The sequence below is a fragment of the Macrotis lagotis genome, chromosome 1, assembly GCF_037893015.1.
Source record: "Macrotis lagotis isolate mMagLag1 chromosome 1, bilby.v1.9.chrom.fasta, whole genome shotgun sequence".
Lineage (NCBI taxonomy): Eukaryota > Metazoa > Chordata > Mammalia > Peramelemorphia > Peramelidae > Macrotis > Macrotis lagotis.
The window spans coordinates 910,307,716-910,379,804 of record NC_133658.1 but is presented as its reverse complement, the minus strand read 5'-3'; the positions used below and the strand labels follow the sequence as shown (position 1 = coordinate 910,379,804).

The 72,089-nt window shown below is 39.2% G+C and overlaps 3 protein-coding genes and 1 pseudogene across 3 annotated transcripts; all 4 read left to right on the top strand.

Moving 5' to 3' along the window:
- The first annotated feature begins 13,547 nt into the window (after positions 1-13,547).
- LOC141492272 (olfactory receptor 13H1-like) lies at positions 13,548-14,488 on the top strand (annotated as a pseudogene).
- Positions 14,489-28,736: 14,248 nt separating this feature from the next.
- On the top strand, positions 28,737-29,669 carry LOC141492261 (olfactory receptor 13H1-like). Its single transcript, XM_074192769.1, has one exon. It carries the CDS (start codon positions 28,737-28,739, stop codon positions 29,667-29,669), a length of 933 nt encoding a protein of 310 aa, XP_074048870.1.
- A 15,290-nt stretch (positions 29,670-44,959) lies between these two features.
- On the top strand, positions 44,960-45,895 carry LOC141492250 (olfactory receptor 13H1-like). The gene has a single exon (XM_074192768.1). It carries the CDS (start codon positions 44,963-44,965, stop codon positions 45,893-45,895), a length of 933 nt encoding a protein of 310 aa, XP_074048869.1. The 5' UTR covers positions 44,960-44,962.
- Positions 45,896-63,538: 17,643 nt separating this feature from the next.
- LOC141510263 (olfactory receptor 2A7-like) lies at positions 63,539-64,498 on the top strand. The gene has a single exon (XM_074220243.1). The coding sequence runs from the start codon at positions 63,539-63,541 to the stop codon at positions 64,496-64,498; it is 960 nt and encodes a 319-aa protein (XP_074076344.1).
- Positions 64,499-72,089: the final 7,591 nt, after the last annotated feature.

Genomic DNA, 72,089 nt, shown 5'->3' with positions numbered 1-72,089 from the left:
AAAGACTATTTCCAATTAGAGATTCAATAACGGAATGGCTATCCATCATTAGAGGATTAGCGTCATAAAGTACAAAATGGATTGTCACCAGATGATTCCCTCCAGGTGATTAATTCTTCTGTCCTCAGCAATTCAAAAAAAATCCAAAGAAATGTAAAAAAAAAATTTCATGGAAGCCCAGAGACAGCACTATATGTAAAATGGTATGAAAAATATGAAAAGTAAGGGAAGAATACTTTGTGATCCAATAAAACATTTTGTTTTGTTTTTCCACTTAGTGATAAAAAAATAAAGAAGGAAGGTGATGGATGGAAGAAATGACACGGCTGTGACCTAATTTATTCTGATTGGACTTTCAGAATACCCCAGAGTTCAAGTCATCTTCTTCTGTCTGCTCCTGGTGTCTTATCTTGTCACTTGCTGGGGAACACTCTTATTCTCTTCTTGATCCACTATGGTTCCCATCTCCACACCCCCATGTATTTCTTCCTCAGAAACCTATCCTTCCTGGACATCTGCTACACTTCAACCAGTGTCCCACAGATGATCATTAACTGTTTAATCAGAATGCCTATCATCTCCCTGGGCCAGTATTTGGCCCAGATGAGTGCCGGCCTCTATTTGGGGTTTGTGGAATGCCTTCTTCTGGTTGTGTTGGCCTATGACCACTGCATGGCTATGGGGACCCTTTATGCTACTCAGTGAGGATGGGTCCCCAGCTCTGTGCTCAGCTGGCAGGAGTCTTCAGAGTCATAGCTTTTCTTCTCACTGTGGTTCTAGCCCTGCCCATGCCACTAGAGCTCTGTGGTCAGCACAACAATCTTCCTTTATCATCAAAGTTGGATATGCAGAAGCCAATTCCCTTATAGACTATTATGGGAGCTTTCACATATACTGTTTGCAACTTGGGCTTGTTCTCTCCCCCTTAGGCAGCCTAGTCAACCCTTTCTCTGAGTGATCACCACATTAGTACTGGACTTACCATGGACACCCAAGATGCTTAGTTCACTGCAGCTCAGAACTTCCCAAATCCTAAGATTAAAGGCATGCTTCAATACACTCTAGCCATGGAACTTTCAAACACACCCTAATGTAAATGGGTCAGAGCCTTGGATAGAGACAGTCTTAGAAATGAAGCATTATCTGTATCTGAAAGATCTTATCTCTAAGACTGACACCTTCCATGTCACTACAGAGGTTACAAGCATTATCATAGCACCAAGGTGATTGGGAGAAAGAAAAGTCTAGATATGACCTCCTTCTTATAGATTGATATAAAAAAGAGAAATTGAAGCAACATTCAAGTTGGAGATGCTTCCCAAAGAATGAATGATATCCTTCCAACATGGCAAAGTAGAATTATGATTTCATAGGTCTTATACAACAGATGGACTGGATGTTTCCCACCCCTGATCTATATGAATCATTCCCCATAAATAAACAAATACACTAAAATTATGGACAGACTAGTCACCTTGCCTCTGCTTTCAAATTTCCAGAAATGGGGAAACATTTATTCTCAAGATAACCTATTCCTATTTGGGAGAATATTGGTGTTTTGGAAGATCTTGTGAAATAGTATTAATCTGATTTCTTCAACTTCCACCCAAAGTTCTGGTTTTAAACCTTTGGTCACAAAATCTAATTTTTTTCCTTCTTAAGATAGAGCATCAATGACTTCAACAGATGGTGAGATCACCCTTATGTTATCCCTCTTATGGAGTGAATATTAAGGGCCTTCAACTAATCTTCACATAGCATAGTATCTATTTCCTTCACTATTCTGGCTAACCTTTTAGGGATATGCTGCTATTTGTCCATGTTGCTTCTAAAATTTTGAGAATTCAGAAGTGAAAAAAGTTCAGTTCCTTAATTGATGGGGTTTCTCTTCAATTTTCAATTCTTTACCACCATAAAAAGAAATGCTATAAATAATTTTTGAACATGTAGCTATTTTTCTTTTTTTCTTTCTTTGGGACACAGATGTAATAGTGGTGTGACTGGGTCAAAGGGTATACACAGTTTAATACTCCTTTGGACATGGTTCCAAATTGCTCTCCAGAATGATTGATCAATTCTCAACTTCAACAAGAATGTGTTAGTGTCCCATTTTTTCCATATCCTCTCCAACATTTCTCATGTTCCTTTTCTGTCATGTTAACCAGTCTGATAGGCATGAGGGGGTACCTCAAAGTTGTTTTTACTTGGATTTCTCTAATAGTGTACTCCATTAAATAAAATACTTTAGATGTGATTTGACCAGAGAACAAGATTCTCTCCTAAAAGGAAGAAGTATTATTTCTTCAAGATCCCTTTTGAAGTAAATGATTGAGACATGTACCATTTATTCTGATTGTTCATAATCAGAGCAATAACCATTTCAAATAAAAGTTCTTACTAAAAGAAAAAAGTAATCATCTCTCCCAAAAAAATAGATTATCTTTAAAGATAAACTTGGTATTCGATAGTTACAATGACTCTCATACATGTTAACCAAGAAATGAGAATACACACACACACACACACACACACACACAGACCTATCCATTTTTAGTAGTTCATATTATCACAGCATAAGAACAACTAGGTGGACCAGTGAATAAAGCACCAACCCTAGAATTGGGAGGATCAGAGTTCAAATCTAGCCTCAGATACTTGATACTTACTAGCTGTGTGACCTTAATCCCTTTGCCTTACAAAATCAAACAAAAAATAAAATGGTAATGTCACCAGAACCATGAAACCATCCCCAAATATTTCAGACCACACTAATATTTCCATTCTCTCAACCCAAATATTGATTTTTTAAATTCTTAAATTTAAAAATTTTTTTTCCACTTACATGTAAAAACAAATTTTAACTTTTGTGTTTTTTGCAATTTTGAGTTCACCTATCTTTTCATTGAGAATATCCATAATAATAAGTCCACAAAATATTGTTTTGGGAATTATATAATTATCACATATGATAAAAGGGACATGAAAAAATGTTTGCCCAAAAGAGTAGAGCAAGCATTATGAAGGGGTCCTCAACCAAGTATCATATGATTTGAATTGCTTGAAAGACTTGTAGATTGTGAAGGTAGAGAAAAAAAACTAGCTATATGACCCTGAGAAATTCACTTCACTTGCCTCAATCTCAATTTCCTAAACTATAAAATTAAAATAATGTTAGTGACAACTAGTATTATCTTAAGGATCAAATGAGATAATATTGGTAAATTGCTTTGCAAACCTTAGAGATCTATAGAGATATGAGTACATTTCAAAGACCCTGAATGACAAGAAAAAGATTGTAAATTCCCTGTATAGACCATATCTTCCTACAAGGTCTGATGGGTAGAAGGAAGATTAGATTGGAGGATCATATTAGATGAATTGAGCTGGGGAGGGATTTGTGGCAGCATGACTAATATCGAAGTTAATGCACTAGAGAATAGAATGGAAGTGGATTAAATTGTTGGCTATGAAACTAGAAAGGAAAAAAAAAAACAATGAGAGAGATGTTTCAGGTGTTTGGTCCAGGTCCTATTACCTAGGGGTTGTTCTCTGGCAAAGTGACAAGGAGACCATGTGATGAATTAACCATTGTGAAGGTAAGGAGTTTTTAATAGAGGAAAACTTAAGTCCAATAACTGAAAATTCCAAAGAATAAATATTGTTTAATTTGGGTCAAACCAAAATTTACTTAGTTTTGGTATGCATGCCACCATATTAATTGAGTTCTTTCCAATGGTTTTTAACTTTAGATCAGTTTCTTATTTTCTGAATCTGCTACCTTATCTGAAAAATAAGGGTCAATGGACCAAGGTAAGACCCTTCCCACAGCTATGTGATAAAAATCTATTCCAAATTCTAATATTCAATTGTGGAAGGTCCCTCACAGCCCTGATATTCTATGTTCTAAGGCCCTTCCACTTCTGGAACTTGATATTTTATAATTCAGTTCTCAAGTAGTTAACTGCTGTTGTGTCCTTTCTCTATTTCTCTTCCTTTCATTTGTTCCAGAGTGTTTTCTCAGAATCTGAATCACTTCTTCTCTGAGTGGATTCACTAAACTAGGTCTTCCTAAACTTCTGCATTAATAAGTGAAGAAGTTTATTTTCAATTCCCAAGGGATTCTGAGAACTTTGGATTTTAATGAGTACTTGATCCCTCAGAGGTCCCTTCTTCAGCCCCTAGAGACAATAAGAAGGAGAAAGGAAAGACAATTTTAACTCCTTCCCCAATTATTCTTTCCCTTTCACTTTGGTTCAGATAAGATTCTATTACAAAGAATCTCCCATATGATTGTATCAGGCATTGAAGAATATGAAAAAAAAGAGAGAAAAAGATCTGTCCAGCCATGGGAATTAGTCCAGTTTTCCAACTTCACAAGATTTATTTTTACTTTAGTAGTCTGAGTTCCATTGATTTCTGTAATCATCCTGTGGTTATCTCTGATACAACTGAGAAGAATGAGATGGACATCCTCTGAGGAGACATCCTATCAAGGTGGCTTGGTTGGGGCCTAGAGCTATGAATTGAGGAAAAGGAAAAACTGATAACCTCTAATATTTCCTCCTCTCTCTCTTTCTCTATCTCCCTACACAATGGGATCTAATTTGTAGTAAGGAGTGGGAACCTCGAAAAAGGTAGCATGGAGAGCTGTGATTGTATATATAAGATACAGTATGTTATAAAACACAAAGAGAGCTATGTATGTCTATTCATAAAAGAATAAGATATTCAAATCAGATATTGGAACCTTGGTATTTGAAATATGAGACCATAGACCTTGGAATAATAATGTTGTAATTTGAGAAAAACAGGTCAGCATTCTAATGGAACCCACTTAAAGCATCAACCAGTACAATGAAAGACTGAGAGCTTAAAAGAAGTTCAATGAGGAATTTTCATTTTTCAGGTGAGGAACTAAGAGACAGTAAGGTTAAATTGCTTTTCAAGATCAAACAGATAGTAAACACCAGAAGCAGCAGAATTAATACTTAAAATATCTAAAAATGATTGGCCCTTAAAATGTAGGGAATAGAATGTCACCAATGGGGTAGATCTTAGGGGATGCCAAATTCAATCCTCTCCTTTCAAAGAAACTATAAAAGAAATGAAGTGGATGAACTCTGGCCATCTAGACTGGAAAGGGCCTTCATGGGATTCATGCATTGGCTATTGAAATTATTTGATTAATTCCTCTAGCAACCCTAAAGCATAGGTATTACAGTTATTAAGATCCTCATTATAAACCAACTGAGGCACAAAGAAGCTGAGTAATTTTCCGAAGGCCATATAAATTAGCAAGAATCAAAGGCCAGATTAGATCCTTTATCTTCCTGATTCTAAGTTTATCCCTTTAACCACTAAATCATATTTACCCTCACATAGTCAGGATAGGGTTCAATGTCTATCCCTAATTACAGTCACTTTTCAGCTGGAAACTCTTAAGTACCAGATTTGCCAAACTATTTGAAGAAGTGGTGGCAAATTCAGAGTTGATGAACTCTATGACCAGTGAACTGGCTGGTCAGTTTATTCCCATAACAGAATTAGCTGCTGAATTGAATAGATTTATTTCTTCCATGACAACCATATAATTTCTGACAATATAATGCATTTTATCTAGTGATAAAAAGAACACAGAAATTCAGAAGCAAATAGAGAGGAGTGTGATCAGTAAGATGATAAAACTCTATAACAAAATATATTTGCATTGGTTGAAATTTGTTGAAAGGACTGGAGATTGTAAGCAGGAAGAAGACTGAGAGGGATATGATCATAGGCTTCTAATAATTGAGGTTCTACCACATGGAAGGTGAGTTACTCTAGGTGGGTGCAAAAGGAAGGATCAGATATTTATGTGAAAGGAGCATTTATTTTAGGGAAATTCAGAATTGGACTCATGTCCTGGAGCTGATCCCTACAATTACTGTGTAAGACACTTGATAGCTTATCATCTTAGTATCTTCAATTCTAAAATAAGAGTACTACAATATAGTTTCTCTAAGAAACTATGCAGGAGCAGCTAGGTGGCACAGTGGATAGAGCATGAACCCTGGAGTCAGGAGGACCTGAGTTCAAATTTGTCCTCAGACACTTAATAATTACCCAGCTGTGTGACCTTGACTGAGTCACTTAATCCCATTGCCTTAAATTTAAAAAAAAATTAAAGAAAAAAAAAGAAATCATGCAGCTCTGTTAGACTGTGATAATGTCATTCTACAAGTTACAAGGAAATATATATTGAATTGACCTACAAACATTCTCCAAAGCAATCAAATCTGAAGAGAAGGTTACTTTAAGAGGCAATAGCTTCATCACTGAAGGATTTCACAGAAGAACAAGAAAAAGAAAGGCACATGGGCAGGAAGGAAGGAAGGAAGGAAGGAAGGAAGGAAGGAAGGAAGGAAGGAAGGAAGGAAGGAAGGAAGGAAGGAAGGAAGGGAGGGAGGGAGGGAGGGAGGGAAGAGAAAACTGAGTTTCCCAGAAGCTAATGATTTTCCTAATTATTTGACTAGGATGAATCAGAAGCAAGATTAGAATAGGTCTTGCTGACTCTGAGTTCAATATTCCAAATAAAATTGTCAAAGAGAGTCATATTGTAGTTATCAACCTATGACCAAAACGGTCTCCTTTTTTTTTAGAGACTTACAATTACCAGATCTAATTAACAATCTGAAGAGATTATGTCAAATCCAGATTTGATAGAAAGCCTGCATTGAGTGAACCAGTTGGAAAGTTTTATCTAAATTGATTTGAATACTCTTTTGTCCCAAGGAATTAGTTGCCTAATTGAATTGGATTACCATCTTAGTAGTTAGCCCATAAAATATTCTTATCACACATGATAAGAGAGACATGAAAAAACTATAGTCTAACCAAAGAAGGATAGCAAACATGATGTGAGAGTCCTCCACCAGGGATAATTTGGATTGAAGGAAAGAGATTATAATTTGGATAAGAGAAGATTGAGAGAGATGTGAACAATGTCTTCAAATACCTGAAGAACTGTCAGACAAAAGAGGAATGAGGCATTTTCTGGGTGGCTACAAAGGGGAGAGTGAGGAGTCATTGTAATGGCAGGAACAAAGTGCTTGGAGACATCAGACCTGAACTCCTGTTTTTGCCAAGGAAACTTTTAGTTGTGGGGTAAGCAACCTGATGGTTTCACCTTGGCTCCCTTATTTGCAAAATTAGTAGGTTATATTAATTATAAGTTCCCGTCTCACTCTCTTGGGTTGAAATTGTTGGGAGCCAGGGTCTCTAAAGCTGTTTGACACAGTCGCAGCAAGAAGACTCAAGGCAATCACACTGCCTGATGGAACATTTACTTCTTCAGTATATATAGGGATTTCATGCATACTAATATTTATAGGTTTATTATTGATTGCAATATTTACTCACCTTAATAATGTAATGACTATAAAGGAAGGATTTCAGAGAAATTCCTTGAATAAAACAGATTGTAAACTCTGTCCAAGTTTAACAGGACTGCCTCTCCCTGAGGCATACAAAAGCCTTCAACATTATGAAATCTCTGGAAAACTCAACACTGGGAGTCCCAGGGAGATGTCAGAATATATACAGGGAAAACAGATACAAGATGGGTCAGATAGAATTCCAGGGAAATTAATAGTTTTGCCCCCCCTTACCATACACAGGAAAATATCAAAAAGATGGTGAGAAAATAGTACAGGTGACTGATATGTGAACTCTAGCAGCCTTAGTTTCATGGGAAAGAATAAAAAAGTCACAGAAACTGTGTTTCTACCAACAAGACCTGAAAGAAAAATTGGTTATTGTAATAGTTAACAGATGGGTGGACAAGCATAAAGACCCTCACTATAGATTGTTAAGGAAGTGTATCAAAAAACATTACTTATGCAAAAAAAAATATAAAAAAAATTTCCATTAAAAGAATTGCTTAATTAATAACTTTAAATGAATTAACAATTATACAATGTAGTAATAAACATGGTAACAGGTTGATATTATCATAGTCTGAGTAGGGATAAGAAATCAATTAAATATATTATTATTAATTAAACTTGTAATCACATGATTAAAACTTGTAACCATATGAACTATATGATTGATGATGACAATTGTACACTTTGGTAACGAAGGAAATGATCTTAGCTTGCTTGAAACATACATGATTCTGAGACTATAAAAATAAATCCAAGCAGCTGACAGTCAGTCAACCTGCTCCTGTCTTTACCCCCTTATTGACTCAACTCATTTCACCGACTCTATCCCTCCTGTCAGGTTCCAAGGACCCCGCGGAGGCTGGACCCCCGCATGAAATCATTTGAGTCCCTCAGTTATAAGGAAGTAAATCCTGGCTCAATATAGAAACAAACTCCCAAAGTTTGTTTCTCAAAGTTTAAAGGCATTCCCTTACAAGGAAATGATCTCAAGAATATCAAAGATTTTCTAAAAGAAGCAGTATGATTAAATGACCAAAATGTAAGAATTACCATTCTAGAGTCAATGGAAGGTTGGAATTTGGTCTCTAACTCTTTTTCCACTAGTTTTTCATAAAAGAGTTAAATAAATCCAGTGGACCTGGATTTGAATCTTAGGTGTTTCACTCACTTGGTCCTCAGTTTCCTCTTCTTTAAAATGAAGATGATGGACAAGATGATTGTAAAAGTTTTTTTTCTAGACCTAGCCATATCTTCCTTCACTGTGTGATCAGGTGATATCATCTGTTGGGAAAGAGACTAAGAGCCTTGAGCAGTGATCTGCCTAGGATGCCTTCACCTATGAAATCCCTATCCATCCTAAAATCTCTCCTCTCCTCTCCTCTGCAAATACTTCCTAACAAGGGAGTTTGGCAGATGAGAGATTCAGTTTATAATGAATTCGATTCAAAAAATATTGGATAGGCTAATTATACTTGACCATCTCTCTCCTTATACTTTGGACACAAGCCAAAGTGCTTGATATTTATATTTTAAAATGAATTAATTAGCTTTTAAGAGTCTCCCTGGACCACTTATCTTCCTCTGCCACAGTAGTCATGCTCACTTGTAGCCATGTTCACTTCCTGATTCTCTCACCTACTTTTCTGCTTTATCCACATAGGAGCAACATTTTTTCCCTTCTCCAATTTTCAGTTTCTTTTTATTTGTTATCCTCATCATTTACCGTGGAAGATTTTTGAGAAACTGTTGTCTTTATTTTTGCTTGTATTTTTGGTCCAGTGCTTGGCGCAGCTCTTTTGGCATCTGGAAAGATCTTAAAAAGATTCTTATTATTCATCTATCTATTCAGCTAGCTAATCATCTATCTATCATCTATAATTACCCTTTCACATCTCTATCTTTCATCTGCGTATCCAAAAATCATCTCCATATCCCAAAGTATCTACAGTCTGAATGATGGAGCCTCACTTTAGTGGCTTCTAGACAGGGAAATTCATCTAAGATGAATGAAGATCAGGTCCAAACTGTAAGCCAGTAAGTAACAATGTCCATTGCACAGCTGTTTCATGTCTGTGGCTTTTTGCAAGTAATTTCCTAGACCCCAAAGCCCGCATTTCCTTGAAGTCACCTACAGAAGATGAGGTCTTCTGGTCCCTGGATTCATGGCTCTTTCTATTTAATAGAAAGCTAGCACTGAACAGGATCTTTGAGGCTGACCAAGGAAAGTCCTTTACAAGTTGACTAAGAAATAAAGTTAGCACCTGATACCAGGTATCCATTAAAAAGCATCACTTGGACATCAGACTAATGCCAAATTCAATGATCTTTCTACAACGATGTCATTCCCCTCCTGGCTTTGGAGTTTAAAAACCTAAGTTCCAGTCTCATTTGATATCATAGGGTTTACGATTTTAAGACCCTTGACCCTATTAGAAGGAATGGAGTGGATATCCAGTCCAATCTACTCATATTCCACATAAGGAAGTCAAGGTCAAGAATGTCTGAATACCTTAGTTGACATAATAGAATGTAGGAGATCTGAGAAAAGTATCATGACTTACAGACCATAATTGTTCCATTCTTCCTTACTGAAACCTTGAGGAAATATTCTGAATCTCAAACACCGTTAACAATATTATTAGCAATATTATCTCAGTGGTGCTGGCTATATGACATCAAGATTTTTCAAACCATACAGAAAGCCCACTTAGATGAATCTATGTAATCTACAGCAAATATCAGTGCCCATGAGGTACAGGAGCAGGTCTTGGAGTTCCTAGAGAACAATTTCTCTGCTATCCAAATAACTCTCATGACCCCTTCACTTAAACTCTGAATATTAAGGGCCATGCACAACTCTGCTCCCCCACCCCACCCACCTTTCAAATTAACATTCATGTTTCTATAGTATTTCATTCTCTAGATCTTAATTGAGTTTCACCACAGATCAATGTGACAGCAATGAAAGTAGTATTGTTATCATTTCACAGATAAGAAAACTAAGGATCAGAGGGCACAAGAAAAGCAATGGAACTGGGTCTCTGACCCAAGCTTCTTAGAATTTCATTTGTTATACATTTCATTTCACTAGGTATGAGCTTAACTGTAGCTCAGAGTTCTATTGCCAAGTGAAAGTTGAGTTTCTTAATCCCTAATGTCTGTTCTTCATTTTGAAGAAGACCACAACAAGCACATGAATTGGATTTGAGTGAAGGAGGCACTGTGCTAAGTCGCCAGCCTCACTTTCTCCTCCAGACCCATCTGGGTCCAGTGGCCAGATATGAATCAGGATGACTGGAAATGGCCCTGGATGCAAGGCAATCAGTATTCAGTGACTTGTCCAAGGTCACATAGCTTGGCAAGTGTCTAAGGTCGGATTCGAGCTTCCATCTTTTTGACATAAAGGCCAGAGCTCTATCCACTGTGCTACCTAGTTGCCCTAGATAGTCAAGTCAAAGAGAAACATTTTGACTTACATTCGTGAGCAAGAAGGGGAAAGTGTGAAACTGGATTAATAGCTACATCAGCAGCTCTTCACCTAGAGTCTGCAAAGTTATTTTAAAATATATTATAGTGGTGTTTGCCTTCTTCTATAATCTTATGTATCTTATTTTATACAATTAAAATCGTGATTCTGAGAAGGCAAAAGGAAGGGAATAAATATTTTTGCAGTGTCTGCTATTTCCTAGGCAATATTACTGCATTTGATCATCATGTGAATCCTAAGAGGTATATGTGTAAGTATAAATAATAAGTATAAACATTCTGTAGTTTAGGAAACCGAGGTGAAAAAAAGGTTCGGTGACATACCCAGGGTCACGCAACTCATCTGACCTGAGACCAGATTTGAAGAGGTCTTCCTGACTACAGGTCCAGTTCACTGTTTACACACTGTCAGCCAATCAACTAACTGAACAATGAACATTTATTAATCTGTAAGTGCTAGGGATAAAAATAAATGGGCAAACAACTGTCCCTGGCCTCAAAGCGCTTACAATCTAATAATAAAGAAAATAACATTCAAATAAAGTTTAACAAGTTACATATAGGATAAGTTGAAAATAATTAACAGAGGTTATGTCTACCAAAGGGATCCAGAATACCCCAAAAAGGACTGAACTACTGCCTTCCCCGTTTCATGTGACAAGATTAGCAAGATGTCTACTTCTGTTTCATCATGATAATGATTTCACTGTTTCCCTGAAAGTTTATTGTGGACATTAAATAGATGATAGGTGCAAATCAGTTTGTTGGACAGCCTGCACTGGTTCAGTATCTCCTCTGAATTAAGCAATGGGAAAAAAAAGAAAACAGAAAGGGAAAAAAAATTAGCTTCCATGATGCTTATATCCTAATGGTAGAGCCAGCAGGGAAACAATAATGTCAAAGACAATATAACAGGATAGACTGAGAATAGTCTCAGAGGGAAGGTTCTGAGATTAAGGAACACCCAGGAAACATTTTACAGAAGTTGAGATGTTAGCTGAGACTTGAAGGAAGTCCCAGAAAATGGGGATAAGAAGGGAGACCCTTTCAGGAATGGGGCACAACCAATTGAAAGGCAGAATTACAAGATGGAGCATCATGTGGAAATAACAGTAAAGTAGTCAAAGTCAATGACTTGTAGAGTACATGGAAGGGATTACATTTAAGACTAGAAAGAGGGACAGCTAGGTGGCGCAGTGGATGAAACACCAGCCCTGGAGTCAGAAGCACCTGGGTTCAAATCCGATCTCAGACACTTAATAACTACCTAGCTGTGTGGCCTTGGGCAAGCCACTTAACCTCATTTGCCTTGCAAAAACCTTAAAAAAAAGACTAGAAAGAAAGAATGGGCCTCCCATTATAAAGGGCTCTGAAAGGCAAAGAGAGGATTTTGAATTAAACTCCAAAGATAACTTCTAGGAATATCAAAATGTTAGCTAAGTAAAAAATGAGCTAGAATGGGCAGAAACTGAAGGCTAGAAGACTAAACAAAAGGCTATTGCAACAGTTTAAGTGTGAGACGTTGAGGGTCTGGGCCAAGGTAGGGGCTATGTCAGAGAAGAAAGGGGGGAATACATGAAAGAGGCTAGATTGCTGTTATTTAGTTATTTCAATGGTGTCTGATTCTTCATGAACCCTTATCAGAGAGTAGCAGAGCTAAAAAAAACATCTAGTTCAATTTGAATCCTGAAACAGGAGACACATTGTTTAAAACCACATAGTAAACTGTGGAAAGAATGGAAATTGGAACAAATCGAGTCCTCCCAATCTCCCATCCAGACCTCAAGTTATCACTATATCCAGGCTATCACTATAGCCATTGTTTTTGTTAGGAGTCATGTAAAAATGTGACTATTCTAGTTGTTATAATTTCTTATTACCGTCGTACTGTAAGATTGCAGATTAAGAATCAAAAGGGATTTCTGGGACCATCTAGGATAACTCTCTCATTTTTTCATATAAAGAAACTGAGACATAAGTAACTTGCCCAAAGACTCACAGATATAATTAGATTTTCTGTCTCCCTAGAGAGTATAACACCTTGAGGGCAGGCATGAAATCATTTTTATTTATTAATCTCTAACACCTAGCATACATTGCATAAATTTACTTAGTCACTTATTTAATCCTGATTGATTGATTGATTGATTGATTGAAGCATCAGAGATAGGTTTTGAAGCTGAATAATCTTACACTATAACCAGTGGCCCCTGTTTTACAGTGCTGATTCCCTTATTCCTACATAAAGAACTCATGAAGTATGAGTTACAATGAAATCTTTCTGAATATGTTGTCCTTACAATACAAGGTTTTGTAGGTTCTCCCAATAGAGAACAGTTCCAAATACAAGCCCAACCATGTTATAGGAATCTATTAGCTGAAGACTAGCTTATTAAGGCCAGAGACTGTCATCAACATAAAGTGGGCCAACAGAAGTTTAACTATACCAGTTGTAGCAGTTTTAGGTCATCCCTGTCCAAAGGGAAGAAACAACCCATTAATTCAGAAATTTTGCATTAAATAGCTATAATAGCTTTTGCAAACTTACATTTAACAAAATACAAAATCTCTAACAAGACCAGTTTTGTAACTCAATGTGTTTTCTCTCCACTGCACTATAGGCGATAAATACAAAGAAGGAAGGAGATGGATGAAAGAAATAACACAGATGTGACCTATTTCATTCTTGTTGAGTTTTCAGGGTACCCCAGAGTCCAAGTCATCTTCTTCTGTCTGCTCCTGGTGTCCTATCTTATCATTTTTCTTGGGAACAGCCTCATTTTCTTCTTGGTCCAGTATGATTCCAGACTCCACACTCCCATGTATTTCTTCCTAAGCAACCTATCATTTCTAGATATCTGTTTCACCTAATCTAGCATCCCTCAGATGATCATCAATTGTCTAGTCAGAATGCCTGCCATCTCAGTTGGCCAGTGCATGGCCCAGATGTGTATCCTTCTCTACTTGGGTGTTGTAGAATGCCTCTTGTTAGCGGTCATGGCCTATGACCGTTGCATAGCAATTAGTGACCCTTTGCGCTATACACTAAGGATGAACAACCAGTTCTGTATCCAGCTGGCAGGAGTATCCTGGGTCTTAGCCTTTCTCCTCTCAGTCATCCCAACCCTGCTCACACCACTGGAAATATGTAGCAACATCATCAACCACTTCTTCTGTGAGGTCTTAGCCCTCATGAAGCTTGCTTGCAGTGATATACAGTTGAGTGAATTACTAATGATGGCCACCAGTACCCTGACTCTGCTGGCACCCTTTGCCTTCATCCTTGCCTCCTATGGGCATATCCTTGGGGCTGTGCTGAAGATTCGTTCAACCGAAGGCAGAAAGAAGGCCTTCTCCACCTGTAGTTTCCACCTCACTGTGGTCATCATCTTCTATGGAACAGCCATTGCCATGTACATGATGCCCCAGGACAAGACTAGCAAAGAGCAGGATAAGATTGTCTCTCTCTCTTATATACTGTTATGACACCTATGCTCAATCCTCTTATCTACAGCCTTCGCAACAAAGATGTGAAGGAGGCCTTGAGGAAATTATTGGGAGAGAAGAATGTCCCCTAAAAAGAGATCCTTAGATCTCCTTTCTGAAAGGTGAAGGACAAGGGTTGATTACTGTTAAAAACAAACAAAAAATAAACTTTTCATAAGAAGAACCTTACATTAGTTGAGAGAAGTCTGACCTTGAAATCACCAAGACCTGGGCTCCAGTTGCCCCTATCATATACACTAACTGTTTCTCTGGGTAAATCTCTTATCTTACCATTGTTCTAGAAAATACTTCAATATGCTAAATTTCTGATAAGTTACCAAAGGGCACTGATAAAAGGAAAGACTTCTATGAATTGATATTGAGTTAAATGAGGAGAACTAGGAGAACACTGTCCATTTTAAGAACAACACTTTGTGATGCTCAACTATCATAGACTTAGCTCTTCTCAGCAAAACAGCAATAAAAGACAGTAATAAAAGACCTGCAATGGAAAATGCCATACACATGCATGGAGTCTAAATGCAGATTAAAGTATGCTATTTTCACTCTTTTTAATTTTTTTTTCCTTCTTATGGCTTTTCCCTTTTTGCTCTGATTCTTCTTTCACAATGTGGCTAATATAAAATTATGTGTAAGACAATTATACATGGATAACCTATATCAGATTACTTGCTATCCTAGGGTAAGGGAGGGAAAGATAGGAGGGAGAAAACTTTATATAAATGAATGCTGAAAATTAACTTTGTATATAATTGGAAAAACAAATAAATAATTTTCTTTTAAAAAAAAGAAAGGAGGTGTTTCATTTGGGAGATCCTCATACCAATACAACCAAAAATCTGATGCTCTGTTTATATTGTAATGGTTGAAGGAGAAATAAATACTGAACCTCAACACAGACAATGGTTTTCATAAATGACTAGGACTATCAGGATTATCCTTCTGAATTCTCAAACTGATGACAAAGCAAATGAGTCAGAGTCTAAGAGAGTCATAGTCTCAGAGATGTCCCATTGGCTGTCAGACTCCTGGATCTGAAAGCTTGATCCCAGATTATTCCAGAGAATCCAAACACAGTCAAAACATTCAGGTGTCCAGGAAGAAGAAAGAACCAGATGTGATGTGCATCATCTCGGACCTCCTTGCCTTGGATTAGGACACCAGAAGAGACACAGAAGCATGTCAATGATGGAGGATCCTACACCAGACCATTTTGGCTGTCCTCCCCATATAATAATCTGTCTCTATGCTTCTTAGAATTTGACATTCAGAACTGAGCATAATTCTCCAAATGTGGTCTGAATGGTGATGAGAACAGTAGAACTTTCTTTGCTTCTGAAGATATTGATCTCTTCCAGGTCCATTTTGAAACACAAGGAAAAGATAGTGAAAGCAGATTCTGTTGAATACTATTAGTTTGCTTTTAAGAGAGCTTTATACTACTCCATGTATGTCAGCTCATTTGTTCCTCAAAACAACATGGTGAGGTACATGATATTATCATCCCCATTTTACAGATGAAGAAACTGAGGCTTAGAAGTGTTCCTAAACATTTAATAAGTATCCATTATATGTCAGACACTATGTTTAGCACCAAGTTATCAAAAAAAATAATCAAAAGATGATTCTTGCCCTCAGGGAGCTCACAGTTCAATAGGGGAGAAAATATGAAATAATTCTGAACAAACTAGATATAAGATAAATTGGAGAAAATAACAAAGGAAAACATTAGGTTAAGAGTCATCAAGAAAGGCTTCTTGCAGAAGATGAGATTTTAGCCAGGCAGTAGAAAAGAACACTCTAGGAATGAGGGGCAGAGAACAGAAAATATCCCAGTCAAAAAATGGACCTAGTCGTTCAAGGAAAAGGAAAGGAAAAAGACTGAATCCAGGCTGTGTTTGGGACAGAAGGGAGGTAATGAGTAAAGAAACAAGAGACTTAGTGGGGAGTATAAGTTGTAAAAGGTTTCAAATGCAAAATACTTTCATATTTGATCCTGAAGGTGATAGGTGATACTAGATGGGGAGAGTGGGGAAATTATATACATTAGACAATGCTTTAGGAAGACCATGTTAGTTGGAGGATGGACTGGAGTGGGAGAGATGTGATGGGGAACTCCACCTGTAGGCTACTGAAGTGCTCTAGATGAGAGGGAAAGGAGAGCCTGCACTAGAGTGGGGCCAGCATCAGAGGAAGGCAGTGGTTGTAGGTTGTCCAGGTAAATGTCTGACACAGGATTCAAACACAGGTCTTCTTTCCCAAAGTCCCACACTCTATTGACAGAGTCATACACCTGTTCTCAATGGCAAGATTCATTTCAAGAAGGCTTCACTTCAAAGTGAGAATAAAATAGAGTTTCTCTAGATAATTTTCAATTCCATAATTGAAATCAGATCACTGTATATGCTTCCAGATCTTGTCCAAGAGAAATGGGCACTGGTGCTGTCCTAGCCATACTTCAAGGTCAACATTTAATCTCATCTTGCTCATGAAGCCAACCCCAACCATTCAAGCCTAAAGCAATCTCTTCGTCTGTTCAACAGATACATTTGTTCATGTGCCGTTATCTCCTTCAGAAAGTAGGGACTGTGTCTTCTCCTCTTACCTCCCTGACACCAAATAACAAAATCCCGAGGAAAGAAAAACTATTACACCAATACTTAGTCAATCAAAACCTGAATATCTTTTGTGATGGAGCTTTAATTAATCTCTTCCAATTATGGAAAAAAGATAAAAGGAATCATATTTGTCACCTTGGCCAAACCTATGGGCAGATGAAGCATGGAAGGAAGTGAAGAAGTGAGTGGAAGTCAATTTATTCTGAGAAATGCATGGGACATGAGAAAAGGAAAATTAGGTTTTAATTTCAGGTCTGAAAGAGATTGTCCATATGATCACAGGCAACTTATTTCACATGCTAGCTTCTTCACTTGTAAAATGGGGCATGAACTGGAAGGTATCTAATATGATTTTCAACGCTGACCTTCTGGGATATGTGATTTCTGTTCAAAATTATAAAAGGCAGCTGAGACCCTGTCCCTGAAAGACAGCACAGAAACATTTAGCACTGCATCCACAGAGAGAAACACAACTCTAGATTGGCTGACAGACCCCTGATTCTCAGATGCTGGAAAGACATAAAGAGACTGAGAAAGAAAAAAGAAAAAAAAGAAGAGTTAGAGAGAGGCAAGTGTGATGAAATGCAGGAATTTCTACAAAGAGGATGAAAGTCCCCAGAAATAAATACATTTGGGAAGACACACACACACACACACACACACACACACACAACAATGTTCCTTAGATTTCAGTGCCGGTATTCCTCCAAAATTCTAAGACTTGAATTTCCCAGAGAAATCTCTTATTGGGTGACCTGAAATTTTATCTTGCTTCCAAGATGAAGCATTAATTTTCTCTCATGTATTCTATTATCTAATGTATATAACTCCCTCAATTTCTCTGTACATTTTGCTTACATAAATTTGATTTATCTTTTTTTGTATAACTAGCTTTTGGTAGGAGGGAGCTTTAGTGAGAAGCCATTAGGCTTCTTTGAAGTGTCAGAGTACCCGGTGCTGATTATATTCCAGTTGAGATCTCCAAGAAGGTGATCCATTGCTCATCCAAAAGTGGATTGAGGGGGTGGCTAGGTGGCTTAGTGGACAAAGCACCGTCCTTGTAGTCAGGAGTACCTGGGTTCAAATCTGGTCTCAGACACTTAATAATTACCTAGCTGTGTGGCCTTGGGTAAGCCACTTAACCCCATTTGCCTTGCAAAAAAAACCTAAAAAAAGTGGATTGAAATCTTCCAGGTTATGTGGCATGAATCCCCTAGGAATTCAAGGATGCCTCGATCATCCATCTCTATAAAGGGAATAGGTTGTCCTGTGAAAATCACAGGGCATTTCTCTTTTAGTCATTGCTGGTAAGATACTTGCCCGAGTCCTTCTCAATAGGCTGATCCTTCAACCAGAAATTGATCACATTCTTGAGAGCCAGTGTGGCTTCAGAAAGGGTCAAGAAACAGTCAATGTGGTGTTTACTGCCTGAAAACTCAAGGGAAAATGTCAGGAACAGAACCGAGGCCTGTATACAATATTTGTAGATATAACTAAGGTTTTTTGCCATCAGTCATTAGGGTTGGTGGGAAATTATGACAAAATTTGACTGTCCATAAAAGTTCATCAGCATTTCATGATGGCATGTATGTCCTGGATAGTGGATGATGCTCTTGAGATTTTCCCAGTCACCAACAGAGTGAAACAAGGCTGTGTGCTTGCTCCCATACATTTAGCATGATGTGTTCAGACATGTTATCAAACACTTTCACTGAGAATTAACATTACCTCAAGGTCAGCTAATGGCAAATTCTTCAACTTGAAAAGGCCAAGACCAAAGGAGGGAATGTTGATGCATGGTCTTGTGTTTGTGAATGATTGTACCCTCAATGCAATCTCTAAAATTTAAATGCATCAACATACGGATCGATTCTCTGCTGCTTGTACTAATTTGGGCCTAATAATTAACACCAAGAAAGCACAGGTGCTCCATCAGTCAACACCAAACCATCCATATGGGAAACCATCAATTACAGAAAATGGAGAAGTTCTGAATACTTTGAAGATCACTTACCTTGGCAGACCCATATATTGGTACAAATAGTTCAGTAGTTGAGAAGTTCTGAAGTAAAGTGGGGGAGAGAAGAGGTATTAGACTGACTTCCAAACTGAAGGTCTACAGAGTTATTGTGCTAACCTCATTGTTGCATGCCTGTGAAACCTGGACAGTCTACAAGCACCATGTCAGGAAATTGAATCATTTCCATTTTAAATTAAATCTGTGGAAGATTCTAAAGATCACCTGGCAGGAGAAGATACCAGACACTGAGGTTCTTTTTTGATCTAAACTGCCTAGCACGACAATATTACTACAGAGAGTGCAACTACAATGGGCTGGGCATGTTGTTCAAATGTCAAATATAAGCTTGCCAAAAAGACAATTTTATGGAGAACTCACACCAAACAAACACCACAGGGAGAGGAGAAGGGAGAGTGGTCAGAGGATTCGAAGAAACAATATGGGTCTGAAGGTCTCTTGTGAGAACTTTGGAATTGATTGTTCCTCACGGAAGATATTGGCACAGGACTACCAGGCATGGTGTGCCCTCAAAGAGGGTGCTATGCTCTATGAGCAAGGAAGAATTGAAGCAGCTCAAAGGAAATGTATAGGATTAGGTGACCACCCCAGGTATTCACATGCACTATGAATTATATTGATCTGATCAGTCATGGTCAGAGACACTAATTTTTCTCGAACATAGTGATATTGTTTTGGTCTTCTTCAACAACAAAGGACAAGAACCAATATAAACATTTAGACCAGTTTCACGGACCATCATCCCATAGCTCTGAATTGGAAAGCACCTCAGAAGATCCTGGTTCAATGCAACTGAACAAGGATGACTTCTCAAGGTCTTGGAAACAGAATGAAATCAATGTAGTTCACTTTTAAAACACCATAAAAATGGTTGGCCTTTCTTTGAAAAGGTAAAGAAAAAAAATTGCTATCTGTGAAAGTATCCCATTCTATCCCAGATTGCAACAGCAAATATCCTTATACTTCATCAGGATCCTTGGTTCATCTCCCTCTGCAATTGAAGGGGAAAAACTCCACGCTCATTTGAATTCCTTTAGACAGCTCCATAATGCCCCCAAGATAGGTACATCACTCGGTTTTCCTTTTCAGTTTCCTTTGTAATCATGCCTTCCTTCACTGGATTATAAATTTCTTGAAGGCAGTCTTTTTTTTGGGGGGGGTTGTATCTCCAAAATTAATCATAGTGACTGGTACATAATGGTACAGTGTTTAGTTCTTTCTGTTATGTCTGACTATTTGTAATTTCATCTGGCATTTTTTGTTTTAGTTTTTGCAAGGCAATTGAATCAAGTGGCTTGCCCAAGGCCACACAACTAGGTAATTATTAAGTGTCTGAGGTCGGATTTGAATTCAGGTACTATTGACTCCAGGGCCAGTGCTCCATCCACTGCACCACCTGGCATTTTCTTAACAAAGATTCTGGACTGCCATCCCTTTCTCTGAATCATATTACAGATGAGAAAACTGAGGCAAATAGGATTACATTACTTATCCAGAGTCCCTCAGATACTAAATGTCTGAGTCTGGAATTGAACTCAGGTTCCCCTGAGTTCTCAGTTTCTATACAGTGTACCACTAGATAGTGCCACTGCACTACTAGATAGTCGGGGCTTAACAAATGCTTATGGACTGATTGACTGGATAACACCAATAAGGAATATTTTCATTACATGAAAACTGTATCTGCTGCTGCAATTTTTTTCTTTGTTCCTATTTCTACCTTCTGGGATCAACAAATCAAGTTTTATCACTTTTTAACATTGTAATCCATGACAGTCCATCAGGTTCCTCTTCAGTCTTCTCTTCCATAGGATAATCACTGGGGTTTTGAACTTGGATGTCTGGGAAACTGATGATGCCCAATAGACAATAATAGGAAAGTCAGGAAGAAGGGAAAGTTGAGAGGGAAAAAAAATGAATCTCCTTTTGGACTTGTTAAATTTAAGATGAGACATCCAGTTTGAGATGTCCAATGAGCAGTTGATGAGGATTAGAGGTCATCATACAGGTCAGGGCTGCATAAGAAGATATCAGGATTATCAGAATAGAAATGATCTTTGAATCCATAGTAGTTGATGAGACATCTAGTGAAATAGCATAAAGGAGAAAGAGAAGAGTATCTAGGAATAGTTAGTAGCTAGAAGGAGAATCAGAAAAGAACAGTCTCACAAAAGCCTAGATGAAGGGAGTATCAACAGCAGCAACAAAGGCTGCAAAGAAGTCAAGTAGTGGGGGGGGGTAGCTAAGGGGTGAGGAGGATAGAGCAAAGATCACTGCATTTGACAACTAAGAGATCATTTAAAAACTTTGAAGAGAAAAATTTTGGTGGAACAATAAGATTAGAAATTGGACTGAAGACATTCTCAGAGTTCACAAGGATCATAAGCCTTCCTAAAAAATCAAATAAGAAGTTACAATTTAATACTATACTTTGGGAAATAAAGAGAAAATATGCAAAAGTTTTAAATAAAAACAAGTCAATCCATAGATTACTTCATTATTGAAAATCTCCAAGAAAAATATTGAGTCTTCAAGAAATAAATTAATTTGGGGAATTTCATTGCTAATCAATTAATTGTGCAGTATCTAAGAGGAAGACATTCAGATAAAAAAAAAGTTTTATGAATTACCAAGATTAAACAAGATAATAAAAAACCAGAAAAAATACTAGATTAGGATAATATGAAATGCAAAGGAACTTGAGATACTCCCCTAAATAGCACAGGCTACAAAAAGATAGCTAATCCTAAGTTTTAAAAGATGAAGATTTCAACAAATAAAGATACTAAAAAAAAGTTTTAAGTGAGACATTTTACAAAAAACTTCCTAAGCAACAGAAATGCAAGGAAGTCAAATAAGTGCAATTAGGAAGAAAATAATTAGCAAATGTATCAGTTTTCTACAGTTTTCAGGCTGTTTTATAAAATAATTTTTTATAAAAACTATTTTTTTTCAAAAAAACATAATGACAGTACAGACTTCTTTCACTTGATTGAGGCCAAGAACTACACTTAGGTAACTCCTTTTTAGCTTATTATAAAGAAGAAATTGTTAACAGCAACATAAATCTCAGAGTGGAATAGGATGCCATCAAATGGCATATGGTTCTTACCACCAGAAGTTCAAGACTTCCAATCTGGATGTCTAGTTTTCAGAATATAGTCTAGTATTCTTGCAATGAATTGAGTAGAACTCTCTGGCCTCTGGAGTATTGGACAAACTCTGCTAGACTGTTCTGGTTTTAGATCTTAGCTTGTGTTAAGATCTTATTTTCTTATTCTGAAAGCTTAGCCAAATTATTTTGCATCTCTGAGCTTCAGGTTTTTTTAACAATAAAATTGAAATAACTTTGAGAATTATCCCACAAAGTGAGATATCATGGGGATTTTATTAGACTATTGAAAATATTGAATGAAGTGATGAAAATAAAAACATTTTGAAAATCAAGAACAAGGACTATAACAAGTCCAGCTATTTATATTTTTAATATTAATAATGATCACTATTTTCATCAACATTAATTGGCAAAAAGTACAAAAAATGAAAAATGAGGCAAGTATCCTCTCCTGTTTCCCCCTTCTTCCTAAGAACAAAGTTTTGGGACCTCAGCAATATCCTTAATCACATTGCCTCATTTGTAGAATCCTGATTATAAGTGGGTGATCATAGCCTGCACCATCTATTGTTCTGATGTTCACAGGGCTCATGATAACAACAATGAAAGCCACAAGATATGTTACAGAACCATAAACCAAGTATTTTACTACTATCATTCTAGTGGATTTTCCCAGTAATTCTGTAAAATAGGTGCTGTGCCTATCCTCATACCGAGTTTGCAGATAATGAAACTGAGGCTACAGGTAATGATGAAAATTAACAACCATGTCTTACTAAATGCATACACACAAAAGTGCTGAGCTCTGATGGGGAAGTTTCTACCCATAGTAGATGGGAGAGAATATGTGTAGCCTTTCTAAAGGAGGTTTTCTTTAAAGGGATGGATTAGAATTCTACAAGTTATTCTAATATTAAATATTAAAAATTTTGAAGCATTTTGAACCTTACAAAAATTGCATATACATTATATAATTTACAGATCTAAGACAATTCTCATTATTCTCATTTTATATAAAATGATCTATTTAGAAATAAAGGTCAATGACCTGGGTCAAAACATGGTAAAGGAGAGTCAGTGACTGGATTCTGCCATGTTCTTTCCTGCATATTCATACTACACTACTCAAATCCAATTCCTGTGCTTACCATGGCATCACGTCCCTGATGTCATGGTCTTCTTCAAGAACAAAAGACAAATATCATCATCAGGCAAAGGGACCAACATGAGCAAAGTCTGATGGAGACAAAGATGTGTGGGCTATGTTGGAGAGACAGAGACATCCAATTAGTCTGAAACACAGAAGACATGGTGGAGGATCATAGGAAACATGGCAGAAAGGAGAGGGAGGGAGCACCAGGTTCTTAAAATGTGTGGGCAACTAGGTTGTATGGTGATGGGCATAATGTCAGACAGACCAGAATTTATATTCTCTTAGAGCTAAAGGACTCTAGAAAAAGTCACTTCACTTGCCTCAGTCTCATTTTACAGATTAAGAAATTGAGACTAGTACCAACTAGTGTTATCATGAGGATCAAATGAGATAATATTGGATATATTAGCAAATTTCAAAGGCCCTGAATTTCAGGCAAAAGATTTTAAACTTTCCTCTACAGATCATATCTCCCTGCAAGATATGATGGGTAGAGGGAAGATTAAATTAGATGACCATTTAAGATAAAAACTGACCTGGGGAGAGATTGATGGGAGCATGACCAATCTGGAAGTTATTGCACTGTAGGCTAGGATGGAAGTTGATTAAATTGTTGGCAATAGAACTAGAAAAGAAAAAAATCAATGAGAGAAATGTTTCAGGAGTTTGACCCAGGTCCTATTACCTAGGACTTGTTCTCTATCAAGGTAATAAGCAGACCATGTGATAAGGTAATCATTGTGAATGTAGGGATTTTTTAATAGAGTAAAAATTTAGTCCAATAAGTGAATATTACGAAGAATAATTATTGCTCAATTTGAGTCAATACCAAAATTCATTTAGTTGTTGGTATGCATGCCACCATATTGATTAAGTCCTCTCCAATCGGCATCCAGACAGGATTGATTGTTAGAAGAATATGTCCTTAACTAGTTTGTAGCTCTGTACCAGATTCCTATTTCCTAAATCTGTTTCTTGATATGAAAAACAAGGTCTATGGACTAGGCTAAAAACCCTTCCCAAATCTGATATTCTATGATATGAGATCCACTCCAAACTCTAGTACTGAATAATCAAAGAACCCTCACAATCCTGACATTGTGTGTTCTAAGGACTTTCTGCTTCTAGCACTCGATATTCTATACTTTAATTAATCATGCTGACAGGTTAACCATTTTTATATTGTATGTCCTCTATCTCTTCACTTATTACAGGGTGTTTTCCTAGAATCTCAATTACTTTGTTCTCTGAGTGGATTCACTAAACTTAGGTCTTCCTAAATTTCTGCATTGATATCTCTAAGAAGTTTATTTTTAATTCCCAAAATACTCTCAGAACTTTGGATTTTAATGAGCACTTGATCCCTCAGAGGTTCTTCCTTCAGCCCTAGGGACAACGAGGAGAGAGGAAGGACAATTTTAGCTCCTTCCCCAATTATTCTCCACCTTTCACTGGCTCAGACAGACTGTTACAAAGGATTTCCCATATTGTTGTGTCAGGCATTGAAGAATAGGAAAAAAGAAAAAGATCTGTTCATCCTTGGGAATTTGTCCAATTGTCCAGCTTCACAAGATCTATTTTTCCCTTGGCAGCCTGAGTCCCATTGGTTTCTATAATCTTCCTGCAGATATCTCTGATACAACTGAGGGGAATGAGTTAGACATCCTCTGAGAAGAGTTCCTATCTAAGGTGTGTGATCATATCAGCTTGGAGGGGGACTGGAGCTGTGAATTGGGTTGGGAGAGGATACAGAAAAAAATAATAGCTGCTAGTATTTCTCCTCTATCTTCCTTTCCAATTCTCCCTACACAAAGGAAGGAGTGAAAATGGGGAAGAAGGAGCATGGAGAGCAGTAAATGTGTGGATAGATAGATAGATAGATAGATAGATAGATAGATAGATAGATAGATAGATACATTGATAGAAAGAACCTTATTTCCCTACAGGAGATAATAGTCAAGGGTGTTTATAAGGGGCATGCATGAAAGTTAAGAGAGGGAGAATTCTGCAATACATGTTTTGAGGAAGACAATAAAATTTGACCATGGAGTGGAAAGGTGATATAAGTATTACTGAAGAGTTGAGAAGGAAACTGCTGTTGAGAACCTTGCAAATGTGTTCATGTTAACCTCATCCTGGAACCTTTCCTAACTGGGCATGCTATAACTTCTCCAAATTTGTCAACCTAGAGAGACAATGGATCAGACTCACAAAACAAATTATATGGGTTTCTCAGCAACCAGTCTTTCTGGCCATACCTCTCCCATTTACTGCTTGTTGAATCCATCAAGTGAATGAATCATGGAACTAATACATGGAAAAGGCTTCTGATGATCTTTATTTTTTAATTGAACCATTTCCCTTTCAGGGTCTGATGGAAAAGCCTCAATCTCAAGAAATATCTATGTTGTAAGTGATGGAGATACACTTCGGTGACACCTAGACTGAGATCCAATCCATGAGCTCTTTGGTCCTCATCAATGAGAACACATCCATCAGCTACCATCAGCTGGTCAGTAATTGATTTCCTGTGCATTGCCTTTTGATGACTTGCCTTTGGCCAAACACCAAGCAGTTATAGACCCAAAGTCTGTCATTTCCCTGACCCATGAATGATGACATCATAGCATATTGTTCTCTAAGAGGGTGGCATCTAGGTGAGATATGTTGCATTGATTTCCAGTCTGAGGCAGCATGATCGATCATTACAACTGGCATTTCTCTGTTTTAATGGCTACACTAACCTGTGATGAATATTGTACAACTTTTACTGTCCCAAAATGGTAGATGAAGAGGCTGTGACTGAGAATCCATAGTCACAAACCAAGAAACATAAGATCTGAAACTTGAACTCAGGTCTCCTGGCTCTAGACACAGTGGCAAAAAGGTTCAAATGAGGGAACTCCAACTCCAGATAGCAGCTAGTGCAACCCTTTACTTCAAGGAAGAGAAAATTGCTAGCCAGAGCTAAAAAAAGGGTAAAGAATTAGTCTGACATCAGTTAAGTAGTCCCTAGGCTCAAGGCAAAGTTCCCTGGTGCCAAATTCACTATTCTTTCAACTTTACCATTGCCACCATGGTGTTGGAAATGAGAGGACATTGGTTCCAGCCTCATCAGATATCACAGGATAACAGATTATAAGGTCACTGAAGAAAGGAGGGGTAGAAGGAGATACAATGGTCATCTCATCTAAGCCCTTCATTCTAAAGAGGAGGAAGATAAAGTGCAGAGAGGTAGAGATTTCACCACAATCACACAGTAAATTTAGAGTGGAGTTAGAATTATAACCTGATTCTCAGGACACCTGTTCTAGGATTCTATTCCTACCTCCTCAATGAAAATGCCAACATTTTTCAGGAATTTCATTTACCTTTCAGAATCTTAGTTGATCAATAAAAATTTATTAAATGTTTACCATGTGTTAGACGCAAACTTTCTACCCTCAATTAGTTCACAGTCTAATGAAGAAGGTAGCATTCAACAATTTATTAAAAAACTACAGACAGGAAAAATGGAGGTAAGCGACAGAGGGAAGGCCATAGAGTTAGGGGGGATTGGGAAAAGTCTTCCTGTGGAAGGTGGGCTTTGAGCTAGGCAGTGAAGGAAATCAAGAATTTCATGCCAATAATTGAGCCTGGGCAGAGATAAGATCTTTCAAACCCTGCAGATGGCCCACTCCAGTGAAACCCCTTGTAAGGACCAGAATGGGTTCAGAGATCTGGGGGCCAGGTTTCTCCTCCCATTCCCTGAACATCTGGATGATCTGATCAGAAGGGGAGGTGTTTCAATTGAGACAGCACTAGATAACAATCATAATTGCAATTTCTAGAACATGTAAGACTAAAGATAAAATGTATTGTGCCGCAGCATGTTGAGATAAGGATAGAAGGTTCTACTATTCCCATTCCTCCTAGAAATGAGGAAACTGAGGCACAGGGTGATCAGTCGACATGACTGAGAGTCATTCACTCATTCCACACATCAGATCTTGCAATTCTAGTCCCAGTGTTCTCTTCCACTTCTCCAGAAGGAGGTTTAACCTTGGAGCAAAGATACTTCATAAGGGGAATGTTTCTTCCTATTCAGATTTAAGGGGTTTTATGGAAGGACCTGACCTGCACATATGTAAGTTAAATGGGAAACATGGTTAGAAAGAGACCTGATAAGGAAGATAGACACTGAGATTTGTTTTCAGGGAGCCTCTCTTACTTGATTAACATGAACACATTTGCAGGATGTCAACTTCAGTCTCCCCTTCTGCAGTATGAGTATGATAATACTTGTATTACTTACCTGACTTTATAAGAATGAATAAAATTTGATGTAGGATTATATGATCATGTATGTTTGACCATTCAGGGGCAGCTGGGTAGCTCAAAGGCTAGAACAATGCATCTGGAGTCAGGAAGGTCAGAGTTCACACCTGGGCTTAAACACTAATAACTGTGACCCTTGAGGAGTAACTTGACCCTAGTTCCCTCAGTTTCCCATATGCAAAATGGGTACACACTAGAGAAAGAAATGGCAAACCACTTCAGCATCATTGCCATAAAACCTGATAGACTATGTCCAAGCAGTTATAAACTGAACAACCAAATAACAAAACATGAAAATAAGTCATAGATTGTGTAAAAAAAATGTGGCATGTGGGCAAAGCACTGGGCTTGGAGTCAGGAAGACTGAGTTCAAATACCATCTCAGGCACTTATAAAAGCTGTGTGAACCTGGGCAAATCACTTGATCCTCTTTGTCTCAGTTTCCTCCTCTGTAAAATGAGCTGGAGAAGGAAATGGCAAACCAGTCTAGTATCTTGGCCAAGGAAACCCCTAATGGGTCAAATGTGACTGAAATGACTGAACTACAAATAGTCACAGATTTGGAACAATCATGCACTTTTTACAGATGAGAATACTGAGACACAAGGTTGCCCAGAGTTACACAGCTAACAAGCAAGATTGGAAAGCGGATCTTTCTGAATCCATGACGAATGCCTCTGGACGACCTAATTGCCTCCAAACCAAACTAATACGGAAAAAAATAATTCAAAAATTATCAAAGGGTCCCAAAGTGAGGTCACAAACATACATTAAATGAATGATGGAGAATGAAGGCCAAGACTCAGAAGCAAAACTTATAAAGAACTAAAGGACTGAAGGAGTAGTAGACATGGCTGACCTGGGTCATTACTTAAAATGGGAGGAACTGATTAATCAGAGGAAAGAAATGCAGAGAGGAAGAGATTTTCCAGCATGGGATGTAGAGATTTAACATTAGATGGTTCTAATAGACCATGTAATCTTGCCTATCAAAAGAAAGGTAAAAAGGTGACCAATCCACTTTAAAACTCTTGTATTTATTTTTGTCCTTAGGGGATGAAGATAGAGAAGGGAGACTATGGATGGAAGAAATAGCACAGCCCTGACCTACTTCATTCTGGTTGGGCTCTCAGAACACCCCAGGGCTCAGGTCATATTCTTCTGCCTGGTACTGGTGTCCTATCTTGTCATATTACTTGGAAACAGCCTCATTCTCTTCTTGATCCACTATGATTCCAGACTCCACACCCCCATGTATTTCTTTCTCAGTAACCTATCCTTCCTGGATATCTGCTATACATCATCAGTTGCACCCCAGATGATCATCAACTGCTTAACAAAAATCCCCACCATTTCTCTGAATGAATGCCTGGCCCAGATGTGTATTAGCCTTTACTTGGGGGTTGTGGAATGCCTCCTATTGGCCATCATGTCCTATGACAGGTGTGTGGCCATTGGTGATCCACTGCGGTACTCAGTGAGGATGGGTCCCCAGCTCTGTGCTTTACTGGCAGTGTGTACCTGGGTCTCAGCCTTTCTGCTCACCGTGGTCCCAACCCTGGTCCTACCCCTAGAGTTCTGTGATCACCACATCATCAACCATTTCTTCTGTGAGGTTCTCGCCATGATCAAGGTTGCCTGCAATGATCTATGGCTAAATAAGTTGCTGATGGTGGTCACCAGCTCCTTGACTCTCCTGGCACCCTTTGCCTTCATCCTTGTCTCTTATGGCTGCATCCTTGGGGCTGTGTTGAGGATTCGCTCAACTGAGGGCAGAAGGAAGGCTTTCTCCACCTGTAGTTCCCACCTCACTGTGGTTGTCATCTTCTATGGAACAGCCATTGCCATGTACATGATCCCCCAGGACAAGGCCAGTGGAGAGGTGGACAAATTTGCCTCCCTCTTATATGGTATCATGACTCCTATGCTCAATCCTCTCATCTACAGTCTTCGAAACAAGGATGTAAAGGGGGCCTTACAAAAACTCTGGGGGGAGAAGAATGTCCCCTAGGAAGATAACCTTTGATATCTTTTTTCTTGTCTGCAGGAGTGGGGCTCACTACTGATCAATCAGGTCATATTCTTCTGCCTGGTCCTGGTGTCCTATCTTGTCATATTTCTTGGAAACAGCCTCATTCTCTTCTTTAGAAGAGAATTCTTATCTTAGTGGACCCAAGTTATGTTATCCCTCTGACACCTGCTATGGTGACTGTATGACTGGACAAGTGACCTCATTCCTGGTCAACTCTAGGTGATACATTGAGACTGTGAGACACAGCAAAGGTACATGTCTACAGAAGGTTTCTTCCCCAGGAATGTCACATCCTAATGAAGCTTTAGGATTGGCCAACATGGTCTCTGAAGTGCCTTCTAACTCTAAAGATTTTTCTCTGAGGTAAAACTCTCCTGAATCTCAGTTTCCTCATCAGTGGAACAAAGGGCCTGAACTAAGAGATTTTTAAAGTTTTCTGGTCATGAGTCCCTACAGCAATCTAAGTGAAATCTATTGACTCCTTCAGAAAAGAATGGTGTTTGGATTTTTTAGATTGATTTTTTTCTTTTCTTTTCTCTTTTCTTTTTTTTTTTGTGGAGTCAACTGAGGTTAAGTGACTTGCCCAGGGTCACGGAGCTGGCAAATATCTGAGGCCGGATCTGAACTCAGACAACCTAGCTGACCTGGAGAATAACGTTTTTAAAAGAATAATACTAAAATAAACAGAATTACAAAGGAGATCACTTATAAAAAGATAAAGTCATCAAAATATTTTCTTTTTCAGATCACAAATATCAGAACAAAAAGAATTTATTATTTTTTTCAATTGAAATTTTATTTTATTTTTCCAATTACATGCAAATGTAGTTTTTCAACATTCATCCATTTACAAATTTATGAGTTCCACATTTTTCTAGCACCCTCCCTTCCTTCCACCTTCCCTATGCTGGCAAAGAGTCTGATAAAAGCTTCACATGTACAATCATATTTACCATATTTCCCTATTATTCATATTGTGAAAGAGGAATTATAACTATGGACAAAGGAAGAAACCGTGAGAAAGAAAAGAAAAAGATAAAGTTTTTCAAGAGTGAATCTAATATGCTTTGCTCTGCATTCAGAATTCATAGTTTTTTCTTCTGAATGTGGAGGGTATTGTCCACAACAGGTCCTTCAGGATTGCCATTGATCTCTGAACTGCTGAAAGGAGCTGTTTCCATCATAGTTGATCATCTCACAATATTACTGTTAACTTGTACAATGTTCTCTTGGGTCTGCTCACTTCACTCATCAGTTCATGCAAGACTTTCCATGCTTTTCTAAAGTTTGACTTCTTGTGATTTCTTACAGAACAATACTTCCCCCATCACCTTCATATACCCCAACTTGTTCAGCCATTCCCCAATTGATGGGTATTCCCTCAAGTTCCAATTTTTTGTCACTACAAAAAGGAGTTGCTATGAATATTTTTGAATATGTGAGATTTTTTCATTTTTTATCATTTCTTTGGGATATAAATTTGGAATTCTGGATCAAAGACCATGAACAGTTTTACTGCCCTTTGGGCATAATTCCAGATTGCTCTCCAAACAACTGTTCTAAACACCATCAACACTGCATTAATGTCCAATTTTCCTACATCCTTTTCAACAACTGATCATTTTCCTTTTTTATCATCTTAGCCAATCTGATAAATGTTAGATGGTACTTCAGAATTGCTATAATTTACATTTCTCTAATCAATTATGATTTGAAGTATTTTTCATATAACTATAAATAGCTGTAATTTCTTCATTTGAAGTGTCTGTTCACATCCTTTGACCCTTAATCAATTAGAGAATGACTTGTAACCTTATAAATTTGACACAATTCTCTATATATTTTAGAAATGAGTACTTTATGAGAAACACCAACTGTGAAAATTGTTTTCCAGCTTTCTTCATTCCTTCTTATCTTGGCTACATTGATTTTATTTGTGCAAAAGTTATTTAGAGAATGTTTTTAAATTCAAAGTATTAAAATAAATAAGATTAAAAAGAAGGTAAAATTATGAAAATAGTTTTTAAGTAAAACCAAGTTCACAGATCCCAGGTTAAGTACCCATGAACAAATTGGTGTCTCAGGTCCCTCAAGTTCTTAATCTCCACACACACTTGAACTGCCACATCTGCCTTTTCTCTCATGAAATACTGGACTGGAGATTTCCTAGATTTTGAACATGCAGGATTTTTGTGTTACTGATTGTCAACTCAGAGAGGACTGAATGAGGGAACGTGGATGCTCAATAAACACTTGCTCCTTGATATGCCAACCCTCCTCCATATGAGGAGGAGAAGTTTTTCATGATTAGGAAGTAACTTAATGGCTTGAATAAGAAAAAGAAAATTAAACCTCTTGACAATCTAAACTGATTGAAGTCTAATTGATAAAGTTTGCATTTCCCTGCGAATTTATGGCTCACAAATCGCTTTTCTCCCAACAAACCCAAGAAAAAGGTAAATGGGGGAATGTTTTCATTTTATAATAGTTGGTTGACTGTTTTCCTTCAGTCTTGAAAAGGATCAAAATGATATCACTATGTTAGAGACAAATTACAGTACCTTTGATTGTGGCTGACCAGACCAACAGGGGCTCAGAAGGCTCTACCACAGATCAGTCACAAATAGATCATGTAAACATTTGGGGTGGATTCTCTAAATCTAATGGTACAAAGGAACCAGGGCTTGGAGAGATGATAAGAGTTCTCCAGGATCAGATAAATAGTCAACACTGGACTTTAAACTAAGGACTCCAGACTGAGGCTTAGTCCACTTTAGATCATGGCATGCTGCCTCTTCTTTGATAAATCCTGGATTATTCAGAAAAGAATTTCTCAGTCCCATGTCACACAATAATCTGTAGAATTAACATGAGAACTTTATTAAGGAGTCATCAGTAGAGGAGCAAATGCAGAGTGACCCTCAGCAGAGTGTGGCAATGGGGTAGAGATGCCATTATTCTGTAAAGAAAATCCAATTGGTCCTGACTTGGATCTGTTGCTCTTAGAAATACTTAGTGATTCTTTCATACATGGTTAAGCTGATGGTTTAAGAGATCCCCTAAATTCTGAAATTCTGTGATTCTGATGATCTGTCAGCATCAGGTAAATTTATATATAAGAAGCAAAATGTGAATACACAGCAGGAACCTTTAACAAGTTAGAACCAAATTAAACAAAACACAAAGAAAATGGTTTTGATATCACCCTTTATATTTTTGTCTAGAAATTTCTCCATCCTTGTCTGTATTTTCCTTCTTTTCATATAACTTCAAGTACCAGGGAACATTGTGGTTCTGCCCATTTTGAACTATATTACATCACACCTACTAATAGCCTCTCCCATAAAACTGTAACTATATTTAAAGAAGTAATGGGAGAGTGGAGGAAGATGGTGGCATTCTAGGACATAGAGGATGCCAAATTCTCTCCAAACACTAGAGTTCAGGTTTATGAATGCACCAAGTTTTGTTTGTTTTTATTTTTTATGAAAAGAACCAGCTGTAAATTTCTTTATCCAATAAACAAGTCTCATTACAAGGAAGGGTAGCTTCAAGTTGACTTTTGCAATGGGAGAAAGTTCTTCATCAAGGCCTCAGGGTAGGGTGGTTCTGGAGACTTGGTCACAGTTAAAGGAAAACCCTTAGTAAATCCCAGGCAGTTCCATTCCTATCCAGGATCTAAACAATCTGGGCATAATCCAGAACTAGAGTAAACCCAGACAATTTCTGTGGGGTAGGGAGCCATCAAATTCAGGACCTGGAAGGGTCTGTCCAAAACATACAGCAACAGAGGCTTGTTTGATCAAAAAACAATCCCACAACCAAGACAATGAGGTTCTTCATGTGAGAAAACCAAATAATACACCAAACACTATGATTACTTTAATTTAACAAAGGGCAAAGTGTTCTCAAAGATGACCCAAGAAAATAAAAATCCTAGTACAACAAATCTAAGTTAACTGCAAAAGAAAAAAATGTCCTTACCATAAAGATTACAAAAACACCCACACAAATGAAATATGAAATATAAACTGGAATAACTCATAGGGAAAGATTAGAAAGGAGAACTGATACTTTAGAAAAACTTATTCAAGAACTGATTGCCTTTAAAATTAAAATTTGTCAGAGAAAAAAACTCAATGTACACCTAGAAATAAAAATTGTAAAGATAATATTGATAACCCTACTGAATTTACTAAGTATTTCCTCAGATACTTGTGATCTATTTTGGTGAAACAACGGAGTGATTTCCTTCATGTCACACAAGCAATAGATATCAAATTTCTCTGGTTGGATTTGAACTCAGGTCCTCCTGACTCCAAGACTGGTATACCTAGCTACCCCAGATTTAGTGAGCCTCAGTGATTGTATTAGTTAATTTGAAGTATATAGAATTAAATTTGAGTGGATTATATTGGTCAATGCTGTAAGGATGAGAGTTATGGTGAATTATGTATTGATTATTCTATTTCTTGTGATTGATTCATAAGATAGATTTATACTGCATTTGGTCTGTTAGAAGAGTTAAATTAACTTGTGAGAGGAATATAACCTTCCTCCCCAACTCACTCTTATACAATCTTTATTTGAAAATCACAACTTCCAAAGGGCTTCTACCACAGGATGTTGGGCAACCAACCCTGCTGAGATGGCCAAATGGCCTGTATAAGGTCTGTAACTTTAATGGCAGTCTTATGACCTTTGGAAAGCCCTGCTGCTAAAGTATGTAAGTGGATAGCCACAGCAGAGATGGTCTTGATAACAGATTAGTTGTAGTTGATGGATATTAGGGAGCTACCCCTACCCCAATTGCTTAGGGATCACCATCCAGAAAATGTGAGAGAAAAAGCATGAGATTATTGAAATATCTGATAATTATGATCAAAAAATAATCTAGATATGATTTTCAAGAAATCATAAATGAAAATTGCAGGATCTCTTCAAGTAAAAGAGGAACATGAAAACAAAAAGATTCTACCAGTAGCCAGCTCCTTAAACATACACCAATGCAACTACTGGAAAGGTTATTATTCCAATCTACAAAAAAAAATACTTTAGACCACCAGTTATAATAGAAATTAAAATAGACCTGAATGATTGGAATAATATTTATTGCTCATAATTAAAAAACAGCAATATTTTCTGCATATTGATGATACACTCAAGCACCTCACTGAGTTAATGGTAAGTTCTAGCTATTGGACAGAAATTACTAGAGGAATGATGAAGAAATTACCTTTTGAATCCATAAATGCAGAATGAGTTAACAACCAAACAAGAGTTCAGATAGCTAAGATCACAGAAGACCAAATGGACAATTTTGATTATTTAAAATATGAACTGGAATATTTCAAAGAGAAAAAAACACTAAACTCTCAAATTACTAGTACTGAAAGAGATATAAATTAAAGCAACTATGAGTTTCCAGCTTACAAAATGGCAAATACTAGACTGCTAGTTCAGAAAACAGCATATTAACACACCACTGGTGGAGTTGTGAATTGACCCATTCAGTCTGAAAAGCAATTCAAATCTATGTTCAAAAAATCATTAAACTCTGTATACCATTTGCCCTAACAAAATTATCACTAATCCTATATTTCAGTGATAGGAGAAATAGTTTAATGATATTTTAGATAAATTATTCATACTTGCCACTAATAGGAGACTGAGAAATTTAAAGAGAAAAAAAGTGAAGAAAACTTTGTCCCTAAAAAACTGAATTTATGATTGATTCCTCACAAATAAGTCGATAATGAGATTCATTTAAATTGAAGTAAAAAAATGAGTAAGTTTAAAAGATCATAACCCAATTAATGAACAATATATCTATAGCAAAACTGGAAAGTAACCTGGCAGAAATTAACTATAACCCAACCCATATAACATTATAAAGTTCCAAAAGGATAAACATGATTTAGAGTCCCCTCCTCCCAAAAAAGTGATACCATAAGCAAATTAAAGAAATGATGAAGCAAAGTCAAAGAAAAGTAAGCCAAAAATTCAAATGAAAAGAATTCTTCATCTTCCTAGAGATCATAAGAAAACAAAAAGAAATTACAAAATGTCTTAGAAGAAGCCATAAAGTCAAACTTATAAAGAAATATTAGGGAGCAGTTAGATGATACAGATTGATAGGTAGATAGATAAGTGGATAAAGTTCTCACCTTGGAGTCAGACATATCTGAGAACAAATCCAGCCTCAGACATTTACTAACTGTACAATCCTGGGCAAGTCACTTAAACCCAATACTTTCTAAAAGCAAACAAACAAATAAATAAAAAAAACAATATTAGATGCTAATTAGTTCATAAAGTAGAACTCTGAATAAATAAAAACTAAAACAAAAGTAAGACAATAGAACACTTGATAATTTTGTCAAAACTTTAGAGAATCTTAATAAGGTAATAATAAATTTTATTTAAATTTAAAACTCAAAAATATAAAGGTGGAAGAAATTTTGCAAAAATTAAAAAGACAATCACTTTGAAAAGACATATACTTTGGTCTCAGACACTTAATAATTTGGTCTCAGACACTTAATAATTACCTAGCTGTGTGGCCTTGGCCAAAGCATTTAACCCCGTTTGCCTTGGAAAAACCTAAAAAAAAAAAGGACATATACCTCAATAGTAATCAAAGATATTGTCTTTGAAAGAAATAGATTCTGAAGTAAAGTATGTTGTCTTTGAAAACTGCACATCATGCTCCAGTATATAATACAAGGAAGCTGATCAAATATAATACAAAATATAAGTGCTCACAACCACAGGTCATTGACAAAGAAAAATCTCATGATTGAAATGAAAAAAACTTGTGGATAAGTATCAGAATTCAATTTCAACTACAGATTCTTCAAACAACCAGGAGAAAGGCCTTCAATTCTATAGTAACATCATTTCAAAATAATCCAATATTATTCCATATTCACAATAAAAGAAGGAAAAAATTGGATAATGATAAGATGCACAATTCCTATAAAAAAATGAATAGTTTTCCACTTGCAAACCTCCCTAACAAGAAAAATACAAGTTTTATACATCAGTATATCAAGAAAAGACTAAATATTGAAATCAGTTCTCTGTTTCAAGATTTTTAATAAATAATAAAATATTATTTTAAAATATTTTTCAATGAATTTGATTTTTAAGGACAATAGCATGAAATAAGGTTTGGTTTTGACTTCCTTTATTTTATTCACACAAACAGACCTAGGATTGATATTGCTGCTAAGCAGATTTCAGCATAATAAAAGGAAGAAATTCCTAATAAGTAGATACATCCCAAAATGGAATAGGATGGCTCAAGAAATAATGAGCTCCTCAACATTAGAGGTGTTTAAAAGGAAGTTAGATGACTATCAGAGATGTAGAGAATTCTTACATAAGTACAGGTGGAATTAGATGGTCTCTTGAGATGCTGTCCAACAATTTACGTTCCTAATATCTCTCAGCTTCATATTTTTTATTTGTAGAATAGAGATACTCTTTATCTTGTTGACTTTGTGAAACTATTAAAAGGATTAAATGAGGTTATGGAAGTAAAAACACTTTGGGAAATATACAACACCATGCCAACCATCTTTAATGTCATCAGAGTTGTAAAGTGGACAGATGAAACCAGAATATTCCTTCCTTCCTGTTCTTTCTGACTTCCTATTTCTCTTTTCCTATCTCTGTCTGTCTTTCATTGTCTCTCTCTCTCTCTCTCTCTCTCTCTCTCTCTCTCTCTCTCTTTCTCTCTCTCTTCTCTTCTCTTTCTGTCTCACACACACACACACACACCACACAAACATACACACACCACACACACACATACACACCCACACACACCACACAAACACACACATACTTCGACTCTCACAAGGTATTTTTTCAATAGTTGAGTCACTTAATTTTCTGTTTGGATTCAATACATCTTGTCAAACTCCTCACTAATGACTAAGTGAATCAAAGTTTACTTCTGATTCCCAAGCCATTTTTCAACACTTCTCATTTTAATGAGCACTCTGTCCTTTGGGGGACCCTCCTGCAGCCCCTGAGGAAGTTAAAAAAGGGGTTTTTATTCCACCTCCAATTCTTATCCTCCTTTCATTTGGGCTCATTCTTGATGCCATCCCTCCATTGCAAGGGGTTTCCTCTGATTGTGTGTCATGGATTGGCCAAGAGTGACTAGAAAGAAAGAGGGAGAGCTTGACCTTGGGGATAATGAGAAATCCAACTTTCCAAATTTCTTTTCATTTGTAAGACTGAGTCTCAACTTAAGGCTGCAATTTCCCTGGTGCCACCATTAAGCTACTGGGAAAGATAGGAAAGGAATATTTCCTTTCCTAGACGTGTGGTCATGAGGGACTCAGTGAAGACCAGATTAATGGATCAGAGGTAAGGGGAAGAGTATGGAAACATGGCAGTCTTTTAGAAAACCCCCTCCATATTTCCATCTCCTCCTTCTTCCTGAACAATTGGTCAATCCAAAGAGGTAAGGAGTGAGAGTATGGGGAGTGGAAAAGGGTATAGAGGGCTGGAGGTAGACAAAGAAAAGGGGAAGTTGTGAATTAGGCAGTTACTTAGGAGACTTATCTTCATAAAATAATAAAATATAAAAAGTGCACCTTAGAACATAAAACATTGGATAAAAAGTATCAGAGTTTCAAGTCATTTTACAATAAGAACAGCTAATATTTATATAATTAAGCACTTTATATCCATCATTTCATTTTATCCTCATACAATGTTGGGAGGGAGGTATTATTATGCTCATTTTACCCATGAAGAAATTGAGGATCAATGAGATGAAGTGACTTGTCCAGGATCACACAGCTAGAAAATGTCTGAATCAATATGCAAACAAATTCTTCTTCATTTCAAATCGAGGGTTCCATTGACCATGCCACCTAGAATCTTCTGGAGCATAGCATGTCAAAACTGGCAAAATCTTTAAAATATATATCTATAGGGCCATGATTCTAAAGTTGGAAGCAAGCTCAGAAGCCATCTAGTCAAATAACCGAGTCTCAAGGAGATTAGGTGATTTGTACAAGGTCATACAGAGGGTCTCAGAAGCATGAGAGAATTATAAGAGTTAGAATGTCAGAAGTGTAAGAGAACTGAAAAATGTAGGACCAAGGTCAGCTCTGGGATGACTCTTTTGAAAATACCTATTGCAGATCTCCTTTGGAAAAAAGTAGAAAGGAGAAATGATTTGACTCTGGTCACACAAGACAGTGACCAATCTAGGACTTATGGTTAGATCATATCGATTGCTTCATTTGAGCCTTCTTGTAATCCTACTAATAGTCATTTTATAGATGAGAAAAATTGAGGCTCAAATAGACTATAATTTCCTCAAAGGTACATAACTAACAAAAGTGAAAGGCAAGACTAGAACACAAAGCTTCCTAATATCCAGTCTGACATTCTAGCAACTAAGAGACACTGACTCTCAAAGAAACAGATTGGTCCAATGTCTGACTGCTTCTATTTTATTTTCAAGAAGCCTTAATTGCTATATCTGTCAAACAGTCTGGAGGTAGGATCAAATCTAGGAATGATGAACTGATACCCATCGGTCAACTCATGTGGTACAAACTGATTTGAATATCTTTGGTTTCCCCATCAAACTAACTGATTCATTCTGTAGAATTGTTTGGTGAATTTGAATCATGTCTCACACATGATCAGAGGGTCTAGAGGAAGCTTTAACATATGCAGAAGACTGGGCAGGAGGATGAGGGAGATCTAAAACAAATCTAATTCAGATTGGCTGGTAGAACAAAAGAATGAGAATGGAGACGATTGTGAGGCACACAACTGCAGATGGTGAACCACTTTTTGAAGAGCTGTCACATGAAAGACGAATTAGACTAGTTCTGCACAACTCCAACAAGAAGAATTTGGAACTATCATAGTGGAAGGCACTGTGGGTTTGGAGAACTCATGTTCTACTCGTGTCCTACTTTTGATGGCTACTATATCTATGACTTTAAGCAAACTACCTGGAGTCTCTTCACCTCAGTTTCCAAGGCTGTAAATTGATTATAGGACCTTCCAGCAATTTAAAACTTTGGTCTTTTGCTATTCTGAATGAAAGGAAAGTAGAGGCTGATTCAGTAGAAAAGCTCTCAAGTAAGCAGAGCTGGGGAATAGCTTTCTTCAAAAGGGAATGATCTCTCTCTCTGTCCTGAGAGGTTTTCAAGAAGGTGCTGCATTTCTTATGCAAGGAGTGGTACAGTGTTGACTATTCTTCACTGGATGAATGGAGGTGAGGAGAGTCCAGAGAGAGACCAGTCCTTTCTGGCTACATGAAATAATATAAACTTGAAATTTCCAAGGAAAAGGTTCCAATTTTGATTCCTTAAATTTTAGTTTGGTTTCTAATGTGTTAGAAAAGGTCCTGGATTTATTGCCAATGGGTCTCAATTTGAATCTTAGATATGACATTTACCTATTGATTTGGGGTAACAGATAACTTCTCTTGGCCTCAGTTTCTTCATGCAAATGAAATATCCTTTAAATAAAGTGCATGGGCAAGATAAACCAGAAGATTACTCTAAGCTCTTACTTTCAGCCTAATCTGTGGAATTCATATGAATTTGATCTATATAATTCCTATGAAATTCCAGTCTGAAATAGCTCCTCCCCTACATGTATGAAGCATCCAAAGATGCCTTAACATGAGGTTCAGAAAACAATTGAATGGAAAGATTCAGGTTATCTGGTCACAACTTCTCTATGCCTATCCTTTTTTATTTAATTTTTATTTATGTAATAAAATAAGCATTTCTATAATATAGTCCAATAAAAAAAGATGATTGCCTATGAAACTTAAAATATGCTATAAATACTTGCTATTTCTTTCAAATATACAACAAAATTACTAGGCAAATTTTATTTTCTTTCCTCTCCACCCCACCTTCCACCCTCATTGCCCTAGAGATAGCTGTCATTATTAGACACAAATGTCTATATTTAAGAAAGCCATCCTCAATTCAATGGAAGCTTCAACCACCACCCTCTGGAAAACCTCTCATGACAGAGAGCTCACTTTGTTGCGAGGCATCTGACTTCCCAGCTCTGCTAATTTGAGAGTTTTCCAATTGATCTTGTATAGTCTTCTCTGTAACTTAGATAATCAAAGAAGCCTATTTCTAGAGAAATAGATGGAAGCATAGATAAGGGCTAAGTAGTTTGCTAAGGGTTGCATTGTTAGTAGGTATCAGGCTGAATTTGAACTCAGGTCCTCTTGATGCCAGATTTGGTACTCAATTCACTGTGGCCACACCTAGCTGCCTCAGCAAAGAGTTTCAGGGCCTTTCCCACAAAGTTCATTCAAGGGAAAAGTTTTTGGTATTCCTCTTTTCAAAGGAACTATTTCCATTTCTGAGGTTTAATGAAACCATCTCCCTCTCTAGAAGCATCCATGCTCTGACTGATGGAGAGGTATGTCACTGATTGCCAGACAGAAGTACCAGGAACAGAATGTTTCCTTGGTCCTTATGAATGAAGACTCATCCACCAGGTACTGCTAACTAATGGTTGAAGTGGTTCCTTTGCATCAATTTTCCTTGCCTGGATTTTCCTTTGGGATAGTGCAGTGACAAATTCTTGAAGCCTCAGGGAGGACATCATAGAATGTCTAAGGAGATATAGGAACAAGTCATGGTTGGGGAAACCTAACACCACAAATGCAAGTCTGGCTTCTCCTCTGGGAAGGAAAGAGGGGATCATAGTTAGCTATAATTACTCCTATTTCTATATATTGTAAGGCTTCTAATCTACTTTCTTTTCATAAAACCTATCAGGTAATATAACCCGATTCTCAATTAATAAAGTTGATGATTAAGGATGATTTTATGATCTCCAAATAATTTCACTATTGATCATTATAATAACCCCGGTGAATAGGTATTATCATTATCCTCATTTTGAAGATGAGGGAACTGAGGCAGACAGAAGGGTTTGATGACTTGCTGAGGGTCACATAGCAAATAAGTGTCTGAGGTTAGACTTGGACTCAAGTCTTCCTAACTCCAGGTCCAGCACAGTCCTAATAGTGGGCTATGCCTCAGAGATCACAGAGATCACCCTTCCTCAGGATCACAAATTTAATAAACCAGAGAGCTTGGACTTATAGTCAGGTCTCTGAGTTTCAGGGCCCTTGCTCTTTCTTCTTACTAGAATGCTACTTATAGAAGGAAAAAAAAAGATCTTTGAATTCATTGGATCCAGCCCCTTAATTTTCAGTGAGGAAAAGTGAGTCACCAGGCTGACCTCACACAGCTACTAAACAGCAGAGAGTGGGTCCAAGTCTAGGTCCTGTGATGCCAACTGAGTGTCCATCTTCCTACACCACTGATTCAGGGTTGGGTGAAGAGTTAGCAAATCTGTGTTCCAACATCATTTAATTTTAATAGGATTATAGATTACAAGATCTTGGACAAAAGTGAAAGGGACCTTTAAAAGTCATCTTACTCCTCTATTTTACAGATGAGAAAACAGATCTAAAGAGGTCAAGTGACTTACCCAGAATACTATAGCAGATTTAAAGCAAAGCTAAAGTTACAAGTCAAATTTTATGAGCTCTAGGCCAGAGGTCTATTTAAAAGTCTCTCATTGAAAATGGTGATCTATATTATAATCATGATTAGAGATCACTCAGTGGCACAGCTGATAAAACACTGGACCTGGAGTCGAGAACCTGAGTTCAAAACCAGCCAATTCAAATCTATCTGAGTTCAAATTACTAGCTATAAATTGCTAGCTGAGCAAGTCACTTCACCCTTGTTTTCCTCAGTTTTCTCATTTACAAAATGGGGGTGAGGAAATCACTTACCTCATGGTGGTATTGTGAGAATCAAATGAGATCATACAGGGGCGGCTAGGTGGTACAGTGGATAAAGCACCGGCCCTGGAGTCAGGAGTACCTGAGTTCAAATCTGGTCTCAGACACTTCATAATTACCTAGTTGTGTGGCCTTGGGCAAGCCACTTAACCCCATTTGCCTTGCAAAAAAACCCTAAAAAATTGAGATCATACATGTAAAACTCTTTGCAAACATTAACAAGATACATGTTATTATTGAATTTCATGCTCTTTTCAGAATCAAACTCTTTCTAAGCAATATCTTCTCAATAACAAGATATATTAATAAGCAATATTGAAACACCTACCAATTTTTCACAGGGTGAAACCAAATTAAACACAGTTGAATGGGGACCTTTAAAGAACTGAGCCAGAATTTGGATTCCAGGTAAGGGATTCATTCCAATGACTAGAATCCTCTTCATGAAAGTCCTCACTGTTTTTGAAGGAAACAATGTTGAAGGAAAAATGTTGACCTAGCTAAAGATCAGAGACCACATTTCTGAAGTATTTTGTAATTAAATGCTGTTATTTGAACTTCAAACCTCTGAGACAGCTATGAAAGTCATACTGGACTGTTCCCACTTCATAATGAGGAATTGAGGTTCAGAAAGAGTGGGGGCAGTTGAATGAAGGTTAGACTCCTAACAAGCAATGGGGCTGAGTCCAGAATTCAATTCTGCTGTAAGTCCAATGCTCTATCTACTTTATCAGGAGTGGTTTTTGTCCTAGTTAAGGGACAGTTGAAAGTTTCTTCTCTGATTGTGAGTGATGCCAAGGTAGATGAAGGTCTTTACATACATGTAGGTGAGAAAGTAGAAAAGGATGAAAAGAAGACAGCAGCTCTGTAATGTGCATTTAAATACTGAACTACTTATGTGATCACATAGGAATGACTTCTACTTCAGTTTTCTCACCATTAATGGTGATGATAACATTTGGATTCCCTCTCTCTGAAGGTTGTGGTGCAGCTCAGAATCATATGCATCATAGAATATCAAAGTCAAAGGTACCATCCCAGAGAGCTGGCATGCCTTTCTCAGAATCACATGTGTCATAGAGTATCAAAGCCAAAAGGACCATCCCAGAGAGCTGGCATGCCTTTCCCAAAGTCACAGAGCAAGTTATTGGTGGAACCACAGTTAGAAGCTGACTTGTATTTTCCCAAGATGATCCATTGCCTCCAAGAGTGTTGAAAATGAGAAGGGCCATATACAAATGAATAAGTTTTTTATTGTCCTCATAATTTCTAATCTTCACCAAAACCACAAGGTCACATATTTATTGCTGGAAGAGTCCTCAGAGAACAACTAGTCCAACATCCTCATTTTATAGATGAGGCCCAAAATGATTTGTTCAAGAACACGCAAGAATTCAGAATTTGTCTTTCCTAAGAGAATATAATCTCTTTGAAAGCAAAAATGATTTGATTTTGTCTTGGAGTCCCAGCACTTTTACAGAAATACATCTGAGAAAAGTGGCTAGAGAGCCGCCCCGACCCAGGAAGACTTTAGATCAAACCCTGGCTTGCCTGTATTGAACTAAAGAAGGTGTTGACTGGTCTTGCGGAGAGTGTTTATTCATCTGGAAGACCACTGTATCAAAAAAGCAGCAGTTCCATCCCTATTCCTGTTCCTATCCTATATATACACAGTCCTTAAAAGCAAAAGTTTTCACAAAATAGCTAAACAATTCTCACTGATTGCTTCACTGAAACAGTAGAGATAGGAATTTAAACCAAATAAGTTGGCATTTGGGCAGTTGAATGACACAGTGGTTAGAGTGTTAGGCTTGGAATCAGGAAGATTCATCTTCATGAGTTCAAATCCAACATCAGATACTTACTAGCTGTGGGTCCCTTTTCAAGTCACTTAACCCTGTTTGACTCAGTTTCTTCATCTGTAAAATGAACTAGAGAAAGAAATGGCAAATCTCTCTAGTATTTCTAGTTGGCCTAGAAAATCACATATGGAGTCATGAAAGACCTTAATTTGAGTCCACAGCCAGCACTCTGCTGTACCATTATGATTCCCTTAATTCTGTCTGAAAAATTCATCATTCCAGACAAATGTTGTTTCCAGTCAATCTTGCAATACAAGATCTACCAAGGGAGAACATTTCCAATTAGAGATTCAAAAATGAGTATCCAACTTTAGAAGACTAGAATCATTAAGTAAAAAATGGATTGTCACCAGACGATTGGCCTCCAGGTGATTAATTTTCCTGTCCTCAGCAACTCAGAAAGACTCTAATGAGATGTGAAAAACTTGATGGAAGCACAGAAAATTAGAACTCTATGCAACTTGGTCTGGCAGGAAAAATAGAAAATGTAAGAGAAGAAAATTTGTGATTCAAAGAAACTAATTTTATTTTGTTTTTCTACTTAGTGATAAAAATAAAAAAGGAAGGTGATGGATGGAAGAAATGATACAGCTGTGACCTATTTCATTCTGATTGGACTTTCAGAATACCCCAGAGTTCAAGTCATCTTCTTCTGTCTGCTCCTGGTATCTTATCTTGTCACCTTGCTGGGAAACACTCTTATTCTCTTCTTGATCCACTATGATTCCCATCTCCACACCCCCATGTATTTCTTCCTCAGCAACCTATCCTTCCTGGACATCTGCTACACTTCAGCCAGTGTCCCACAGATGATCATTAACTGTTTAGTCAGAATACCTATCATCTCCCTGGGCCAGTGTTTGGCCCAGATGTGTGCCGGCCTCTACTTGGGGGTTGTGGAATGCCTCCTTCTAGCTGTCATGGCTTATGACCGCTGTGTGGCTATTGGGGACCCTTTACGTTATTCAGTGAGGATGGGTCCCCAGCTCTGTGCTCAACTGTCAGGAGTCTCCTGGGTCTTGGCTTTTCTTCTCACTGTGGTCCCAGTCCTGACCATGCCACTAGAGTTCTGTGGCCAGTACATCATCAACCACTTCTCTTGTGAACTCTTGGCCATCCTCAAACTTGCTTGTAATGATCTGCAGATCTATGAATTCTTGATCATGGTGACCAGTACCCTGACTCTGCTGGCACCCTTTGCTTTCATCCTTGCCTCCTATGGACGCATCCTTGGGGCTGTACTTCAAATGCATTCTGCTGAGGGCAGAAAAAAGGCTTTCTCTACCTGTAGCTCCCACCTCACTGTGGTAATTATCTTCTATGGAACAGCAATCTCCATGTACATGATGCCCAAGGATAAAGCCAGCAGGGATAGGGACAAGATCATTTCCATGCTCTATGGCATTGTGACACCCATGCTCAACCCCCTCATCTATAGTCTTCGTAACAAGGATGTGAAAGGGGCTTTACAAAAGCTATTGGGAGAGAAGAGCGTCCCCTAGTAAGAGCTTTGAATTCCTCTTCTGTAACCCAAAGGTGATGAGTTCATTCTTTTTTTTTTCTTGTCAAAGAGTTTACTGGTGTCTGGCAAGTCCTAGGTGCCAGCAAGATTGCGAAAGGGAAGGAGAAGGTAGAGGAGAGAGAATGAACAACAAAGAACATAATGAAGAAAACAGCCAATGGAACTGGCAGGTAACTGTCACCCCAAGCAATGTCAATGCAGCATCTCCTGATAGTGGCAGTCACTCTTCTTCACTGGGTTGGAACCATTAAAGATCTTTATACAGATGTAAATTCATTCTCTCTCTCTCTCTCTCTCCATATATATACATATATATATATATATATATATATATATATATATATATATATATATATATGTTTACATATTGTCTCAGCTGCAAAAATAGGTTGTCATAATCATTGCACTCACTCTTGCTCATAGATGTCTGTTGTGAAGAGATACTTTATAAACTTTTGAGTGCTATAGAAATTGAAACTATGAAAAGAATTTAACTGGATTTACAATGGGAAGAGGCAACAGCCTCTCCCTCTTTCTACAAGGATCAATAGTTTAATTAGCATCAAACCTAGCCAAAAGTGACAAAAGACATAAGAGCTATGAAAGATGTTTTCACCCTCATCCCCCCCCACACACACACCTCTTCCTCTTCTCTGGTTCAACACTAGAAGAAGGATTGTTCTTTCTTAGCAGTCTAAGAAAACAAATTGTGTGTTTTTCCTCTGGAAGGAGGCAGTAAAAAAGAGATAGAGAAAGACAATATAGATAGTAAAGACTTCGAAGCAGATGTTAAGGGAGACTTTGGGGCTTCAAAGTTATATCACTTGCTAACTGTTGTCATGCTATTAAGACATGAAATTAGCTGATGAGCTATTGTTTACCTACTTTAATTCTTTTTTTCTTTTTCTTTTACATTTTTATTTTATATATTACTAAAATAGTCTTGTTAGAGTAAACAATCTCCTCTCCCCCACAAAAGTAAAAAACCTCACAATAAAGTGAAAGAGAAAAAAAATGTGCTTCAGTCTGTGTTCCAATACCATCATCTCAGTCTCAGATGGATCATATTTTTTATTATAAGTCCATCAGATATGTTACTTCCATATTTTTCCACAGTTGCTGTTGCTGCCTGTAATTTCCTCCATCCATTTCTCCCCACTACCAATTATATTTTTTCTCTCCTTTCACTCCATCCTTCCTCAAAGTCTGCTGTGGGGCAGCAGAGTAGCACAGTGGACAGAGCACTGGCCTTGAGGCCAAGAGGCCCCAAGCCTACATCCCACCCCAGAGACCCAGCAACCTCCCAGCCCATGGTCTCAGACAGGCCATCCAATCTTACCACCTTGCAAAAAAGTAAAAAAAAGAAAATGTGTTATATCTGACTAACCTCTCCCATGATCTACCCTCTTCTTTATCCCTTCCATCCCCCTTTCCTTTCCTTTTTCTTCTAGATTTCTATACCCTGTTAAGTAATATGTTGTTTTCTTTCTGAGTCATTTCCAATGAGAATGAAGGCTCCTTCATTCCCCCTCAACTTCCCCCCTTCCACACCATTGCAAAATCTATTTCTTGACTCTTTTACATGAAATATCTTAGTCTATTCTATCTTTCCTTTCCTCTCTCCCAGTACATTTCCTTTTCACCCACTGACTCCATTTTAAAAGCATATTATACTTTCATATTCAGTTCTCTCCTGTGCCTTGTCTATATAAGCTCCTTCTAACTGCTCTAATAAACAAGAAGGTTCACATGAGTATTATCAGTATCATCTTTCCATGCAGGAATGCATGCAGTTCATCATCATTAAATCCCTCATAATTTACCCTTCTTGTCCATTCTCTCTGTTTCACCTGAGTCCTGTACTTGAAGATCAACCTTTCTGTTCAGCTCTGGTCATTTCAACAGGATCTTTTGAAATTCCCCTGTTTCATTAAAAGTCCATCTTTTCCCCTAGAAGAGGATATTCAGTTTTGCCTTCTAGATTATTATATTCCAAGCCCTACAAACCCTTAATGTGGATGCTGCTAAATCCTGTGTAATCCTGACTATAGCTCCATGATATTTGAATTGTTTCCTTCTGGTTGCTTGTAATATTTTCTGTTTGACTTGGGAGTTCTGGAACTTGGTTATAATATTCCTAGGGTTATGTTTTTTGGATCTCTTTCGGGAGGAGATTGGTGGATTCTCTCAATTTCTATTTTGCCCTCTGCTTCTAGGATATCAGTGTAATTTTCCTGTAGAAATTCTTTAAAAATGAAGTCAAGGCTCTTTTCCTGATCATGACTTTCTGGTAGCCCAGTAATTTTTTTTAGGCTTTTGCAAGGCAATGGGGTCAAGTGTCTTGCCCAAGGCCACACAGCTAGGTAATTATTAAGTGTCTGAGACTGGATTTGAACCCAGGTACTCCTGACTCCAGGGCCGGTGCTTTATCCACTGTGCCACCTAGCTGCCCCAAGCCCAATAATTTTTAAATTTTCTATTCTGGATCTATTTTCCAGAGCCATTGTTTTTTCAGTGAGATATTTAACATTTTCTTCTGGTTTTTCATTCTTTTGATTTTGTTTTATTGTGTCTTGATTCCTCACGAAGTCATCAGCTTCTTTTAGCTCTATTCTACAGTTGAAGGACTTTTTTTCTTCAGAGAGCTTTCTTATCTCCTTTTTCATCTAGCCAATTCTGCTATTTAAGGTATTTTTGTCCTCATTAATTTTTTGAACTGATTTTTCCATTTGACCTAAACTAGTTTTCATGTTATTTTCTTCAGCATTTTTTTTGGATCTCCTTGACTAAGTTAATGACTTCATTTTCATGTTCTTTTCCTGTATCTCTCTCATTTCTTTTTCCAATTTTTCTTCTGTCTCCCTTACTTGATTTCAAAATCTTTTTTTTGAGCCCTGTCATAGACAACTTCTATATTTCTTGGAGGATTTAGATGTAGAATCTTGAACTTTCTTATCTTCTGAGTATGTGTTTTGGCCCTCCATGGAATCAAAGAAATTGTCTATGGTCAGGTTCTTTTTTTCTGTTTACTCATTTCCCCATCCTGTACCCTGGATTTTGGGATGCTTCCTGAGTATTTGAATGGTATTGGGACACCTCTACAAGGACCTCAGTTACTCCAAGGACTTATGAGAGGCTTTGATTGTTCTCCTGATCTGTTGAATGACCACAAGCACTCCCCTCTGTCCTGGAGCTGTGAGAAGGGTCCCTGTTCTGTGACAATGGGGGAAGTCCCAGACTGTGACCAGGGTCTGAATATGGACAAAGAACAAGAGTCCTGTCCCAGGGACAGAGAGGCAACCTCAACAGTCTCCCCCAACTCCCTTACCTTCCATGGACTAAGCACTCTGGAAGCAGCTGCCGGCCATCTCCCTATTGGGCAGCTCTGAGGGCCTGCTTCCATTTCCTGGGATCTGGGTGGCTGCTCTAAGGGCCACAGCCCACACTGGCCTGGGCTTTGGGTTCACTCTGGCAGAGGTCTCCTCATTGATCTTCCAGGATGTGTTAGATTGCAGGTCAGGAAACTATTTTTGCTGTCTGGTACTCCCTGAAACCCAGGTTCCCAGGAGTCTGTTCCTGGAAGAGTTGGATCATTCTTGTTCAAATATACCTGTTGAAAAAGAGAACTGTTATCAAGAGAATCATTAGTTTTACACAGATACTTCCAACAATTCTTCCAGAATTGCTTTGTTCAGTCCTTTCTTTTTTTTGGAACTGAATCTTCCTATATCATCAAAGTTGGATGTGCAGAAACCAATCGATGACCCAATCCCCCTATAGACCACTATGGGAGCTTTGACATGTGCTATTTGCATCTTGGGCTTGTTCTCTCCCCTTTGGGCAGTCTGGTCAACCCTCTCTCTGAGTGATCCTACATTAGTATAGGACTTACTGTGGACACCTTAGAAGCTTAGTTCACTGTGGCTTGGAAATTCCCAAATTCTAAGATTAAAGGCATACTTCACTACACTCCAGCCATGGAACTTTCAAACACACCTTAATTCAATGTGCAAGAACTGAGCTGGCTACATCAATCAATACTGTCCTTTCTAAAGGACAAAGCCAAATTACTTTAGCTGATAATTAATGAAGGGTACATTGATGAGGGATCATGAGCAACAATAATAAAAAAAATCACAGAATCTTGCAGGATTAGACATAGAATCCTGAGAAAATTTAAGCAATAATATACTATTATTTTTGAATCCCAACCTGTAAGTAGAACATCAAGTTGGGAAAGTGGTCTCAAGTGTGTGTGTGTGGGGGGGGGGGTAGAACATATACATACATATGCATATATATATACATATATATATACATATATATAATGGAAACAAAGGAACTGGAAAAGTTCTTGAAATTCTGTCAAATGAAAGAATCAGTTGAATAACTAAATTCATATATAATTGGGTCCATCATTATGTCCCGAATAATAAATTTATCCATTCAATCACATGACCCAGTTCAACTTCCCAGGCAATCAGATTGTCTCTCCCTTCCTGCTGGTAGATTCCAAATTCACCCCTAAAATCTACTCCACTTTCTTGCTATCATTTAGTGCCCAATTTTCTCCTGAACAGATGATATCTTCAACATTGAAGATTTCAAAAAAATAAAAGGAATGCAGAATCTCCTCCATGTTTGCAGCTTCCTGCTTTACCAGAATCTTTATCCAATCTAACACAGGAAATTTTCTGAAAAAAATAAACTTCATATTTCTCAATTTAGATGAAAAAGAAATATTATGGGTTGGGGTATAGTGCTTAACTCATAATAAGTGATTGATAAATATTTACTGGATTATTGAATTGGATAGAAAAGTAGGGATTTATAATGGTGAGGCCTAGATTTAATCAAATATAGTCGGAGTTAAAATTTATTCCCATGATCAAGTTTTACCAGAAAAATCATCTCTCCTTCCCTCATTATTTACTCTTCTTCCCTAACTACTTCCCTAACTACTTCTGCCTTTATTTTACCAAATTCTTTAACCCTTTTCTCACTGACTGACTTTTACTCTGCCTGTTAATTTTCAATTCTCTGAAAAGTGATTATATCTTACTGCTCACTACTTGTCTTTGTCTATCCACTTCCTGTATTCTCCAATCTGGTTCAATCTTTCCAAGCTTTTATGGTAGGGGAAGAGATGAAAATATAAACTATGGAGATCCAAAATCACATTAAAGAGAGTCACAGTCCCAAGTAAGCATCAGATCAAAACCTTGTCAGCTCGGCCTATCCATTCTCACTCCTCTCCATCTGCCCACTTCTTTTCCCTGCCCAATTCTATCCCAGCTAATTATTTCTCTTCCTGATATACTGTTGGTCTTAGTTTATCAAATTCCTGTTTTCTCCCCTGCCCACTCTATACTTTTACCTTTCAATTCCCTATTACCATCTGCCCAATTATTCTTTCTTGTTAATGTTGTATCTCTTCTACTTCCTACCTTCCCCACTCACTTCCATTTCTATTTCCTATCTTTACCTGACTATTTCTATACAAACTAGTCTTTAGTACTCATATGTGTTAGATGAAGACAGAAAGACTGGGGCCAATCTTGGAGCATCAATGAAATGGCTTGTATTTCCACCACAATGAATCACTTCTAGAATACCTGACTTAGTTCATCTGCTAGCAAGTAAGATATCCATGAAGTATATTGAAAATAAACTTTTTTATGTGCAAGTAAAATAGGAATGGAAATCAAACTATCAGATAGCAAGAAATAAATTCAGAACACAAATAGGAAAATGTATGCAATGCAGGTAGATTTGGAACTTCTTTGGTGACCATTATGTTATCATTACCTCAGGCCCCTCTTTTCATGCTTCAAACTTTTTCTTAGAAAAAGGGTAGGAAACATCTTGCCTATGGGCCATATAACACCCATGAAATCATTTGGTTTAGCTCTGTCACGGAAACTGCAGACAGGACTCAAAATTCAATAAATGTAGGAGATTTCAGGGATAAATTAATTAAATGCTTGACCAAATATAGCAGTCTAATTTTAAGTTGATAATTTTGTATGATCTGTGAATGAAGTTATAAATATCCAAGTGACCATTGGCAGGAAAAAGGGTCCCCACCTCCACCTTAGATAGTCACATCACTTATTCCCCTTGAACTGCAAAATGTAAGGACTGCTCTTTTTGTCCATAAATATGACATAATCTGGAAACTCTGCTTTCCACTTTCCTTTGACAGATAACATTCTTATCCTTTCCCATTTTAAGATTTCTTACTATTGACTCCAGAGATAGCTACTACCCAAGTTCACATTCTTTAATGGAGAAAAAATTTCTTTCCTTCTTCCTGAATCTTTCCTCCATCAATCATCACTGCTCATGGATATCTGCTTTGTCATTTTGGTCCTGACCATTTAGAGCATCATAGTTTTCCTATTATAAATATGTTGACTACAGTCCCTTCTCCCCTTCTCCTTTTTAATTACCTTCCTCCCTCACTTCCACTTTATATGCCCTAAACCAACAGATATATAGCTGGATCAAAAAACATGGGATGTCTCTACCTTCGACCCATGCCTCAATGACATCACAGAGGATAACTTCTAGGAGCATCAAAATCCCAGTCCATGACCTCCTTGGAAAGCTAGTTTATGATCCACATAATATTTTCAGTGGAATATACTCAAAAAGGAGGCAGTCAAATAAGTGAGTAACAGATCTTCAAAACCAAAAAATATCTCAGAGATGATATAATCTACTATTCCTGATAAGGAATCTTTTCTACAATATGCCTTGTTAATGATCATTCAATCTTTACTTATAAAATTTTGAAGAGAAAAAAAAGAGAAAGCAGATGGGTGACAGAGTTAAAGATGGCAAAGGCAGGGAGTCACCTGAGCTTTCCCAAGCTCCCCTTCAAACACCATTTAAAATGCCTCTAAGTGAATTCTAGAGCAGAAGACAAACAAAAGAATGGGATAAAACAATTTTTCAATACAAGACTGTAGAAGGTCAAGAAGAAATGTCAGTCTCATTGGGGTGAGAGTTGAGGGCAGGAGAGAGACTGAATCAGTGGTATTGGCCTTCAGAGCTCTTAGTCCATAGATGGTAAGAAGGTCAGACAACCAGTCAGGAGATCGGTTTTTGGAAATATTTTTATTGTAGCAGATAAAAGCCAAGTCTATAAAAGCCTATCCTTCCCCACTTCACTGTTTGCCCTACTCACTGCCTTTTGATTAGCTGCAATAGCCTTATAACTAGTATCCCTGCATTCCTATCAATTTACCCTATCCTCCCGCTAGATTTGTCTTTTTAAATGCATAAATCTGATTTAGTATCTTTGCTTTCAATAAATTTCTAAGGAAGCCCATATCTGAAAGGACCAGATTCAAACTCATGTACTTCCCACTCAAGATTCTTGACAATTTTGCCCCAGGTTACATTCCCAGTATTAGTTCTCAATATTCTACCAAATACCTGACTGCAAATTCCATGTTCTTTACCAAACTGAAACCCACCATCCTAAACATCCAACTGAGTTCAATTTAGTGACTATTTCTTAGGCATCTGTTATATGCAAGGCTACCTACCAAGTCTTACTCATTGTGCCAAGGTACTTGACCTGGGTACTCAGAAGCTAAAACAACTGATGCACAAGCTACAGAATGTTCATCCATACTGGAAAGATTTCATTTTCCAACAACAAATGGGTCTGATTTCCAAGGACTAATCTGCCAAAGTAAAGAGAGTTATCTCATCAGTGTAAGTTGATCCCATAATAATGAATTCTTTAGCTATACAAATCCAAATCCCAAAAATATAAAATGGATCCAGGTCTTTCTGCTTCAGCAGAGAAGATGGCAAGAGTGGTGGAAAAGGAGCCTAGCATGCTTAAAAATCATGCAATTTTTAGACCACCCATAAATAAATGTTTAAATAAATGTTAGCTCCATGACCAGTGATCAGTAAATGGCAAACTATATAGAAACTGAATCATATAAGTATTGATATTCTCACCATAAAGGATAAAAGCAAAAAGGAAGACGGCTAGTCATGCAGAAAAAATGAGATTTTTCACTGTGGTTCATTGGTATGTCAAGAGAGAACACTGCATAGTGTTGAGTGAATCCTGGTGATTTGTAACAGGACATGGATTTAGAGTCTTAGAGTGGGAAGACATGAGTAAGCTAATCAACAAGATCACATCTACCATATTATGCTCATCTCAAGGAAGCACAGTCTAATAAGGACAAACTTGACAGCAAGGTCTTTCTAGATAAGTTTTATGAAAACCAGTCCAAGGAAATGTGAACAAACCCAGGAGAGGTCTTGGAATATCTGAAAGATCTCCTATAAAAGCGGGGTTGACTTGTCCCAGAAAAAATAATGAGAAGCAACAGGTAAGGAGACTCCAGAGAGAAGGAGCCAGGCTCAATAGAAAGAAAAGCTTCTGAAGAGTTTGAGCTGACACACAGATATTCCAAGACCTCTCCTGTTTCTGTCCACCTTTCCTTGTATGGTTTTCATAAAGCTTTATCTAGAAAGACCTTTTTGACAAGTTTGCCCTTGCTAGACTGTGCTTCATTGAAATGAGCACTATATGGTAGGTGAGATCTTGTTGACTGATCTCCTGATCTGACCAGGGATGATCACCCTCCACACTTTTTTTTCATTCTAGACACTCCTTCTTGGATCTGACCTTTCTCTAGACTCCCATTACAGTAATTGTATATGCCAGTTACCTGAGTTGTCACAGTGCTTCCTTAGTATACTTTAAAATACTATCTTATATTATTGACTATTTTTTCATGCCTATATACCAGATATGGAATTCCCCTAAGGAATTGTACTTTCCACTTTTCCTAGTATAGTACCTTCATAATAGATGCTAAAGAATGTATTATATGTAGATTCATTGTTGGCACTGGCATTCTTCAGTGCCTAAGAATTTTGAAGAAATCCCATGGTTTAGACAGATGGGATCAACTTTACCATTCACCGCCTTCTCATTTCCAGTCCCCAGAGAGGACATGTGCTGAGGCCAAGGTGGCACGTCAGGGTCTGTGCTCAAGAGCCCAGGTCCCACTTTCCCAACTTCATTAGCAGAGATAATTTAGAAGTCTCCAAGGAAGCTGACAGTGGCAGCAACCTCCTCTGACCTGGGAGAATTGGATGGTACCACCAAGTGAGAAAGAGAAGACATGCCACCACTTTGGGGGTCTCCCAAGGGAACCTGACCTATCCCTTTATCTCCACCTCCTCTGCCCTGGGCATCACTCTTCTTTACTCTGGCTTCTCATGTTCAGAGGACAGACATGTAGCCATTTGATGGTGGCCACAAGATGCTGAGTTGGGAATTAATGAGATAATACTGTTGACTGGAGAAAAATTGAGGTGTGACCCTTAAGGACAACAGGAGGAGGTAAGTCCACTTTGAGCTTGCAAAGTCCAGTCAGGTCAATTCTGCCGAGATGGGAATGCTACTGATGGATATAAACACAGTATATAAGAGCTAGGAGGGACTCTAGAATAAGAACACTGAGGTTTCCAGCTGGAAGTTGTCTTAGAACACAGACCATAGCTTAGAACACTGGAATTGAAAAAGTCCTCTTGGGTCCCACTGAGAACCATTCACTGGTTCATCACTAATGGTCATTAATGATCATTAATGCCCTGCCCCATCAATGGTGAATATAATGATTTCACTGGAAGTGAGCTGGGAGGAACTAGGTCAAAATTGGAATCTACCACTTGATATTTTAGTGGGAAATGAAGCAAGGAGGAAGATCTCAGAGAACATCCAACAGGAAGAAAGGAATAAAGGTATAGAACTTGGGTTTGGGCAAATGCCTTCCTCTACCATGTCCTATAAAATCTGGGAGTTATATTAGATCTCTAAGATTCCTATGCTACTCTAAGAGAGGGAGGGAGAATAATTCTTATCCCAGAGAAAATCAAACACAAAGCATCTAGGAAGGGAAAGAAGTATGCTCTGGAAAACGTCAAGGTTTCTGCTCTGTTGGAAAGCTAGTCACTGTTAAGTAAAGAAGGTGGAGAGGTATTACATGCAGGGAGATAATGTCCCAGATTATAGCTGCTGCCTTGGGATTGGGGAAGAAGAGAGAGCAGGATGCCCTTTCTATAATGCTATGCACACTCTCTAAAATGTTTTAAACTGCAGTGGCTTCATCTAAGTTTCAGTTTTAATCCCACATATACGCCCTACCCTTCATCCATCCCATCATCCCATCATTTTTGCTATCTATTGCCTACATTCTAATCTAGGGGGGAAAAAGGCAAAAGAAACCTTGAATTTAGAAGGGAGGAGGGGGTTTGGGAAGAGGTAGAATCTTGTCACCACCCAGACATTTGTCTTACTTTGTCAATCATTTATTATATGAGTTTCTGAAGAATTTTTTGAACTTGAATTTAAATGGGTGATAAATTTGACCTGCAGGATACATTTGATTAATTGAGCAAATAATTTAATCACTTTGCCTTAGAAAAATACCCTGACTTATGTATAAAGTTGTAAATAGGTTTTTACTTTCCATTGATTCAGGGAGATCCCATACTCAGTCCATAGCTTTTGAAAATGCAAATCCTCCAAAAGCTATCTGTAACAACCTGAGTTCTTGTGGGCATTCACCTCCCTGGTTCCAGGGGTGAGGATATGCTATGATATAGCTATTAATAGAGGGATCACATGAGGATAGTCAAGCAGCTGGACAGGGTCAGGAGAGAGTTCTCAGAAGAAATGATAGGTCAAAATTCTCATTGCATCTCTATCACTATAGTCAGACAACCTAATAGTGATCAGAGCCAGTCCAGGTAGAAGATGGGTATATATATCCATGCTATCTATATCAAGCTTAGATGACAGCCCACATATCAGGCCACCTCAAGCAGGGAAGGAAGTTGCTCAGATAATGAACAATACTAGAAGATTCAGATTTCATAAGAATTAGAGAGTTAGAAAGAACTTTAAAGGTAACAAAGCTCAGCCCTCTCCTTTCATAGACAGAGAAAATGGATGAATGTGAGGACAGAAATAATTCACATAGAAAATAGTGATGTTGAAATTTGAACTCAGATCTCCTGCTTCCAAATTGAGTGTGTATTTCCTTGTGCCACTGATTAATAACTGCTACAGAGAGATTCCTTAGACCAAATGGTCTCTGTCTCCACCAGAATGCCTGTGGATGCTCTATCATGGCAAGGAAGCAAGTTGGAGTTCTCCAAGGCTATGATGGGGAAAACACCATCTGCCAATCATAAACTGAAGGAAGCCCTCTAGGTACAGACCCAGGGCAAGCAGTATCTCTCTAATCTGAAGGCCAGGTCAGTGATATGAGAGTCTTGAGCATCAAAAGTTTGGCCACCAGGTCAAAAAACAAAACAAAAAAAGTAGCCATAGAAACTCATGAAGGTCATCAAGAAGGCTATTTAAAAAAAAATTAAAGTCTATTTCTGTGGAATGGTAATTGTAACTGTGAAATCAGAAATTCCTAAATCATTTTATTCCAGTACCTAGTTGATAATAGGCACTTTAGAATAGACATACAGATGAATGGATGGATGGATGAGCATAAATTAAACACTGAAAGAGAAATTAGAATTCATTTAATTTAAACCTATCACTTTATACATGAAGAAATTGAAATAGGGGAGGATTATTCACATTACCACAAATGTAAACATCAAAGCAAGAATTAGACCTTGAGCTCTACAACTTGAAATTCATTGTCCTCTCCATTGCACACCACTGGCTGCTGCAACTCACATTTCCCTCATCTTTTTGTTCTTGGCTTCATCCCCATTATTAAAGGTGTAAAGGCATCATGATCACAAGCGATGATTTATTCAAACATCTTCCTATCATGTAAAGATGATTTTACATGTAAACATTCAACATCTTACTATTATCAAAAATCAACAGGTCATGCTGTAGACTTCAACTTCTTTTATAATTAGTAAGTTCTTTCTAAATGCACAATCACTGTTCCATCAAGAAATATAAGGTTGGGAGTTGGTCAACCAGAGACATTTTGCGGGTAGCAGAGGATTCTGGCCAACCGGTGAGGGGGAATCAATTAACCAGGGCAGATCAAATCAACAGAATCAAGAAGAGAGAAGTACAGGCCAATTTACCTGGCAGGAAAAATGAGAAAAGTGACCTAAGACTTCATGGATTCAATGGGAAATCAAATATCTTGGGCAAATCTTATCTCTCTGGACTTATTTCCTCTATTGGACCAGTTGAAGGGCCCTGCTAGCTCTGGCAGTCCATGTTCTAAGAACCCTCCAAGCTCTGACATTCTACATTTTAAGAATGATTCCCTAGCTCTGACATTCTCTGCTCTGGAGTGTCTCAGAGTTCAGATCTTCTACAATCCGCATTCTTAGGACTCTCTCTGTTCTAACAGCCCTGTGTCCTAACTGGTCTAACTGTTCTGTGTCCTAAGTGTATTTACAACTCTGATATTCTATATGTTTCTATGGACTCCGAGCTGAGAAATCAAGCCATGCTAAGATGTGACTGAGTACTAAACAGCTGTTATGTTCCTTCTCCTAGATAGCATTTGTGCCATTTAAAAAAAGTCTTCAGGTTTTTATTTTTTTCAGAATAAATCATATGCTTAAAACATTATATAGATATATGTGTGTTTATACATATATATATACATATATATATATATATATATATATATATATAATGGTACATTTAGGATCTATGAGGATTTTGAGAAGATAGGGAGAATTTTGCCCATTTTATCTCCAATATATGTGTATATGCATATACACATGTTTTGGAGATAAAATGGGCAAAGATATCTATGTGTACATATATATACACATATATGTATCTTTATATATATATGAATAAATTATATATTTAGGATCTATGAGGATTTTGAGAAGATAGGATTGTCGATTTTATTTCCAAAACATCTCATTTCAAATCTCTGCTCTTCATTCACATTACTCTACAATCAGTTCTCATCCAGAACATTATAAAAGTTTCCTGACTCAATGATCTCCCTTCTCTAATCAATCTGCCATAAGCTGGCAAGCCTATCTTGCTAATACACAGGTCTGACCAACGTCACTCTCTGCCCCAAAAATCTATTATCTCAATCGCCTCTGAGGAACAATATTATGGCACTGAAAGTTGTCTGCTAATTGGCCTCCACCTATACCCTTCCAGATTGATTCCATATTTGTGTCCTTCACCCACTCCACCTTTCAGTTGGGGCACAATGAGGTCGCAATGGGCATGCTATGAGGCTGAGTGCTTGCTATGAAGAGCCCCATGGTGACTGCTGGTGATTCCTAGGCATGGAATCTCACTTAAGCTTTGTTCCCATAGTCTCCTGATGGTCTCATCTCAAGGGTTCCTTGGTGGATTCCTTCCTGCTATTAGTTTCTGGATTTATCACTTCAGGTCCACCCACTGGACTTTTCAATTAGCATCTACTAAAAGTTTTAATCAGGTATACTTTACAAGATATCTTGAGGTATGGAGGCTAGATTTGGTTTCTTCCCTACTTATCTATTCTACCTTTTTTTTTCCCCTCAGAAATGAGAATTTCTGTCCCCTTTTCTGTCTTGGCTAGTTTTCATATCTGATTTCTCAGATTATAGCAATGGAAATCCCATTGGGATTCAAATCGAACTTAAAAGTCAATTCATTCTAGTACTCACTGAGTGGTCAGCAATAGGTCCTAGGCCAAGCCTTTCTTGCCACTGCTTGGGTTTTGATGGCCCTGAGGGAGTATGAATAGCAATTACTTGTGTTCTGGCCAAAAATTCTGAGCATCTTCCTCTCCCAGATTGATTCTTTTGTGGAGCCTAAAAATAGGCCATGTCTTGCCTCTGTTCTTACCTAGCATTTAATTACCAAATGTGGGGGCGGCTAGGTGGCTCAGTGGATAAAAGCACCGGCCCTGGAGTCAGGAGTACCTGGGTTCAAATCCGGTCTCACACACTTAATAATTACCTAGCTGTGTGGCCCTGGGCAAGCCACTTAACCCTGTTTGCCTAGCAAAAACCTAAAGAAAAAAATTACTGAATATGTGTAGTCTCAAATAAACTGGGACTTGGGAAAGATCTTAGCTTAGAAAGGCCAAGGGCTCTCATTGCATCTGGACCATCTCCAGTCAACCTGACTTGCCGCTGGCTGCTGATGACTGGAGGAGAGCCTGAGGCTCGGATGACTTTGCACAGCTCTATCTCACTTAAATCCAATTCACCTGTTAATCGAGCCATTCCCCACTCTGATGTCATTGGTTCTCTTGGAGAACAAAGGAGGAACAACAGCTAGAACAGAGTAGCCAGAACCTTTCCTCCAAAGAAGAGTCTGAGAGCTCTTCGGTAATGGCTGCACTCCCTAGCTAACAAAAGCCATGCACAAGACTCACAATTAAATACTGTCTCTATGACTGGCTATAGCTATAGCTAGTCTCTATGACTAGCTCTCTAATGCAGATAGCTCCCGAACTTAAGGTAAGACATTCCCAAGACACTCTCTGGCCCAGCATGCAAATAAATCTGAACCAAGGCCAAAGGTGAGCTAACAAGACAGTTGTTTTCTATTCACATACACCAAATTCCTGACCTTGTTACTGCATATATGTCAGAAGCACAATTTTAGCTAAGAAAAATTCTTGCTTCTCATAGAGCCAGAGAACTACAAGGTATTTCCTGAATTAAATTTGCTCCCCCTATCTCTGTGCCTTTGCAGTCTTCCTTCTCTCCACCTTTTGGAATCTGCCTCGGGTGCCATCTTCTTGGGGAAGCTTTCCCTGATGCCCGTGATAACTTTCTCTCCTGACATTACTATTGTATTGGCATATCTAGGCATGTGTTTTATCCCTTTGAAGAACATATACTTCTTGAGAATAAGGTGTTTTTTAAATTTATCTTTCCACCCCAAGGCCTGTCATACAGTAGGCACTTAATAAATGTTATTGATTTGAACTGAGGAAAGGAAGAAATTGGAGGAAATAACAGAGAGAGAAAACAAGAATAAGAGAACAGAAGATAGGGAGAGATCAAATGGGAAGGGAAACATGGAGAAATGAAAGCTAAGAGACAGAAAAAAGAGGTTAGAATAAAAGGGAAATTTGAAGGAAATGGGGTAATAATCAATCACTAGACATTTATTAAGTACATACTGTGTACCTGACTTGCCTGAGGTCAGAGAGTGAATGCCAAAGTCAACTTTGAACTCAAGACTTCTGACTCTTTCCACTGGGCCATGCCTCTTAGATCTGTGCAATAAGATTTCGGTAGTGCAGTGAAGTAATGGTCTGTAGAGGGAAAGACTATGAAGACAGGAGTTAACTCAGAGTCAGTAAGCAACAACACCTGGGAAAAAAGAATCCCCTTCTCAATATAATGGGTAAGGGTCATCTAGCCTTTAATCAAAGACCTTTAGTGAGAGGGAAGTCATTATACCATTTTATTTTTTTAGAGACCCAGATGTTTAAAAGGTTTTTTTCTCTTTTTCCCCCCTTATATTGTTAAGCCTAAATTTACCCCAGTTAGTACATAAGCCAAGTTCTGCCTCCTGAGGTTAAGGAACAATTCTCTTCCATAAGGCAGTAACTCAATAAAGGCTTGAAATTATTATATGGTCTCTCCTCAAAAAAGGAAAACTCTTCTCTTCTTCAGGCTAAAATCATCCCAAAACATTCAATCCATCCTCATATGTCATGAGTTTGAGACCCTGAGTCACCCTGGATGCCCTCTTCAGCCCATTCTTTTATTGATTGATATTCTTCCTAAAATGTGGCAACTGAACTGAACACAATACTCCAGGTGTAGACTGATCAAGGCAAGGTACAGCAGCAACATTTCACTAATCTTGGATAGCCCTCTCAATGCAGTCTAAGGTTTGTTTTTGTTTTTGCAAGGCAATGGGGTTAAGTGACTTGCCCAAGGTAACACAGCTAGGTCATTATTAAGTGTTGGAGAGCAGATTTGAACTCAGGTCCTCCTGACTCCAGGCCCTTTGCTCTATCCACTAAGCCACCTAGCTGCCCTTAGGAAATTTTTTTAACCACAATTCACATGGTGACATGGCCAGCCAGGTGGTACAGTGGATACAGCGATAGGTTTGAAATCAGGAAGACTCATCATTATAAGTTCAAATCTGGCCTCAGACACTTCTTAGCTGGATACTCATATTTTGCGTCAGTTTCTTCATCTGTAAAATAAGCTGAAGAAAGAAAGGGCAAACCACTCCAGTATCTTTAACAAGAAAACCTCAATGTGGGATCATGGAGAGCTGGACACAATTGAAAAACAATTCAACAAAGACCCAAGGTCATCACATAGACATCATTAATCCAGTGAATTTTCCAGGGAGTTTTAGGGAAAATATTTTTCTTTCTATTTATGTCTCTCCCATCATATGCTTCCAAAGTTGATTTTTTTAAAACTTTTATGTTTTTTTTCTATTAAATTTCATCTTTTTGTTTCAAAACAACATTTTAAACTTTGAAGGTATTTTTGGATCCCTTCTCTGCCATCCAAAATGGTAGTATGCATCCCAACTTTATGTCACAGCCTGCCATATAATCCAACATTAAAAGCAGAGAGCCAAGTCCAGATTTCTGAAACATCCTTCTACAGACCTCCTTCTAAGCTGGCAGTGAACCACTAATGATGCTGAGTCTGGTCATTTAGAAAATGTCAGAATTCCTATCTGGATTAACATTTATAGCATGATCATGTCTTTCTGCATTGTCCACAAGAGAGGCATGAGAGTCTTTGTCAAAAGATTTTCTTTTGATTTCTTTGTTCCACCTCACAGGCCTGTCACAAAAATCAAGTAATTCTGGCTAACCTGCTTATGATGAAGCCATGCCTACTCTCTAGAATCACTTTTTTTCCTTTAATTATTGATTCGAGATGTTTTTTGGCCGCAAATCAAAGTTAAACCTAGTTTAAACCCTCGTTTGAAAAAGGGGACAGTATTTAGGCTTCTCGTCTTGTAGCATCTCTCCCAGTCTCCCTGTGTCTTCAGAAATGGTGGACAGTGACTCAGTGGTCCTATCTGGGATAGAGTTCATATCTTGTGAGAGTGGCACAGTCTATGTACATAAAGGACTACATACAAAGTATAAAGGGTACTCCTCCCTAGAGGTGATCAGGGGATGCCTTGCGGAGAAGGGCTTGAGAAAAAGAATTTTATGAGACAGAGATGAGGAAGACCTTCTCTCTTTTTACCATCTCCTTTATTCTCCCCTATTCTTTCCTCCTCCTTGCTCCTCTTCTTCTCTTTCCCCCTCTTACCCACCTCTATTCTCTTCAACTTTCTCCTCCGTTCTAGGATCATGGAATTTGAGAATAAAACATTCCAGTTCTCTTGTGTCAAGGCATGAAGAAGACAGAGGTCAGAAAGGACCACCAGTCACACAGGTCAACTTAACTGGAGCAAGGACTGGTTGAAGATAATATTTTAAGACTGGAGAGGGAGATGGGAGTCAGATTATAGAGGGCTGTGAGCACTAGGCTAAGGAGTTTCTTCTTGGTGTGGCAGCTAATTAGAGAAGGGAAAAGAGGAGAGGAAAAGGAAGGAGAGGGGAAGGGATGCCATCCTTTGGGTCTCCCTTTCAGTCCCCTGACTATCCCCCATTGCCTCCTCAGGATGACCCAAGGGAACATGACTGCTCTGGTTGAATTTCTCCTCCTGGGCCTCTCTGCCAGCCCTGCCCTACAGCCCCTCCTCTTTGCTGCTGTACTGGCCTCATACCTGGCCACACTTCTGGGCAATGCCTTCCTGGTGACCCTGATCCTCCTAGATAGCCGGCTACATCGGCCCATGTACCGCCTGCTGACTCACTTGGCTCTGTTGGACGTGTCCTATGTGAGCACCACTGTGCCTCAGGCCCTGGCACACATGCTAGTCCAGAGGCGGGTGCTTCCATTTTCCCACTGTGGCACTCAGCTCTACGTGGCCCTCTCTCTGGGCAGCACCGAGGCCCTCCTCCTGGCTTCTATGGCTGTGGACCGCTGCTTGGCGGTCTGCCGGCCCCTTCACTATGCTGCTATTATGACTCCAAGTCTTTGTGGGGGTCTGGCAGGTGGTGCCTGGGCCCTGGGCTTCTTGCTCTCTGTACCCAATGCTGCTGCCGCTCTACGCCTTCCTTACTGCATCGGGAAACCACCCATTGACCACTTCTTCTGTGAACTTCCAGCGGTCCTGAGGGTGGCCTGTGCCGATACGGCCCCTAATCGAGCTCTGGTCTATGTCATGGGTGTCCCCATCCTCCTGGGCCCCTTTGGCTGCATTCTGGCTTCCTACGGTCTCATCTTGGCCACTGCTCTGCGCCTCCCTTCTGCCCAAAGCCGCCGCAAGGCCCTCTCCACCTGTGGAGCCCACCTTGCTGTGGTGGGCCTCTTCTATGGAACCGTGATGGCTATGTACCTGAAGCCCAGGGGACCCACCCCAGCTGGACGTCACAAGCTCACAGCAGTCTTCTACATTGTGGTGACTCCACTGCTTAACCCGCTCATCTACAGTCTGCGGAACAAGGATGTCCACAGTGCAGCCAGGTATGCTGTTGCTCGCATCAAGGGGAAGAGGGCAGGAGCCATAGAATCTTAGGAAAGAGAAAGGGGCCCCAGCAGTGATATCCTCCTACATCCTTCCTCCTTGAAGGCATCCCTTCCAGGGCATCCCCCGTCTCTGTCTGAAATAAAAAAGGGGGGCCTCAACCTCCCCAAGCAAGCCAATCTATTTTTTTATAGAAACCAGACAGACTGAAAAGAAGTCTCCAGAAACTATCACAACAGTCACTGAGAAGGCAACGTGCTGTCCAGCAGATTTATGAGCCATGTATTCTTTTAATAGGCCCAGTGTAGGCTAAATTTTGGTTATTAATGATTGAAAACAAATTGTGTTTTTCCCATCCAAGTTCATAGACTCCCCAAAATCTGTTTTAATGGACCCAGGTTACACACCCCTGGGAGAGAGAAAACAGCACAGGATTGGGTATAGTGGAAAGTCACTAACCTGGGTTCAAGTCTATCTCTTTGCCATAGAAGCAGTCACCATCCACCCCTCCAGCCTTCACTTTTCTCATTTGCGAAGCAAAAAGTTTGGAGGTGATCCTCTATGAGGACCTCAGCATCAGTGTTTCAAAGACTCTCAAAAGGTGGCAGATGGTCTAAGTTCAATCCATACATGAGCTGTCATCCACTCTCCAACATCCTGCTATGGGCCAGCCAGCTTCTGCTTGAAGGTGGAGTGATGAGGAACTCACTACCTGCCTCTTTGTGGAACAGCAGAAAGAAATTCGATTTGTCAGAAGGCTTGGGTACAAGTCCTAACTCTGTCACTGGCATATGACTTGTGTTACCTTGGGGAAGTCAAGTCCCTTCATTGAGTCTCCTCTGTAAAGTGAAGGGATTGGATTAGACAAACCCTCAGAGGGTCCTTTCTGCTTATAACTGGAAGCCTATGAAATTTTTCAAAGTAACCCCTTCCACTTTAGGGCAGTTTAATTATCAGGGAGGTTTGTTTTCTTTTGTTTCTTTATTCCCATAAATCAAGTTGAAATCTGCCTCTATAATTTTGACTACCTGTTCCTAGTTCTGCCTTCTGGAGCCACATTCAAATCCAAAATCTATTCTAGAAGACAGTTGTGGTGTCCTTCCAAAGTCTATTCTCCAGTCTTTTTTTTTTCTTAGGTTTTATTTTTTTTTCAAGGCAATGGGGTTAAGTGTCTTGCCCAAGGCCACACAGCTAGGTCATTATTAAGTGTCTGAAGCCGAATTTGAACCCAGGTCCTCCTGACTCCAGGGCCGGTGCATTATCCACTGCACCACCTAGCCGCCCCTATTCTCCAGTCTTAAACATCTCCAATTCTTCATAAAACTGCATAAAACACGGTCTCTTAATTCCTCAACATCTTGGCTGCTCAGGTTTGGAATTACTCCTGCCCATCAATACTATTCGTATATCAAACAATAGGTGTGTATGTTCTAACAACAGAACCAGACAGGGAATGTTGTGCTGCTCCTGGGACTGAAACCAGGCAGCGATGTCTGCGCCCAGTCCTAGAATGGCCCTTCCCATCATCCACCGGTGTCTCACCATATCCAGTAGCACTGATAGAGGGAGATCTCAAGCTGAACCCCAACAAAGAACCTCAGCTTATCATTACAGGAGGGGTTGCAAATGCAAGTGTGCACCCTCCTCCTGGGCTGTTACTTGGAGATTTTGCCTAAACTCAGACATGAAAATTAGCAGCAATCTTAGCCCCAGACGTAACCCCAGATCCTTCATGCCACAATGGCCTTTAACACCCATTAATGTTATGTGGAGTTGCTGTCTGTCACTGAGTTCCTTCTGCTCTCTGATCCCGCTTTTGGTTTGCTGGGGCAAACATCCCCAGTTCTTTTCACGTAATGCATCTAGGGCAGTTTCTAGCCTCACACTTTTGTTTGCTCTTCTCTGCAAAGTGTCAAGCTCTAAGTAACTGTAAAGCTGGTGATGTGATGGGGTTAAGGGCAATCCCTCCTCCAGCAAACCGAGACACAGAGGTGCAACCAAGTTGACGACTTCCAGGGTCTTGAACCTTAGAAAACCTCAAGGGTCACCAGTTCAGCTCTTTTTTTTTTTAAACTGGATGAGAAAAGCGAGATCCAGAGAAGCCACAGTATTTGTTCCATGTCACATAGTAAGGCACAGAGCCAGGACTCAGACCCAGGTACTTGAGTCCTTCTGCCATAGGCAAGCCCTGTTGATGTTAATGTTGAGTCATCCCAGTTGTGTCTGACTCTTCAGGACCCCATTTGGGGTTTTCTTGGCAGAGGTACTGGAGGAGTTTGTCTTTTCTTGCTCATTTTATAGATGAGGAAACTGAGGCAAACAGGATTAAGTGACTTTCCCCGTGTCACACAGCTAGTAAGCATCTGAGGCTGGATTTGAATTCAGGTTTTCCTTACAGCTGCCTGGCATTCTATGCACTATGCCACCTAGCTGCCCAAGTCCTGAGTACTTCTATTACCAGTCTTTGCTTGAGGAACACACAAAACACAGACCCTGAGACTGAGACAAAGTAACATGGAGATAGCTAATCAGATGGTACATGAGACCCCTTCATGTTAAAGTTCAAGATCAAAAAGGGGTGAGACAGATAGGGGTGTGCAGGAGCTAGTCCAATCGGGCAGCATCAGTCAACATGTTATTAGGCGTCTCCTACAATCCAGTCACCAGGACCAACTCTTAAGAGCATCACTTTTCAAGGTGGGCATTTGCCCTTTAAATATCAACAAATGGGGGTGGCTAGGTGGTGCAGTGGATAGAGCACTGGCCTTGGAGTCAGGAGTACCTGAGTTCAAGTGTGGCCTCAGACACTTAATAATTACCTAGCTGTGTGGCCTTGGGCAAGCCACTTAACCCCACTGCCTTGCAAAAACAAAAACTAAATATCAGCAAATGCTACCAATCTGGACTTATTTTTTGGTTGACATCTGAACTTTTATGGAAAAAATGGTCTGCAATTGTTAGTGGTCTGTAATATTGGCTAGTTTTGCTGATTTTTTTCTTTTTCCCTCCTTAACTCTATTATAAGGAAACGGGGTGAGGGAGTAAAATATTTTAAAATATAAAAATCATTTTTAAAAACTATCTATCTTGAAATGTGTTGTGTTTTTAGAGAGCCGGTTGTTAAACATTTACCAGCATGGCCCTCGGTCCACAAAGGTTCAAAACAAACTCCAAATATGTAGAGAGTAAATTTCGAAAGGAAACAACAGCCAAGGCCGTTCAGCCTAAGACTCTTGAGGGAACAGTCTAAGGGGGACTGGGGGCGCCGCGAGGAGGAGATGGGTGACACTTCTTGAGGAAGGAAAAGGAAAGCTGGCCGGAGCCCCATGCGGGCATCCGAGAGGGGTGTGCGTCCGTCCGAAGCAGGGACGGGCCTGAGGTGGGCACCAAAGGTGGGCCCGGCGCGGCCGGGGGACCCGAGGACCCGGAGGCTCAAGAGCCTCTGAAGCTGTCCCAACAACGAGGGATGGGGTGGCGCCAGCACGGGCCCCGGAGGCAGGAGGACCTGGGTTCAAATCCGACCTCAGACACTTAGTGATGGCCCAGCTGTGCGGCCTCGGGCGAGCCGCTTCACCCCGCCGCCTGGCAACAACAACCCCAAGGGAGAGGCTGCCGCCGCTTTATGAGGAGGGGGCTCAGGCCCGCCAAGGCCCGGGGGGAGGCCTCGCGGGGCAGCCGGGAGGCACGGGAATAAGACGCCCGGAGGCCCGGGGCGGCCGCGGGAGGGGCCGCTACAAAGGCCCCGGGCCGAGGCGGTGGGGGAGGCCCGGCCCCGGCCCCGGCCCCGGCCCCGGCCCCGGCCCCGGCCCCGGCCCCGGCCCCGGCCCAGCCCGGGGCGCCGCGTTGCCATGGAGACGACAACGCCGCGGCGGCCCTGGTCGCTTGCTCATTGGCTCTAGGCGGCTCTCCAGAGCGACTTCTGATTGGCGGAGACCTTCGGACACGCCCCCGCCGCCCCGCCTTGCTCGCGCTGCGCCAGTGGAGTCCGAGGACGCAGGCGCAGCCACGCTCCTTAGGCCTTGTGCCCGCGGCCCTTACTTTCACCTAACTTTTCCCTTCGAAAGGCCCCTCGCTCGCTGCGGAGCCCGCGGAGCGTGAGACGGCCGAATCGGGGGCCCCTTCCCTTCCTTGCCCGCCTGAGGATTCCACGAGGAGGCCGCTAGGGGGCATGCGCGCGGTCTCCGGGGACGCCGCTAGGGGGCATGCGCGCGGTCTCCGGGGAGGCCACTAGGGGGCGTGCGCGCGGTCTCCGGGGACGCCGCTAGGGGGCGTGCGCGCAGTCTCCGGGGACGCCGCTAGGGGGCATGCGCGCGGTCTCCGGGGAGGCCACTAGGGGGCGTGCGCGCGGTCTCCTGGGAGACCACTAGGGGGCGTGCGCGCGGCCACCGGGGAGGCCACTAGGGGGCGTGCGCGCGGCCACCGGGCCTCTCTAGCAGCTGGAGGACCCACCTCTCTGGTTCTCTCCGCTCCACTGAGGGAGGGGGAGGGGCATGCTCCACCAAGTCCTCATGCTCTTTCCCCTTTTCACAAAAGACAAAGACCATCCCCAAATACCAGAGAAGGAAAGTGGAAACCCAACCCCCTCCCCATTTACAGAAGAGGAAATCCGTCTATTTTACAGGAAAGGAGACCAAGGCCCAGGAAGGACGCGTGACTGGGCCAGGGTCTGTTCGCCAGACTCTGCTCCCCCTGGACATCCAGGGAAAGTCCTGGGGGGCGTGTAAAGACCAGAAAGGCAGGACGAGTTTATGTATTTGATGTAAGGGAGTTTACTAATAAGGGGGCGACCCTCCGCCTTACACTGTAGGAAGACGGATTTGTGGGTGGAGATGGATGCAAATTATAGGGTCCAGTGAAGGGGTGATGACCTCGGCCAGACCAGGGCCCAGAGGAGAGAAGGGGACCCAGGTCGTGAAGAGCAAAGGCTAAGGCTTGGCCCTGGGGCAGTGAGAGAATGCTGGCAAGGTTGAGTAGGACGGGACTCCGGATGACTAAGACCAGGGCAGTAGGAGCAACACTCATCTCCAGGGGGGTCCCATGTTGTTAAAAAGATGATTTTAAGGAGAACTCACCCAAGTCAAACACTCACACTGAGGTCAGGAAAAAACAGCTACTACTCTCTTAAAAACGCTGAGATTAGGGGCGGCTAGGTGGTGCAGTGGATAGAGCACCAGCCCTGGAGTCAGGAGTCCCTGAGTTCAAATCCGGCCTCAGACACTTAATAATGACCTAGCTGTGTGGCCTCGGCCAAGCCACTTAACCCCATTTGTCTTGCAAAAAAAAAAAAACTGAGATGGATGGCATGACATGGGAGATAGTGGTTCAAGACCATCCAGCATGGCATGCCCGCATCATAAAAGGTGCTGCACTCTTCTAAGAACAAAGCAGAATTGTATTAATTCAAAAGAAATTTGAAATTCACAAACTTAGAGACTTCCACATTCCAAGTATTCAAATGGATTATTTGTGTTGAGTAGGGGTCAGACCTTCCAAGCTCATATTGGTCTGGATATCACAACATTGTGATGTCATTTGGGTCCTCTTCTAAAGATGCAAGGATGAAGGACACTAACCAAGTATCTTCAACAGGAAAAGGGAAGTTAAGAAAGATCATGGGGGAGGGGGGGAGAAGAGTTTAGTTTTGGAACTAGTGTTTAAGATTTATCAAAATTACATTCCCAAATATCTACCTTGTCTTCTGCTCCATCTGTTCTTTTGACTCCTGCTGATGTGACTTCCACGTTTTTTACAAACTTTAAGTCTTTTTTTAATTCTCACAATCTAATAATGTATATTATAGCATCTTTGGGTGTTATATTATCTCTGTTAATCCTCCTCTTTTGTCTTCCAGTCCTCTTCAAGATTATAATAAGATCAATTCAAACAGCCCAAGTTGAACTTTCTGCTATCAAACTAAAAATAAAAGGGGCAAATGTTGGGAGCCAGGGTCTCTAAGCTGTTTGACACAGTCACAGCAAGAAGACTCAAGGCAGTCACACTGCCTGATGGAACAACATTTTTTTCTTCAATACATACATTATATATACATATATATATATATATATATATGGATTCCATGTATACTCATATTTATAGATTTATAGGTCTATTATTGATTGCAAAACTTACTCATCCTAATAGTGGAATGACTATAAAGGAAGGATTTCAGAGAAATTCCTTGAATAAAACAGATTGTGAACTCTGTCCAAATTTAACAGGACTGCCTCCCCCTGAGACATACAAAAGGCTTCAACATTATGAAATCTTTGGAAGGTACAGCACTGGGAGTTCCAGGGAGACGTCAGCATATATACAGGGAAAACAGATACAAGATGGGTCAGATAGAATTCCAGGGAAATTAACAGTTTTGCCCCCCTTATCATACACAGGAATATATGAAAAAGATGCTGAGAAAATAGTTAGTATAGGTGACCAATATGTGAACTCCTAACAGCCTTAGTTTATTGGGAAAGAATAAAAAGTCATAGAAACCATAGCATCTACCAACAAGGGCTGAAAGGAAAATTGATTATTGAAGGAGTCAACGGACGGGTGGACAAATATAACTACCCTCGCTATAGGTTGTCAAGGGAGCATATAGAAAAACATGACATATGCGGTACAAAAACATAGAAGCATTCCATTAAACAAATCAAAGATTATTCTAAGGAAAGTTCTGTTTAATCAATAACTTTACTATGCAGCAACAAACTAGGCAACAGGCAGGTTGAGGTCATCACAGTCTGAGCAGGGACAAGAAAATTAACTACATGATTGATAATCACACTTGCAACCACTGCATGATCAAACTTGTAACCATATGAACTATGTGATTAATGATGAAAATTGTACACTCTTGTAACCAAGGAAATGATTTTAGTTTGCTTGTTTCATATGATTCTGAGACAGTAAAAATAAATCTAAGCAGCTGACAGTCAGTCAACCTGCTCCTGCCTTTACCCACTTGTTGACTCAACTCATTTCGCTGACTCTATCCCTCCTGTCAGGCTCCAAGGACCCCACGGAGGCTGGACCCCCACAGCTACCAGTTCCAAATGTCTAGCAGGAAGTTATACATGGAAGTCAGCAGAGGGGTTAAGACTGGACAAATAGAGCTGTGAATTGTCAGAACTGATGGGATTATTGAATAAAACAACTGGGAAGAAGATGACCCAGAGGAGAGCGTTGATGAGGAAATCAAGGATGAAAATCCCAAAAAGAAAACTTAACAAGCAGTTAGACAAGAACTAGGTGACAATATTGTCACAGACTTCTCAACAGAAGACAATGAAGTGAGGATGACCAACAGTGGGAACCAGGAGAATGTTAATTGTGGGACAGAGGGGAGAGGGGGAGGGGAGGCCATTTCAATTGATAATGATAAAGAGATCATCATTAACTCTAGAAAAAGTGATTTCAGTTTGATAAGGTTTGAAGCCAAAACAAACAGTTAAGAAGACAAAAGGAGGTGGGTCATGAATGGTAGACAGGTTCTCAAAATGTTTAATGAAGTTATAGGAAGAAGATTTATCAGGGACATGCAGATCAAGTGAGGGTTTTTGAGAATGGGGGAAACATGAGTGTGTAAGCAGGAAGGAAGGAAGCAGCCAGTATTGTCTGAAGGGAAGTGAGAGAGTGGGGA

Coding starts and splice junctions, on each gene's coding strand:
- LOC141510263 (XM_074220243.1), top strand. CDS start 63,539: ATGACCCAAGGGAACATGACTGCTCTGGTTGAATTTCTCCTCCTGGGC.
- LOC141492261 (XM_074192769.1), top strand. CDS start 28,737: ATGGATGGAAGAAATAGCACAGCCCTGACCTACTTCATTCTGGTTGGG.
- LOC141492250 (XM_074192768.1), top strand. CDS start 44,963: ATGGATGGAAGAAATGATACAGCTGTGACCTATTTCATTCTGATTGGA.